This window comes from Homalodisca vitripennis, chromosome 4 (assembly GCF_021130785.1).
Source record: "Homalodisca vitripennis isolate AUS2020 chromosome 4, UT_GWSS_2.1, whole genome shotgun sequence".
Taxonomy (NCBI): Eukaryota; Metazoa; Arthropoda; class Insecta; order Hemiptera; family Cicadellidae; genus Homalodisca; species Homalodisca vitripennis.
The window spans coordinates 87,081,517-87,141,989 of NC_060210.1; the positions used below are offsets into that span (position 1 = coordinate 87,081,517).

General features: G+C 34.1%; 1 protein-coding gene across 1 annotated transcript; it reads left to right on the forward strand.

Moving 5' to 3' along the window:
- Positions 1 to 15,662: 15,662 nt before the first annotated feature.
- On the forward strand, positions 15,663 to 60,039 carry LOC124359696 (DDB1- and CUL4-associated factor 10). The gene is made up of 8 exons (XM_046812643.1): positions 15,663 to 16,107; positions 31,011 to 31,124; positions 33,396 to 33,593; positions 42,134 to 42,305; positions 46,595 to 46,750; positions 50,670 to 50,842; positions 57,899 to 58,144; positions 58,648 to 60,039. The coding sequence occupies exons 1-8, from the start codon at positions 15,899 to 15,901 to the stop codon at positions 59,459 to 59,461; spliced, it is 2,082 nt and encodes a 693-aa protein (XP_046668599.1). The 5' UTR covers positions 15,663 to 15,898; the 3' UTR covers positions 59,462 to 60,039.
- Positions 60,040 to 60,473: the final 434 nt, after the last annotated feature.

Below are 60,473 nucleotides of genomic sequence, written 5' to 3' on the forward strand. Positions count from 1 at the left end.
ACCCTGCACATCGCACCTATATCGACCATGTGCTACCACATGATAGCCTTTTAAATGCTAATTGGCAATCAATTATTAACAGCAGTAATGTAAATGTTTTTGCACTACAACTTCAGAATATTATTACAATTTCAATAGCCAGTCGAATAAATTTAAAACTAGGTCAAAAAAGCTAAAACATGGATTACTTCAGATTTAGTCCAAGCTATAAGAGAAAGAAAGAAATTAATGAAATTGGTGAAAAAGCAACCATTTAATGTGGAGCTTAAACCCCGCTATGTAAATTACAGGAACATTTTAAGCAGAAATTTAAAGCAACTAAAAAATATTATTTTTTTTGATAAATTCGACCGAGCCAATGGGGATTTAAAAATGTTTTTTTGGGGGGGGGGGTTGTAAATAAATTGAGTGGTAGAGAGGTTAACAAAGTTTCTTTCCAGCTAAATAAATACTTGCCAAATACCAAATTATTCAATGACAAAATTAAGCTTGAAGTAGCCAACGAATTTAATGAATTCTTTACTAATGTGAGCCAGAACTTGGCGAACTTTAATGGCTCAAATATAACAAGTTTTTTCGATGACCGATCTTATAGGCTTAATTCGACCTTCAACTTATGCACTGTTACAAAAGGTTATACATTACGTATCCAGTTTGAGAGGAAATTTCGCTACTGGACACGATTCAATACGTGCAAATATATTTTAAAAAATCACATCATAATGTGAATGTGTCAAAACACATTAATTTTGTGAAAAATAGAATCCACAAGTACATTTTTGCCTTCAGACAATTACGAGAAGTACTCACAGATAAGGAAATTAAAGTGGCCTATTTTGCTTTCGTTCAATTCCATCATTCATTTGGTATTATAGTCTATGGTGCTGCTTTCAAAACTATTCTTGAGCCATTAATTATTGAACAGAAAACAATACTAAAAATAATGTTCTTTAAGAGTACAACATATTCTTCAGAATTACTTTTTTCGATGCAAAACTAATGACTATAAGACATTTGTTTATCAAAGCAATTCTTTTTTACTTATACACTAATTTTCATAATCTTTTTGCGTTGACAGCTTATACTCATAATACACGATACTCGCATCAAGTCGGCATTACAGTTTCTATATTAAAAAAAACATTCAGCGTAACAAATTTGTATTATATTTTTCATGTTTAGTGCCATAACGTGTGTTTGAGTTACAACTTCGTTTATGTGTTTCAATTACCTAATCTTTACTGGTTTAAAAACGCGTGAAGGATTGGTTACTATCGTTAGATGGCAAAGAATTATATAGACTTGTTGTCCCTTATTGTCGCTGAACTTCTAACCCTTCCTCACTATTTATTGTTATTCGGTTTGTCCTTCACTATAATTACCACAACTAATACTTCATACGAAAGTGCAACAAAACTAGATTTATACTCGGTTACGTATCATTATCAATGTGACATCAATTGCCTGCGTTGTCACGGTTGTCATTAGCCGGAGTAAAAATGCATTTTATATTAATCTCAAAAATTACAAAACTACTTTTATTATTTATAATATCATTTGTTCTATTATTAGTTTTGAGTTCCAATATTCACGACCAGAGCCTAGCACAGGCCCTAGGCCCACGTAGGCTCTTCCCAGTTAATACTACTCTTCTTTTTTCAAATTTTAATTGAATTAAATAGAATTACTACAAGGTTTATACAATAAGTTTAATAAGAATACATAATAATAAGAAATAACAAACTACGTATAAGTTCCGTATTGTTACACTCTGATACATGGTTTCAGACATTGTATGTATGTGCATACGTTTGTTGCACTACGTGTATATGTGTTTTATTGTACTATTTTCATTTCATTTCATTTCATATACTTAATTTGGAAAAAAGTATCAAATTTATTCAGTTGTCAGGCAAAATTGAACAAAACTTTCAAAGTGAACGGGTCTTTTGAAACACTCTGATCCGGATCACTCGTTCGCCTAACTGACCCGTTCGAATTGAACGACACATCTCTAATGGCCACTGCCACTGCACGGCTAACCTCAAAACAACAATGCTTCCTGGATACATCTATGGCTACATTCATCTGTTTAATTAATATTTTACGCTTAGACTTCGACACTTGTAAATGCCTATACACAAAAATATATAGTTATAGAACGGGTAAAGTAGCTGCAGTGTAAACAAAACTGTAAGAACGAGATACGATCCACACAGCTGATAAACAGATACAAGAAGGTGCTGGTCCCACTCCCCACCACAACTCCCCGCCGGAGGGGGGCCCCTCCTGCGCGGTACTGCTTAGAAATTTGCTTCTGCGCAGGTTTCTTTATTAGCGGTTGACCTATAACAGTTATCAATCTTTATATTTATTCATTTCTGATTAAAGTAAAACAGAACCTTGGTGACTTTTCTCTTAGAAATGATATTCATCACTATCGTACTAGAGGCAGCTTGTATTTAGATCAGCCCAACTGCAGATTAAGTAATACACAATCTAGGTATTCTTTTATCGGTATCCGTTTGTTTAACAAACTACCTCTTACCAGTCATAACATTAGTCTTAGTAAATTCAAATCAGTGATGTATAGATGGCTGTTAACTAGACCTTTTATAGTATAGATGAATACCTGGCACTGTCTGTGATAGATGTTTTAATTTTTAAACATATCTGTACATTATGTACTGTATATTTAGACCACATAATTATTAATATTAATTAAACATTAATATATTACCTGTTTTAAAATTGTCTTTTATTATACTATTTATTTGTTTATTATTGAATGTTTTACTATTTTATTAAAATTGTATTAATTTATTTTCTCTAGAATCTATTAATACGTGTATTTATTGTTGATTGTCCATGCTTAGTTATTGATAGGATACTGTTATTTCCTCTCGGCCAGTCAGGTTTTCACTGGAATTAACATTTAATGTAATATATTTTGATCTAATATTCAATTGAAGCTTTGGTGACGATGTCAATGCATTTTAATGATGTTATGACTAATAAAGATACTTGATTGTTGTTAGTGTGCGGGTTTGTGCTTTGTTTGGGTTTCTCATATCCATTCAAATTCTACTATGCCTTGCACTGCTACTGTCCAACGTTTATATAGTTATGAGCATTATTCAGGTCTTTGACATTATTACTGCTACTATTCAACGCTTATAGTTAGGAGCATTATTAGGGTCTTTTTTGTTGTAGAAGTTGATAGAGAGACATTTTTAGGCAATAGTGTGGGGTGTTGTATTAATAGATATTGAAATTGCGCATGAATTAATGAGAATGAAGTTGTAAATGATTAACTGAATTGCAAGGATTAAGGGATTTATGAATAGGGTAAGAGTTCGGCAAATAGTGTATCAACCGCAGTTGTCACTACAGTACTCGGCTTGTTCTATACTCATTACACTTTTGCGACTCGCGTAAAGACTTGTCCCCAACCAATCAATGACAACTACGTCCTCAATAAAAACGGTTCGAGGCCTGGGATTTTAATCCAGAACCTCGAACTTTAAAGGTAGACACGCTACCATTAAGCTATCCAGACTTCCAATAGCTTGATAAAATTAGTAACAAATAACTCAGGGCATGCCATTGCAACTTTTCATTCATTTCTTTAGAAAATTATATATTGGAAACTACTTAACTGATATCAATGAAATTTGGAACAAAAATATAGTAAATACTTAACTATTTCGACTTAACTCACCCACAACTGTGATATCATTCCTATTTCTTAATATCCATAGAGCAATAACAAGATTTGTCGAAAAAATCTAAAACTTCAAAAACAAGCGAGATCTTCTTAAAATTTCATGAAAATAAAAAATTTTTTAAAATCTATCCCAATCTTTGTTAAAGTTTGATATATGATCAGTAAATATTCAAGTATTTTTTAAATCATCACTTCCAGTCCAACCCTTAAAATGAAACTGAAATACATTTTTCTTTATATCATCTCCATTTTTGAGATATTCTTTTGAAATTAAAAATGAGAATTTCAGTTAATACCTTTGACATTTGTAAAAAATATTAAAAAATATTTAACGATTAGTTTATAAAATGTTTCAAAAATTGACTGAATTTCTCGAATATTACTCTTAATTACATCATGTAATATAAATTATTCATAAACAACAACAACATAACAAATTCATATTGATAATTATATCGTTCTTTGAACCAGAAATATTTGTCAAACTCTTCGTTCTATCAATTACCTAAATTGGCCTATTTACTATACATTCTTTGGGATTGTAATACATTTCCATATTTTTGTAGTAAACTTTCTTAAAATCTTGATACATCTGATACATACAGTAATTATTATGAAAATACCTCCTGAAATGTTTAAATTTTGTAATTCATCAGGATAAATAGAACCACTCAGCTGGGGCTACCAACGTCGCCGCTCTTGTTGTCCCGCCACTAACCTTCGTGCCGCCTGTGCCTGCCGCTGCTGCCTGCACACTCAGCTACGCTGGATTTTTCGAGGCGCCTCCATTAAATTGATACCACATAGCTACAGTGCTGTTCACCAGTCGTCTCTACTGAACTATCGGGCGTCTGAATTTACGAGCTTAGACTTATTTATTAGCTTCAGTAGAATCTTAGTATTATAAGTTTAAATTATATAGTAGGCTAGCTCTCAGTGTTATTGTTGTTCGTTGTTTTTATCTATTTGTCTTGTTTTATTATTTATTTTAACTGTGGCTCATATTTGTTGTATTCGTTAAGTTTTAAAATAATTACTGTTACTATTTGATTATTTATTTTATTTATTGACGATTTTAATATTATTATTAATTATTTAGGTTAGTTTTTAATATATTGACACAAAAATGCCTCCTATCACTAGGTCAAGCGAATTTCTGAATGTTGTTGATGGCTTGTTTTATATTGAGCAAGACGTTATCGATATACAATCCCAGTTCTACAACGAACTTAAATCTTGCTCAGTCACATTTGGAGAGGATGCTATTACAAAACTTATTCCCCACATTAGCCTAATTTTAAGTAAGCTAAACGACCTTTCCAAGGCGAATAGTGAGCTTAGTGAGGAATTAGGTATTTTGAAGGAAAACTTATCTTCAGCTGAGCGTAGGTTTTCAAACCTCGACAAAAGTTACAGGGACATGTCGGTGGAATGCTGTGAACTAGAGGCCCAATATGAAGCCGACATAGCTAGGCTTAGCACTCAGTTGGCGAGTTGCAGGGAAGGCAGTTCACGAGTGTCACCTAACCATAGCGTGAACGAGGATTGTGAAAGGCTTCTCCTTGAATGCAGAGAAAAGATAGCTGTATTAACTGCAGAGCGTCAGCAACTGTTAACAAGTGTCGAGGTGCTGGAGGCTGACGTGAAATGTCTACGAGCGGAGCTGAGGCGGGCTGAGACCCAGGCGAGGCGGAGGCGTGTCTCCGTGGACGATAGTTTACTGGTTGAGTTGGACATGGCCGACACAACCCCATCACCAGAGCAGCAAACCCCCGACCTGCCAGCAGCCTGCAGCGTGAAGCTACGAGACGACCATGTCCCAGCTGTCAGCTCTCCAGCGCCTAAGCCTCGCTCTTCCTCCCCTGACCCTCAGGACAGCAGTGGAAGCAGTGATTTCAACCACGTACTGTTGATAGGTGACTCGCACATGAGATATGCAAGTAAGGAATGTGTCTCTCGGGGAGCCCATCTTGAATGCTGTCCTGGAGGGAAAATTTTAGACATAAAGTATCGTTTATTAAGTTATGTAGGTCTAGATTTAAGAGTAATTTATATTCATGTAGGTGGCAATAATCTTAGACGGGGCTATCGGGGTGGTCCGGGTTACAATGGTGGGCATGGAAAGCGTGAGGTCCTCCATAGCATGGCGGATCTACTATACACTGTCAAGACTAAGTTTCAAAATTCTAAAATTTCCTTAGACAGTGTTTTGATTCAGCAAGACATTGGTTATAAGGCTCTCCACGACTTCAACACCCAATTGGAGCTCATGTGCAACAACTTCGATGTTGAATTCGTGGAGGCCAATACTTGTGTAGGCAAGCGAGACCTTGCTCGGGATGGCGTTCACTTCAACAGAAGAGGTGTCGCCCGCTTAGGTTCCCTATTTGTGACGGCCATCTCAGCGGCTCTGCGGTTTCTCGGTGCGGCAACAACCTCTCCCCAAGTTTTCGGGATGAAGCCGTCTCTAGTCTCGGCCGGGATCCTGATCCTGTGCAGATTGTCGTTGATAACCTCGGTCCCCGAGGGAGTCGTGGCACTTCGCAGGTGTCGGGAAACTAGCTGAGCTGGGGGGTAAAGGGCGTCTCAAGATCACGCATCTGAACGTGAGATCTCTTAACACAGGTTTTGATGAGATGAGCTCTCTCGTGTGTGATTTTGATTTCGATGTCTTTGGGGTTTCTGAGACTTGGCTTCATCCTGAAACTTCATCTGCTGACTACATGATACGGGGGTACAATCTGCTGCGTTGTGACCGCCGTGGTGGTCAGGAGGACTGTTCCATTGAAACCACAGGTGGAGGAGTGGCCCTGTATGTTAAGGAGGGTATTGCCTACCAGCAGTACACTCTGGCAGATGATGTGGACCCTGGTATTGAAACTCTGTGTGTTGTGGTCAAAGTGGAGGGGGTTAGGTTCGGCATATGTGTGATTTACAGGCCGCCTCACGTGAGGTACACTTCGATGTCAGCTCTTTTACACTCTCTCTTTGTTGGCTTGGCTATGGAAGTAAACACTGTTATGTGTTTAGGGGACTTAAATATTGATTTACTGTCAAAGACTTGCAGTGAAGCTAGATTTTTACACCGACTCTTGAAGGAATCAAATGCAATTCAACTTATAAATGAGCCAACAAGAGTGACTGCAACATAAGCCACCTTGTTAGACCACATAATAGTGGACAGGTCGGCTGAGGTCAAGAGGACCGGCGTCATCGATGCACCAAGTATATTGGACTATAGAGGAGTAAAGATAACAGACCATAGATTGATTTACTGCATCGTTAAATTTGCGAAGAAAATGGAAAGGGCTCCTAAAATGATTACTTATAGAGACTTTTCAAAGTTTATTGAAGAACGTGCTGTAGCCGATATTGCTGGTATTGATTGGGACAATGCAATGAATATAGTGGGAGTCGATAATATTGAGCAATTTATTACAATGAATATTCGAAAAGTGTTTGATGAGCAGGCCCCTCTAGTTTGCAAGAGAGTGACAAAGGAAAGGGCACCCTGGAGAAATGATGCTATAATTAAAAAGACTGAGTAAAAATAAATTGCATAGAAAATATTGGAAAACCAGGGCATACAAAGATTGGGAATTGTATAAGACAGCACGTAATGAACTTAATCGAATGGTGTGTAAAGCAAAGAGAACATTTTTTACAGAAAATCTGTCATCCTCAAGTAACTCCAAAGATTTCTGGACTTGCCTTAAGAAGTGTAATGTTGTTGGAAAATCTACTAATAAGAATATACCGCACAACGTGGATTTAAACGAGTTAAATAGATATTTTAATGAAATGGGCAGTGCAAGTGATGCTAGCGATCGAATAATTGATTACTTCAATGTGAATAAGATGAATAATGCGACAGCTGTCTTTAACTTTCATGCAGTCACTCTTGATGATGTAAAATCAGCAATGAACGAAATAAATTCAAGAGCAGCAGGAATTGATGAAATATCCATACAAATGATTAAAGCAGTGAGCCCTTATGCTTTAGGTGTCATTACAAATCTGATAAATGAGTCTTTGACTGAAGGGTTGTTTCCTCAGAGATGGAAAGAAAGTATAGTTTACCCCCTACCTAAGGTACCCACCCCTCATAGTGTTAATCAATTTAGACCAATTTCAATTTTGCCTGCAATGTCAAAAATTTTAGAGAAAATAGCAACTCGACAACTGATGAAACATATGTATGATGAAAATATTTTACCAAAAACTCAATCTGGTTTCAAACACAACCACGGCACTTGCACTGCCTTGACAAATCTGTTTTGTGATTTGATTGATGCTAAAGACAGCGGAAAGTATAGTTCAGTTGTCATGCTGGATTATTCGCAGGCTTTCGACTCAATAAGTCATAGGATGTTGCTGGCTAAAATGCACTTTTATGGTTTTGGTGTAAATGCTATTGAGTGGGTGAAGTCTTATATTGGAGGGAGAAGCCAGGTAACAAAGACTGAGAATGAGACATCTGGCTCTCTAGTCAGAAGGCAAGGTGTACCTCAGGGAAGTTGTCTTGGTCCTGTACTGTTTAATCTGTACACTTCTGACTTCCCTACGTGTATCAAACATTGTACGGCACATTTGTACGCCGATGACTGCCAGTTGCACTTGGCCTATGATCCTGGTTCAGTGCCTGAGGCCTTTACCTATATTATAAACTCAGACCTTGAGAACATATTAAGTAAATGGTCTATTGACAATGGGTTAAGGCTCAATGTAGGCAAGTGCACTGTCCTTTATGTCATCCCACAAAATCTGGTACGGGCCTTGACGGATAGAGGTGTGGGGATCGCTCTTGATGGTGAGTTTTTGGCAGTGTGTGTGACCAGGTCAAAACTCTCGGCATCTTGCTTGATAGCGGTCTAACTTTCTCTGATCACGTCACTCATGCTATCCAGCGTGCTCTTGGCAGATTAAGAGGCCTGTACAGATTCAGAAGTCTGCTGCCGGAATTCACCAAGCTTCAGCTTATGCAGTCGATGGTCTTTTCTGTCATTTACTACTGCTATCCTGCTTACGGTAACAGCATCTCCCGGAGTGACGTCGATCGCATTCAGAGACTTCAGAACTCTGCTATACGTTTCATTTTCAATTTGAGACGATTTGATCACGTATCCCCCTTTCGGGATGCTGCTAAGTTTCTCCCAATGGAATCCGTCTGCAGGATGCTGACGTGCTGCATGGTCCACAAAATCCTATCACACAAGGAACCACGGTGCCTGAGTGAGCGGTTGTTGTTCCGGGAGGAGGTCTCGCAACGTAGCACCCGCCATGGCTATCTGCTAAACCTTCGTAGAGTCAGATATGAAGTCGGAAGAAGGAGTTTCTCATACTTCGGCCCTAAGTTGTACAACGACCTCCCCCTTATCCTAAAAGAATGCAGTTGTTCCACATTTAAAAGGAAACTTAAAGACTTTTTGATTGTTGACAATTAAATAAGTTAAGCTATTAGTATGTAAGAATAAGAAATGTTACAGTTTTTACCACTGCATTATTTTAAATTAGCCACTAGACTTTATTGTACCTGTTTAAATTAAGTTAAGTTTTTGTTATTTAGTTTTTTAGGCATTCAGTGACTTGAGTTGTTCTGAAAAATAGTAACTGTACTGAGAAACGCTTGTAAATAAAGGCATTTTTATTTATTTATTTATTTAACCATTCAATTTTACTCTAATATTTCTTGCATTCAAACTATCGAACTTTGAAGGATTTTTTCTTGATTATTCTGTGTAACCTGATTGAATCCCAACAATAACGAACTTAGGATTGAAAATATTTATATAAATATTTGTGATATAGAACGAATAATTTGTTCCAGAAATACCTTTTTGCTCAATACATTGCCAATCTAGAAAATTAAACTTAATATTTTGACCTTTTGTAATTTCATCAATCAACTGAATTTTACTCGTGATCTTATAATCAACCATCGGAATACTAATAAAACCCTTTAATTGTAATTTTTCTATCAACTGTCATGTTATTTCCAGTTTTTGTTTTTAATATCGCATCATCATCATCTTTAGCTCTTATGAAACTATTGTAAACTTTACCTTTATAGATAGGAAAATTTAAATTTTCAAAAAGTCCTACACCAAAATGTGATAAATTGCCAATCGCTTCAAATTGTCCAAATTTAGGAGTTTATTCAAAACTATTTGAAAATATACCACTTTTAGAATAAGAAATGGTCCCTTTAATTATACTTAACTGACAACAATTTACAATTACTTATATCAATTTATTGTGTTTTCTTACATCAATTTTAGAGAATGAAAATGGTATGAAATTATCAATTAATCTAACAAAACTTGTTCCAAGATATGCTTGACAGTCTTGTTTTTTGATAGTTCCACAAATATAAATATGGAAATTAGACTAGCAAAATTATCTCCAAAATCAATATTAAACTCAGTCTGTTTATGACACATGTTGCTTACTAATTGGATATAACATTTTGATACTCTGTCCTTTCAATATCGTCTGAATACTTTTGGTAATCCATCATTAATTTAGAAAAAATTTCAAAATTTTTTAATAAAATTTGTTAAGAGTATTGTAAATTTTTATAAAAATTCTAATAAAGTATTATTGATCAAATTCATGATTTTCAGGATTTTCTTCTATAAATTTTGAAATTTCAGCTACATATTTCAATAAATTTTGCATAGGCTAATCTCCACAATCTATAATATTATTCAAATCAACTGAATCTTTAAATTCTTCCAAAAAATCTAACTCAAATATTGATAACGAAAAATAACAGACATATAATCCTTCAGTTGATAATACTTGTTTTTCCTGATGAATTCTGAAAAAAGATTGTGATATTTTACAATTTTAAACCAGTTTAGCTTATTACTGAACAATCTCATCATATCATCAGATAATTCACATTTTTTTTTTAAATATAACCCCATTGTTTCTGTTTTAATCTCTTTCGTGTTACATTATAAAAAGATCAAACGGTGAGTACATTTCCACCATCTCTATTTGTTAAGGGAAAATTTAGAATCAAGTTTATATGAATTTAACTCTTTTTAGTATTACATTCAGCACATTTTCCACAAAATCTTTTAACTTCATTATTTGCATAATATTTTATCTCATGTGTTCCTGATTTCTCTTTACAACTTACAAAATATATGAATACCATTTATAAATGAAAAATTTAAATTGAATTATCATAACCTACACGTTTATTCATATCCATTAAATCTGTTATAAATATTTTCAAAAGTTTTATTAACATCTTTTTAAATTTATTGAAATCCTTTAATTAATCTATTCCAGTCATTAATTTACCAATCTTCTTTCAGTGAATTAAATGCGATCATCAAAATAATTTTTACTTATATTACATTTTTCCTCAAAGTTTGTTAATCTTCCACTAACTTCATCACAATTTTCTATAGATCTTTTGTTTCCAGCCTCTAACTTTTGATACACTCTGTTGTAAAATATTTGACATGTTGTTTATGATTATAATAATTTTGGTTTAGTTTATCAAACGCTTTAATATTTTTAATTACGCCCTATTTTCAGCGAGAACCTCGTCTGAAACTTCTGAACTATGAAGTTAGTTTGTATTTAAGAAAGCCCTAATTTAGTCCGATTCCACAACTCTTATACAAACATTATAATTTCACTTAAAAATAAACAATTGTTTAACCATTACTGTGAAAGACCTAACACCTGATTGTCCATCACCCATTGTCAAAAAATTATAGAATCCACATCCTGCATTGCTTTTATTCCTAAATCTTATGAAACCTTAGGGGATATGTCATACACCCTATACTCCAGGCAAGGCAAATAAGTCAACCTAACGTTGATATAACATTGTTCATTTTTAATTTAAAAAATACTGTTTTTGCACGTAACCTTCCCCCATGTTTTTATCCTTGGGAAACAATTTAAACGTACTTGGGTCATCAGTGCTGAAAATTCTTTGAAGTAGCCACTTAGTACTGAATATTTTAAACATTTGACGATTATTGTCCAAAAAAGCCCGACTTACCTATCATAATTTAACTCTAGTTTCCATAATTCCAACGCATCTTCTGGCCCGAATATTTAAACAAATTCTTAAAAATGATATTTTCTCTATGGCCCGACCTCCTTAAAACATTCCAATTGAGAACCACCTTTAACAGTGAAAATCGTATTTTGGTTCCTCAGTAGTGCCGGATAGTTGGAAAAGTGACATATTTTACGTCTGAAAACCTTATTTTTTATATTTCTTTGGCGATTTTTAGGCCCAAAAATCCTGATTCCTCTATTACACGTTTTACTACACTTTGGAAATCGCAATTCACACACATTCTCTTACCGAGTGTTTGAAATTATAAACCTGAAAATGGTTTTTTCCAACCCCGTCACGTAACCTCTTTAAGGCACTCCAATTAAAAACGACTCCCTAAAAATGCATTCAAGGCAAAACTCGTACCTTTTTGGTCATTAGTGCTGGATATTCTTGAATGTGGCCACTTGTATGAATGAAATCCTTTTATTACTATTATTTTCCCATATGTCCATAAGGTCCATAGGTCCATTCAGTGTCCAGCCACCTCGTAACAGCACCTAGAAATTCCACATAACCATTGAGGCTCTATGTTCACGCCAAACCTAAGATTAAAGAGCATCAACTACTGTATAAGCCAAAATAGACAGTACTGAAATGATAATATTTTATTATGGTAAACACAGTAACATTACATATACATTTTACCAATAAATACAAGTCAAAGGAAGCAAAATCGGTTAAACTCGGGTATTAACGTGTTTAATGTGACCCCCGTTTAGTTTGAGGCAACACTCGTACCGTTCTTGTAGGTTTTGCATCGTTTTTATGAATAGGGGTTATTCCATTGTCCTAATACACATGGTTATTTTTTCTTTGAGTTAAACGATGGTAGAATGGTGTGTCCTCGCGGGAAATATTTTTTTCAACATTCCCTAGACGTAAGCGTCCGGTGTTGTAAGATCGGGGGAGTGGGATGGGTAAGGAAAGTTTGTTCTAAGGGAGATGAGACGGTTGCGAAAGGTTTGTTGGAGGAAAGCAATGTTGTTAACGACAGTGTGGCTGGTTGCGCTATCTTGCTAGAACCACTGTGAATTTAACGGCAGGTTTGGTGCACGACAAAATCTCCCGAGATCTATCACAAACCAATCAAGAATGGCCCTATAAAATTTTGGTCACTGGGCTTCTTTTCGGTGACTGTAACACTTACTGTAACACCCTTCCGTGGTTTTCATTTGTACAGACAGTAGTTGGGCGACCTGAAAAGCCCTTTCACTGTGTCAAAACACTATCTCTTCTTCGGAATTTTTCAACAACACTATAAATCACAGCATTACTAGGCGTGTTTTAGTGGAAATGTATCTGAAAACGTAATGCAGTGTATGACAAGCTTAGCCCACCCGCACTTCCAATTCCGCATGACCGAAAATAATGCTCTACGATAAAAACTCTCTCTACCGTTGTTAGAACCATGTTAGCAAAAACTAACCTCAAATAAGAAAATAGTAATGAGCACGAAGCCGTGGCAACAATCGACAGTTGAGTCAGCTTATCGAGAAGGCAACTACAGCCGATTCAGTTTCAATACTGTTTATTATGGCTAATACTGTATTTCGTTTCACACGATTCCCTCATGAACAGAAATTCCAAAAACAATGACATTGTTGATTCTACTGGGCGACAATGGGAATAAGAACACAAAATACACCATTATCATGCATTGCCTTATAGTCGTCAATAAGTTATTCAAGCTCAGCTAGTGGAAGAAGTTTCCCCTCCTCAATAAATGTTTACTGGAAGTTCACTGCCCTAAAGGAAGTGCCCATATGAAATTTCTAGTTTATAAGTCAAAAACCTCATGCGAAATATAACCTATCTGAATATTGATGCTAATTTAATATGTCTACAACTGCAGCCAGATATAGTCCAATGTCCTTAGTGCTGAGGACAGTATGCACTCCTGGCTGTTAACATGAATTTAGGTGTCTAGACAAATCACAATTAAGACAACAGCCTAAGGAAGCGCCCAGAACAATTATGAAGGCTCCAGTAGCCAAACAAGGCATCACTTAATTGGCCAGACAGCCTCCACCATTTTGATTTCCATTTTGGCACCAGAAATCTGTGAACGTTAATGCAGGCTTGGTTATGAGGATATAAATTCAATGAAGAAGCCCCAGGTTATGTTCCTAATAAATCACACTGATCACAAATTTACACTGCATCTAGGACCTTTGCTAACGACCTTGCCAGATGTCGTTTCCAACTTAGACCATTATAAAGAACAATACCCTGGTACTTAACTTCAGACCAACTCATAGACCTAAAGCCTCTCAATGTATTAGAATCAGTGCCCCGGCTGACTTCGCAAAAGCGACGGTGGTGGCCTTAACCGGATTTACACTAAGACCACCTCTAGGATATGATACCACTGCTATTGAGAGCATTTAGCAAGACATCCAGAACAAGCTTCTACAAACGAGGAGAATAATTTCGTAATAATCTGCTCCATACCGTATTAATTAATGTATTAATCAGCGATAAACAGTTATCCGAGACATCCCGAACAACTTTCCAATGCTCCATAGAGATCCCGTTATTCCATGTGGTAATAGCCCTGATTGAGCTTATAGGATTCTTCCCGCACAAACTTTGGGAACCAAAATAAAATCCTTACAGTCCCCAAAGATCACAACCTCCTCTCAGCGCTACCGACGCTCCTCCTGGGAACCGGATCCTACAGTTGGCCAGGTATTCGTTTTTGTCACGCAGCAGAACATAAGCACACGTCTCAGTGAAACACGTTCTGAATTGTAGGCACAAACCCTCTACTGAGCAGACATATTCATATATATTTAAGAAGATCTATTCGTGAAAATTCACCATTATTTGCCCCGTTAAGGCTTCCCTTAAGTTTGGATTTTAGTTGCCTCATCGTCAGAGGCCACTCCATTAAAAACCAGTTATTCTTTTACAGGCTGCCATTAAGTTAGCTCGTGCAACTACACCGAAGAAAACTATTTCAAACTCATACCTATGTTTATTAGCAATTACTTGTTATTTTTCTTTCTCTATTCAGTGTCAGGAATCCCAGAGCTGTCATCCATCATTCACTTACTTACTGTCATTTTTTGTTTGCTGATGATTGAGTGCGATAAACAGACAGCGTCGTTCTAAGCCAGATTGCAAGCCACCACTACTTGATGTGTCAATAATTTTAGATCAAGATCTATTGGGTTGGTTTTATTTTATTTTAGGACTTCATGCAAATCCCAAAATTAACGCGAAGCTCTGCATGACCAGATAGCATTATTTATATTTAGGTTTTCTATCTCTAAATGGCTCATTGTGCTCCACACAACTCCTTCCCCATGCATCGTTTAGGTGCGGATCGGCTGACACCGTAAGATTGGAGGATCCCAGTAAAAACTGTCAGAATATTGCATCTCATGTGTTTTTTGTCAAACGATTTCAAACAGACTAGTCCAGAGTGATCAATAAGAGACATCAGCAACTTCTGATTTGAGTTTTCCGGATCCCTTTTTGTTTTGAGGGGTATTAGGTAGTTCCAACCCTTGGCCATTGGGTATCACCCAGACTCATTCCTTACACTCCCACACATGTAAAACACACAGGTAAAACCTGAAGATGTGGAAACATTACTTATAGAGAAGAGTTTTAACTGTGAGTAGTAAGTTAGGACCTCGTGTCTTAAGTTTTAAAAATCTGATAGATGTTCTGAAATTTATTGTTGGCCAACAGGCGACACAATATCTAATACTGATGTTCGTAAAGGAAGAACAATGAGTGTTCCTTGTGCTAGTGCTATGGAGAAAAAAAAACAAGGAAGTAGTGTAGTCTTTAATTTCTGTTCTGTTGGACAGTTGGTTACAACTTTTGACATTTTTGCGTTCACATCTGTTCTTGTTCTTAGGTCTTGAGTTGTGTTTTATGTTTTTGTCATCTCTAGTGTATTGTGACGCCCAATTATTTCGTATAGTTGTTTGCATTGGAGAATTAGTTTAGTATTTTTATGGAAATGACAGGAACTTGAAACTCTACCTACAGTATAACATAAATCCTAACCCAACATTAGGATTGTTTTAATTTTCTCAAGTTAGGAATAAATAAAAACAACAATGAACAAGGTTAAGGCTAGGTCTGGCGTTTTCAATTACAAATGGCTACGTCAACGAGAAATTGGTTGTAAGCCTTCCATAGGATCTCAGGACTGTTTTATGAAAAGTCTTTATTCTAATATTATGCCCTGTTCAACCTGGGACTATAATGATTCTTTACAACATTCTATGCCAGGTGGTGTCTTCAACTTGGAATTTTCACCTGATGGGTAAGTAAAACATTTTACTTTGAAAGGTCTTGTAATTTTGCTTTGTTTTAACAACTACTACAAGGAACTTAAAATGATCAATCACAAGACATATTACTGTTAACCATTAATAACTTTAGAGACTAGTGTGAGGTTTAATAAAAAACAAATATGTTTGAAAAGATTAAGTTAGACTTAGTAGGCTAGCCCTATTATTATTTAGGCTACTGCAAAATGTTATGCTTGTAGATTGAATTAATACTTTCAGGACTGACAAGTGATCATACTCATGGAACATTGTAAAAAGAATGAGGTGGGCTATATGTTCCGGGTGATTTGTCTTGTAGACCAAGGATGTGGGCGATCCATCGCCTGCCTACCTATGCTGAATTTATCCAGCAGAATATGATAAGCGGATCCGGTTTCCATATTGGCTGCAGTTATAAATGGTCACAACCACAATTAAACCACATATAAATATATGACAATTATAAGGTTAAAGGCCGACCTGGCAAAATTTTGACGTTATCAGCGTATTCTGCTCATCCTCCTGAACAAAAAATATATATGGTTTTAGGGGGTTCAAATGACAAATAACATGGTTTCAAGGAGTATATACATAAATAGTTAGTTCTTAATATTTAAAGTTCTGTTTGTGTGCTGTGTCTGGATATCTGTAAATATTATCTGCGGCTGGGACTGATAGCTTATCTATTACCTGAGCGCTCCGGGCCAGAAGTCAGTGCTTCACAAGATATTGTGTACTGTAGGTTGGATCAAGTGAGTGCGTGACAATCATGGATCAACCATCCACTAGTTCGACCAATCGTAGTGAATTGGTGTGTCGTAAATATTATCTGCGGCTGGGACTGGTAGCGTATCTATTACATGAGCGCTCTGGGGCAGAAGTGGGTGCTTCACTCACAAGATATTGTATACTGTAGGTTGGATCGAGTGAGTGCGTGACAATCATGGATCAACCATCCACTAGTTCGACCAATCGTAGTGAATTGGTGTGTCGTAAATATTATCTGCAGCTGGGACTGGTAGCGTATCTATTACATGAGAGCTCCGGGGTAGAAGTCTGTCCTTCACAAGATATTGTGTACAGTAGGTTGGATCGAGTGAGTGCGTGACAATCATGGATCCACTAGTTCGACCAAACGTAGTGAATTGGTGTGTCGTAAATATTATCTGCCGCTGGGATTGATAGCATATCTGTTGTCTGAGCGCTCCGGGGCAGAAGTCGTGGTTCACAAGATATCGTGTACTGTAGTTTGGATCGAGTGAGTGCGTGACGATCATGGATCAACCATCCACTAACTTAGTTCCGACGAATCGTAGTGAATTGTTGTGTTTTGTTGGGCTTGTTAAGAGTTTACGTTTCGACCGAAACAAGATTATTTACTTTTTAATAGATCATGGAATTTGTTCATCGTGCGGTTGCGTATTGTTTTTAAACCAGGAAACTTTAATGTTTCGTTGCAACAGAAAAATTCGTAAAAGTAGTAAAAACAGTTTTAAATCTTGTAATTTTTTGTACTTTGGGATTATACCGACCACACCAGTATGAAGAACACAAAAATATAAATTTATAGAAAAAACAACTCTTTAATTACAAACTTACAAGCATTTCCAGGTATTGTGATCGGTATTGTTGTCGCTGTTATCTTATCTTTCTCGAGAATCCCGATTACGGCAGGCCGCGCGGCATCACATGATTTGCACGGTACATAATTGCCTTTCCATTACAATTCAATTTCTTTTTTCTGATCAGACCCTCTAGAATTTGATATTTTACTGATAAGTACTATCTCGAGGGATGTTTTTCTTTCATTGCCGGAGGCACTCGCATTTTGGGTGGCGGAGTGTGATCAAGAATAAAAACAAGTTTTGAGTGATTTTTTCAATAAAGAGTTTAGTTTTAGTTTGGTAATGTTTGTTTTTATTGAATTTTTGTGTTTGGAGAAATGTACAGGTAAAACACGGAAGTACAACAAAGCGACGCACCAGCTGAACGGGCGGCGAGACTCTGCAATCACGTTATCTACTAGACCGCTCGACTTTGACCTCTGTCTGAGGATGGGGAGGGGTTTGCGATAAGACAATTCCTGTTTTATATTGACGAAATATTGTTCTACGCTAATCTAGTAATCAGTAGAAGCAAAATGTCAAATAACGATTCATGTCTGGGTGTGGTCGGTATAATCCCAAAGTACCTAATTTTTTTAAATTGGCTCGGGCAGGTTCAATTTTTAAAGAACACGCTTAGACATAGAGACATATTTTGGTTTGGTGACCACGTTGCATTTGAAGCCACCGAGACAACGCTATATTTCGTTGAGTTTGGCGTTTCTGCACATTCTGTTGAACACACTAATGGTAAGTGTTCTCTATTAATGTCCATTTATATATTTATATTAGGGGTTTTCATGATTTATCAAGTTTTTTACACTTTCATAATTGCCTTTGCTTTACAATTCAATTTATATTTCTGATCAGCCCCTCTAGAATATGATATTTTACTGATAGGTACTATCTCGAGGGATGTTTTTGTTTCGTTTCCTTCGATGCTGCCCCGCGCTGATGGCCGGAGGCACTCGTCTCAACTTGATAACAACTAATTAATTTGTAGATCGAAATTAAAAAAAAACATTGTTCATTTGGATCAAAATTCTGCCCATTTCAGTATTATTTTTCATTTACGTTTTTGCAAAGATGGCGCTGCATCCGATGACATTATCACGAGGTTCAATCATGGACACAAAAGATCACGTGACGCCTGACGTGGATGTACATCATGGAAATATTTGCTCAGCACGTGAACAGTTGTTCCGTTTTTTTATGTTCTAGAACTTCGTTATTTCTCATTTTCACCCCGTCAAACCTTATATATTTTTGTTCTGTAGGACGATTCCAATAAGTTAATAACGTGAAACTCATATTTTGCCGCTCCGGCCGTTAATGTGACATTTACCCAAATTACAGTATAGTACAGCTGTTGGATAGACTTTAATAAGCGGCCTACACTCGTTATTCGGTTGTTTTTATCGAATGGTTCGATGGTTTTATCTGAAGGAATAATTTGACATTACAATCTATTTAACTTACCAAATGAAACTTATTAGGCCTAGTTATATTAATTTTAATGTAAACAATAAACAGCAAGAAGTAACTAATATTTTGAGACTTTGAAAATGGCAATGAATATAAGGAAAATATGTGAAATATTTCTCACAAGCGACGAGCTTTGTTTAAGTGGCTTTAACATGTGGGTTTAGTTCCTGGTAACTATTGGGGAGACTTCTGTCCTCCATTTCACAAAAGCATGTAATCATTGATATCAAGCTGAGCAAGTTATAAATATTGTAAGATTTCTTTGATATCTACGTCTAGGCCGTAGTTAATTTTGTTGTTTGGTAATGTTAGTGATAAATTAAAGTTTTTAAAATTGCAATGTACGAGATTCTTCTTGTTACAGTAATTATTATAACTCTAATTACGTACGAATTGTTCAATAAAAACAACCGAATAACGAGTGTAGGCCGCTTATTAAAGTCTCCCCCAGCTGTTTTTATATCTATAAAAGGAATAACTTTATGATGAATAAAAAGCTATCTAGACAATGTGTATTTATAAAATGTTGTGTAGTGTAGTCATCCGTCTGTGAATAAGCCGGAATCTCTCTGTAGAACCAGAATATTTCAAAACCAAATTTTTCTCTCTAAAAACTTCAGAGATCAAGAAATCATTTTAACATGGAATCACAGGATAATTTGACAGCTCCTTGAATCAAAAGTTGATTAATCCCAAACTTCTGAATAAAGATCGGCAATGTATGGGTAATGATATCACCAAATTGTGCACACAGTGAGTGTGTGGACAGCACTTTTCAATTTGATATGATTAAAGTTGGGCAATCAATCGCCTCAGTTTAGTTTGTGATAGATTTTTCCTCCACGTTCCGATTGGTCATCAGGTTACGTAGGTTGAAACAGGAAAGTCAGGTTTTGGTTGGATATCACGTTTACATGTAAATCTCAATTAAAATAATATTGTTCCCAACCCGCAGAACTCCCCACAACTCTGTTTTCGTTGTCATAGCAGTATTAGTTGTATAACTTCTGGTGGAAATACTATCAGTTCTCTGATTAACTATTCCTCTGAACGACTTCTCCGCATACGTGATGATCGGTCATGCAATTTGAACTATTCAAAACTAACTGTCCAACCAATCGGGTTGTTTCATAACCAATGATCACAATCTTACGAACATGCTTAGACTAGAGATGGTAAATACCGTCATTTGTAAATAACGTGTTACCAAAACAATGTGGTCAATTGGTATTACATTACAGTAACCACTTACTGTGATAACATACCAGCTGAGCCATGTACGGTGTTAGCATCATGTTATTACTGGTTGACATAGACTAGAACTAAAGGTATTAAGTTCTTAGTAAACTGGGTCACATTAAATCTATATGGGGTCATTCACAGCTTTTATACAAAGTACATACTCTTTTTTATTGAGGTGCATACTATGAATTGTGTTAGAAAGTATTTATATAAGCTGCTATAGCAAAAACTTAATAATGTGATACATTTTTTATGAACTGTTATTTATTATGTTGCAATACATATATAGGTAATACTTTGTTATTATCTGGAAGCTACGTTTTTTTGGAAGAGTTCTTACCAGCGATAAAAAACACTACATTATTACTAGAGATGTGCCGAGCAACACTTTTGTAACGAGTACCGACTTTTACTCGACTCAATTTTTTTTAACCGAGTACTTGGCAGAGCAACTCGGTTCTATAAAATTCCCATTTTGCACTTGTAAACAGTACAAACAGGTTCGCTCCGGTCAAAAGGCCGGCTCGCGTTGATATACCCTTCTCTCCGCCTGCACCTTTCAACTATCAGTCATTTGATAGTTTTCAAACAAATTCTTCATGTTGCGCATCATATCTATATATATAAAAGAAAGTCGTGTTAGTTACACTATTTATAAGTCAAGAACGGATGAACCGATTTGGCTGAAAATTGGTAGGGAGGTAGCTAAGAACTGGGAGAAGAACATAGGATACTTTTTATCCCGTTCCCAATTCAGGATTCCGCCCCAGTGGTCTCTAAAAGTTCAGAAATATCCGTAAGAAATGCATTGCAGCAAACATATGTTATTAAGTGAAAGAGCCTTTTCAAATTTAATCAGCTGTTCTTTGTAAACATATATAATGCGACAAAAGAAATTTATATGTTTATAATATAATTTAATTACTATTTTAAATTTCTTAACACTTATAGTTTGAAAGCATAGAGTAAAAAAACTGTATCTTGAAAAAAACAATTGCCTGAATTCCAAAATGTAAACAAACAACTGTAAATTTGATTGACACTATGATAGCTGCCTGTGTCATTTTTCTGGGTTACTCAGTCAAACAAAATGAAATCATGACTACTGACATATAGATTGTCCTTTCAGTTTTACTTAATTATCTGTCAATCATGAAGTGATTTTTTTTACCTTTGCAATAATCTGTTGGTTTTTAAAAAAGACAAACAACTTATTACTTCGATTGCTTTCGGTTCGGATAACTTTGTTTCGCACGAAATTAAACGATTTGCGAGTGTTTGTGAACATTGAGAGGATTATTATAAAGATGCCGCGACCCAGAAGATCAAATCTGTCTCAACAAAGCCGTAATGCAAGAAGGCTTCGTAACGTTGTGAACAATTCTACTTAAGAAGAACGTGAAATCGGACGACAAGAGCGTCGTGTTGTGAATTAGAACAATTAGTTCAAACAAATGTACCCCTGTTGAACCCCCAACAAAAGGAAGTTTATAGTACATTAATAAAGGCAATTAGTGATGGAAATGGTGGGTTATTATTCTTAGATGCCCCCGGTGGAACTGGAAAGACATTCCTAATGTCATTGATTTTGGCTACTGTTCGTGCAAGATCTGATATTGCAGTAGCAGTTGCTTCTTCTGGGATAGCAGCCACATTATTGGAAGGATGTCGTACGGCTCATTCAGCGCTGAAACTGCCTTTGAATCTTCAAACCATTGAGCAACCAACGTGCAACATATCAAAGAACTCAGCAATGGCAAAAGTTTTAGTAGCGTCAAAAATCATTATCTGGGACGAATGCATAATGGCCCATAAACGTGCATTGGAAGCATTTGATAGTACATTGAAAGATCTGCGCAATGACACAAGATGTTTTGGAGGCGCATTAATTTTGCTGTCTGGTGATTTTCGCCAAACACTGCCAGTTATTCCTAGATCGACTGCTGCTGATGAAATAAACGCTTGCCTAAAATCCTCAAATTTGTGGCGTTATGTAAAAAACTACAGTTGACTGCAAACATGAGAGTTGAATTATTAAACGATCCATCTGCTCAAAATATTTCTAATCAGTTGTTGACTATTGGTAATGGTTATGTTCCTGTAGACCAAGAAAGTGGATTGATTTCATTTCCATCCAATTTTTGCACCTTTATCTCAACAAAAGATGAACTAATCAGCAAAGTATTCCCCAATATCAATACTAATCACAAAAATAACAATTGGTTGAGTGAGCGAGCAATCTTGGCAGCTAAGAACAAGGATGTGGATGACTTGAACTTTTTAATTCAGAGTCAAATTGATGGTACTCTGCAAACATTCAAATATATTGATTGCGTAACAAATGAAGATGAGGCCACTAACTATCCAACTGAATTTTTAAACTCTTTGGATGTGCCCGGCTTACCACCCCATAATTTACTTTTGAAGGTTGGTGCAGTAGTCATAATGCTTCGCAATCTAAATCAACCACAATTATGCAATGGAACGCGTTTGGTTGTAAAAAAATTGATGATAAATGTGATTCACGCGACGATTCTTAAAGGAAAATTTAAAGGTGAGGAAGTTCTTATTCCAAGGATTCCGATGATTCCTACCGATATGCCTTTTGAATTTAAACGAACTCAGTTTCCGATTCGTCTTGCATTTGCCATGACGATCAATAAATCACAAGGCCAATCTTTGAGCGTTTGTGGACTAAATTTAGAAAATCCATGTTTTTCTCATAGACAACTATATGTGGCATGTTCACGTGTCGGCAAACCATCTGCTTTATTCATTCTTGCACCTAATAATAAGACAAAAAATGGTGTATATCACAAGGTACTCGACTGAAGAAAGAGAATCAATATTAATAAATTAATGTATCTGTGGCTTTGCTGCTTATTGCGATTGAAATTATTTTAGATAACTTACGAATTATGTTTTTATTTTGTTTTTCTATTTAAATTTCAGATTAGTTGTGAAGGAAAAAAAATCACATAGGACCTAATTTGATTTATTTTTTACTTTTTCTTTTATTCTGCACATTTCAAGCACCAATGTGGATGCTGTGGACCCTTTAAGGCGGTACGAAGTTCGCCGGGTCAGCTAGTAGTATGTAAATAATTGAAAACGTTTTTAATTAACGATTGACTGTTTGTAGTACCTGATCAATAATTGTTGACATAATGACTTCACGTATATAAGATCCTGAATTTGTTCGTTTTACGATGAGATTGTAGCTTCTACGACGGCAATGTTAAACCATGTTAAAATAAAACACACAGAAGAGTTTAAAGATTTGGAAAATGAAACTTGGGAAATATCTCAAAATCGTGAGCCAGTACCATCAACTTCGTCATCGCAATCGAATGCAATGAAAACACAGCAAACCCTTTTTGAGTAATTTACTACAAAATGGGACATAACTGATTCGTGTGCTAAAGAAATTCATAAAGCTGTAGTGGAGATGATCACGGTAGATAACCAACCGATATCTATGTTGGAAAATAATGGGTTCTAAAGATTAATCAATACCTTAAAACCCAAATACCAAATTCCTAGTAGAAAGTACATGAGCAAGGTTGTCATGCCAGAAGTATACACCAAAGTAAAAAAAAGTAATAAGAGCGGAACTTGCAAAAGCTAAAGCAATATCAATAACTACTGATTTTAGACCTGCACGAATAACTTACTCGGATTCTTAACCCTTGCCGAGCGGCATCCGTATATATGCGCTAGCGCTCGACTATATAGGTTGAGCGGCATCCGTATATATGCGGCAGCTGCGTTCCACCTGGCTGTCGCCACACGTTACTTTCAACGTCACCTACTACGTAGCAGCACTTGTCAATGTAGCCCTGTACATTTAGTACGCCTTTCTGTTTAGTAGGTAGCAGCATGTATCAATAAACCTGTGTGTTATTTGTTTCCCCGCTTTTTCAAATGCGATCATTGTGAAGTAAACAAAACAAATAACTCGTGATCAGTGATTCTGAAGTAACCTTACATTTACATTATGTTTATTTCAGCTGTGTTTTTAGTTTATATAAATAATGTAGAGACTCTAATGTAGGAAATTAATGACAGTAATATCGGACATGTGTCGTGCCGCGCCGTTCCCATGCCTCGCTCGTCTTGGTGTCGTGACCCCCGCCAGTCCAAGGACGCTACACTACACGTTCACCACAGCCATTTCAAGATAATATATTTGAGTTATACTGACAAATAATATTTCTAAACATATAAATATGGGTAATTAATTAACATATATTATGGGTAAATAAAGTATTTTACCCACTAACAAAATATAGGCATTGTAACTTATTCATATTATTAATTGAAAACTGTCAAGTTTTAATTATTAATTTTTGTAAATATTTCATTAAAAAACATTTTTTGTACTTTTTTCATGCAGTTATGTAATTATAATGTTAAAACAAAAAAGAAAATTTAATAAAAAAAATATGCGTGGTAAAGTGTTTTTCTATCTTAATATGCCGCTTGGCAAGAGTTAAGCTACACCGCTCGTTGGCTAGACGAGAAGTTTAAGCTTCAGCACAGAGTGTTGCAGATGTCACATTGTAGAGGACCCCACACAATGGACAACATTCGATCAGTGCTTTCCGATTTATCCGTGAACTGGGATATTCATACTTACATTCATCTTGTCTTGAGAGACAATGGACCCAATTTGGTGAAAGCCATAAATGATAGTCAGTATGTTGGCAAAGGATGCTATATACATATGCTGCAATTAGCCGTAAAAGCTTCGTTGAAGGAACAAAATGTAATCGACGTTATTTCCTGAGCTAGAAAAATTGTAGGCCACTTTAACCATTCTGCAGTGGCACAAGAAAACCTGACCCTAATACAACCTAAGAACAAACTGCCAGAGCACAATCTTGTGCAAGATGTTACCACAACATGGAACAGTACTTTTTACATGATAAACAGATTGTTAGAGCAAATATATTTCTACATCACAGATAACCCAAGTACAGCCAATCTACAACAATTAACTGAACGTCAATGGGAGATCCTACGGGAGTGCATTACATTACTCAAACCGTTTGAAAAATGACTATAATTAATAGCTCTACATTAGCATCAATTAGATTGCTATTTAAAAGAAAATTTGTTGGCAAAAAACAAGATTCCTTTCAACTGGTGGACAGAGCACCAAACAAGGTATCCAGAGCTGGCGTGATTAGCAAGAGTGTTTCTATGTGCACCTGCAAGCACCGTGTATAGCGAGCGATTGTTTTCAGAGGCTGGTAACGTCTACGAAGAAAAGATGAATAGGATGTTACCAGAACGTGCAGAGAGCCTTGTGTTCCTGCATCATAACATACCTTTATTAAATTTTAAATATTGATTATTTGTATTACTGTTCTCTTAATTTTGTCTCACTAACTACTCATTTATAAGCATAATTTTGATTTTATTTATTGAGATTGTCAAATATTTCCTAAATTAGTAATAAATACTTGTTGATTAACACTGTTGTTTTAATTATATCTACCTAAATATATTGCTTTTCTTAAACAAAGTATACTCTGCGTTCAAACTGAGTTATTCAGCTGAGTACCGAGTATCAACCGAGTACTCGGCCCATCTCTAATTATTACCTCTCAGATTGTGTAATTTTTCTGACATCAGATCACATTGGACGATCTGACAGGTGATCTGAGCTCAGGAAAGTACCGTGTAGAAAGGCCCTTGACCATCAGTGCGGGCTTCTTTGGTGCCACCCTGTACAGCTGGTGAAATAAACAAAACATCCCTCAAGATAATATCCAGATTCAAGCTCACATCATATGAGCACTTGTTAAATTGTTATATGTATAATACGTATTTATGTATTTACCTACTTTAAATAGCTTAATTACAAGTAGTAGATAGGGAGATAGTGGCCTCCACGCCAATTTCATGTCCTTTTGGGAGGCAAAAGCCAACAACCAATCGTTTTAATAACATGAAAATTTCATAGTAAGTCAAATAAAGTAAATTCTTTCTAATAATTAGAGTTTTAGGTCACTGGTAAGAAAAACACTTCCAAAAATAGTAGGCTCTGGATAATACCAAAGTACTAGTTATAATTTAGTATACAAGATATGTGCAGTATTATAAAATTAAACACTTTTTCATATACTTTACTTTACTGAGCCTAATCTTTTAACAATTAATTTAGATATTTAAATGTTAAATTAATATCAACAATTAATTTAATTTCATTATTGCACAATGTTTGCTATATTACACCATGAATTACTCGTATGTACAATGCTTTTTTCCCAGCACAATTACGGGTAATAATAATACTTTAAAAGAAAGTACTTATAATATATTAGTTTCCACTTTGATAAATCTTTCAGCCTATCTGCTAATCGAATCAGAATCACAAAAACCTTTATTCAGTGGTTACACATGGTTTACATGAATGGCGTCAGTAAATAGTTCAGTTTACTAAATATACTTTACATTAACCCTTTTAGCGCCAATAGCCTACATATAAGTTCAACCTGTTAAGTCATAAAACGCCAAGAGCCTTTATTTAGGCTCAAGCTAGGTTGGTGGTGAAACGCCAAGGGCCTATATAGGCTTGGACAGGTTCAGACGTTAAGCGCCAAGAGCCTTTATTTAGGCTCTCAACATTTTCATGCAGTACACAACCATTTATTGACTAATATCAATAAAATTAGTACTGATTTATGCATTTTATGTTAAATGTACTATAGCAAGTAGCATTGCATAGACATTCATATAATATTCAATGTTCATTGTGCGGTAGTCTTCGGTAATGGATACCTCTAAATAATCAGTTGTTATATAGAAAATCAGTAACACTACGTTTCGAGATCTGTAATCTGACCTCTTCTTCAGGTAAATTATTAACCTAATACATAATTACAAACTAGGTTAAAATAAACAAATCATACCAGAGTGTTGTGACACGCACAAGTCAGTAATCACAAGCACCATGTTGTGTGTCGACTTCACTGACACTTGAACATACACATAATAAAAAACGAAGCAACACTAATTATTAAAACTGAACTACAGAGTGCAAGTTTTTTTATTAATATAACTATTAATAACGCTTGCATGTTATGAGTAGACTATTAACCATGTGTATGTGGTAAGTGGTATATATCGCCGATTGTATACCGTGAGCTAAGCGGGATAACTCATGGTATCTTCTAATAATGCATTATATTCATTGTGGTTGTCCAAAAATCTGTCAGAACTTGCAGGAGTGCTTGTTTGGTCTTCTACTGTGTTGTTGATAGAATGTGACTCATCAGAACAGTTGTCACCAGTCAGTGTGACGCATCAGAACCCTTGTCACAAGTCACAACAATAGTTTTTATTGACATTGACTGCCTCTGCATGCATTCAGCCTGCCATTTATATGCTCAAAACGGGTAAATTCACGCAGTTGAGATGCATTTCTTGGTTACTAACTTTTTTTATAAAACATAAAATGTGTTATTATATATTATTTAACAACCAATGTAATTCAATAAAGATGTAGGCTTTGAAAACTAATGTTATATAAAATAAAATAAAGCAAAATAGTAGGTTTTAAATTTTATTATTTTGCGTACTAATAAGTAAACTATTTTAATTATAGGTTTATTGACATATTTAGGCACTTATTTAATTTACCTAGGTATAAGAAACGTTACTGATTATTTTAGAGGTCTGGTTTGTAGCACCTCGTGCTACTGAGACAGAGGAGTTTGTGGTAGGACACAATGACTCATTATCTGTCACTCCATAAACACTCTTGAGGAGGGTGACGCCTTTTGTTTCTAAACAAACTGTCATGGCATTCCATACCAACTGCGCTGTTTATAAACACAAGACTTTATCTCTTTGACAACTTGATTAAGTATAGTGACTCACATCTAAATTCTTGAAACATCTTTATTGAACACCCTGAAATCTTTAGTTGGATTAGTCAAGTAAAATAGCAGACAGGGTTGTTTATTCAATCTATATTTATTTAGCAACTCTAATTTATATTTAAATTACTCTCATTTTATTAGAATAAAACAAAGTATTGTTTATCAATAGGAATGATATTTAAAAATCTTATTTTTATGAATTTTATTGTTAGGATAATTAGATAGTGTTTACTTTAGGTGGGTTATCAAATACAATCTAAAACTACTTTTAACAGTTCCTGAAAATAGTTGGCACTTTCATTTCAAGAAAGAATTTTCAGACACTAACAAACCATATTCATTTGAGAAAAAGGCAGGTCATTTGAATGAGGAGAAAAGGTGTACCAACTGCATTTGAGGGTAATTTTCGTTGATTTTTTTGTCATTTTGGCCACAACTTCTACCTTCATGTAGAATTTGTTCATTGTTTCAACCTCCATACTGAAGTTTATTCATTGTTTCCCTTTATTATTTTTGTCTGTTTGTCATTGAGCAGCTTCTTTGGGCATCTCAGTACATGCATCCAAAATATTACATATGTATTATATATTGTTGATTAGAACTATTCGCTAAAAGGACACATGTATTCTAGATCACACACCTGTTGTCTTTGTACTTGCCATATTTGTTCTCAGTATGAATATCAATAAACCTGACACATTGAACTGTATTGATCTCGCTTTCTAACATCTGTTCTTTATATCATCCTACTTGGTTACAAAAATGATTGTATACCTAATCAGTATTGCATCCTCAATCAGTGCGAAACGGACCTGTTAACTACTCAATGGTTTTCTCAGCCAACATAAATAATACACTTGGTGTTATGCACAATCCTTTTTGATTCCATTTGAAATGGTCATGGGACTGTTCCCTAAAGTTGTTGTTGAAAAAAATAATTTTTGAGTCGTCCCACCGTTTTTATTTTCCCAGCTACGTAATGTCCCAAAACGTTAAATGATGCCAATTTTTAGTAACTTATTATCCACACATTCATAACATTTCCCATTAAACTATATGTACCCCACCTATTTTTTTACAAATCTGGTAGAGTAAGGTTATGTTATGTTAAATTACTATCAAAACATAACCTAAACTAACCTAGGTCAGGAGACTAGGTAGTAGACATGCAGAGCGGGCGCATGAGCCACTGTCCGGCACCTGACGCGCCTGTCACTGACTGACAGACGCCTCATAAGCCGCCGGCACATACTGCACAGTGACAGTACAGTCATTCCATTGCCGTCGCTATGCTGATTTGGGAGCTGCCGTCTACAGAAGAAGAAACCGTGGGTTTTTTCCAATCACGCGGTCTGCTACCCGTGACTAAATTTTGCGAAGGAGGACGTGCTATGAAGTTGTATTTTGGCGAACAATACCCTTTTTGGAAATGTAATGTCAGACCGTGCAAGAAGAAAATGAGATTTCGTGTGGTTTGAACACAGTAGGTTACCTTTTGTAACAACATTGTGTTGTATGTATTGTTGGTACGAGCAACTAAATTCAGTTAAGTGGTGTGGCTGACAGTTGGGAACGTCTATTCACACAACAGAGTACTGGAACAATTACATGAGAGAGGTATATGTTGAATCTGTTATAGAAAAAAATGTTGGGAAAATTAGTAGTACCAATAAAATAGTTGAAATAGACGAGAGCTTGTTTACCAGACGTAAGAACAATGTTGGTCATGTTCTGCCTGAACAATGGGTGTTTGGCGGACTCAGCAGGGAAATGAATACTAGATTTTTGGTTAAGGTACCGAACCGTTGTGCAGCTACACTTGGCTGCTATTCTGGAGCATATTGAACCAGGTAGTATGATTATGTCTGACTGCTGGAAAGGATACGAAACCTGTGAACTGGAAAGTGTTGGATTTGAACATTTTTCGGTCAACCACAGCTGCAACTTCGTAGATCCCGAAACTGGGGCCAACACGCAGCATGTAGAAAGAATGTGGGATAGTGCGAAGTGGAGCAGTAAGGTCCTAAGGGGAACTGTTCGGCATCATCTGCATACCTACTTGGCAGAATATATATTACGGTCGGCATTAGCAGAGACCGGAGGTGATAGGTTTAATACGTTGCTAGCGGACATCGTGGCCTTCGCCAATACACAGTAACCATTTTTTCTCTCTGTTCATTGTTGTAAATATATTTACATTCATGCTACACATGTTTTTTCCTCCTAACTGTGCCCAATTTGTAAAAAAATAGGTAGGGTCAGTATAGTACATATGTACCAAATTAATACACAATAAAAACACATGTTTTGTTATTGCAGTTATTTTTAATCCATAAACCAACTTAATATCAGGTTATTGGTAATAAAAATTATTTATTATTATTTACATTAACAAATACAAACTGTTGTATTGTACTGCAAATAGCAATGACGTACCCACATTTTGTTGACATATTTACGTTCCCAATAAAAGAATCTAAACTTATACTGTACATGGTGCCAATGATAAAATCAAACTATTATGTTTTTTTGTGGATATCATTTTAAAGGAGTAATTTACCCATGAATTTTAACCTATGACTGCTTCAATGATATGACTAACAGACACAACTAATTTTAGAGATTGTTTGATGAGATGTCATAAAATTAATTAATAGGTGTATTTGTTTTCAGATCTTTACTGGTTGCTGCCTGCGAGAAGCGGAGTATACTGATGTTTGATCCTCTATCAAGGAAACTGATACATGCTGTGGATAATGCCCACTTTGATTGTGTCAATTGTGTCAGGTCTGATATTACAACACGTTTACTTAATACTAGATTTTTATTTAAGCATTATATGCAATTAGCTTATATTACACTTTTAAATTTTGTTGTTGAAGGTTATCCTTTCTTTGTTTAACATTTAGTTCATTGGCCTAACCAAAGCATTAAGAAATGCATATATATTGTTTGGGGTTTGTCATTCTTATAAGCGAGTTGGTAAAAAAATTAAATATTAAAAATGTGCTAATAAAAATATTCTTGAATGTATCTAGATCCTACTACCTATATTATTGAAACAAATACATAGTTTTTCATCTAGAATATCACTACAAGCATACATGTTTAATTGTGCATCAAACCTATTTATTTTTTGAATTATTAATTATACAAATAAAATTCTTGAGAATAAATTTATGTATTTTGGGAAAATTATGAATCTCAATTCTTTTATGGTGTAGGTATTAAGTTAGGCTTCTATATATCCCAATATAATTTATAAAACATTTAATCTTTAAAGTCAATTGTTATTGGAAAGTAGTCGATAATTGCCTATTATCTTTTAGACATTAAAAAGCTATCCCTAACTGTATAGTAAGTATTTCACAATGTCTTCCTAACCTAGAAAGCTGTGGACCTTGTTAATTAAATTGAAGATAAACATGGAGAATACTCTAGGTAATTATGTGTTATTAATAAGCCATTTAACCAACTGTGAGTGTAAATTTTCAAATAATAAATCAAATTTACAATGTTCACAAATTATCATTCTCTTTAATTCATGTAATCGTCAAGAGGCAGCAGGAAATTTCAAGAAATTACTAAAAGTCTTCTTTTGTAACTGTTAAAAAGTTTATATATTAATTAAGAATTTAACTAAAAAATTTGCTTGTAAGTATTGTTAAAGTTATTGTAAAATTTTCCCTAACACATTGCTTGACTGATTTAAACCTCTAACCACTGTAAATTGTGCAGCCAGCTGAACCAGTTACACTGAGTTTTTCTTAGTTGAACTGGCTCAGACGGTGTGGTGTCGGCCGCGCCGCCATAATTACTTTATTCACCTTTGGTGGTTATATATGTTGTATATAAATATTTTGTTAATTATTTTTTAGTGTATTTAGATTTTACTTCTAAAAAAAATCTTTGAAAGTGTAGTGGCCTATTTTGATAAGGATATAATAAGACAGTATATTACAGTTGTTTTATTATAGGACAACTTCAGGATACACTCCTAGAAGTTTTTTAGTTCATTGTACACAACTGATGAAGTTCTGAAAAACATGGAACAACACATAAAGTGATATCACAACTTTTTGTGAAGAATTGTCTTTGAATTAGACGTAGCTGGAATGTCTCCATGAGACGGGCATCCACCTTTCTTTTTGTAACATATGCCCATGTTCTGTTCAAGTAGTTAACAAATGACTTCCAAGTGAAATTTGTAGGTTGTAGTAGTTGTAGTTACTATAGTGGTATCGCCAGCGTATAAAACAATATTTGCAGGGACATTTAGACTCAGATAATTCACTGCAATTAAAAACAGCAAAGGCCCTAGAACAGAGCCCTGTGGGATTCCACAGAGATATATCTTTTGCTAATAATACATATTAAGATCTATTTTTTAAGTAAGAGCTAAATACATCTAGAGCTATCCCTTTAATATTGTAATGTTCTAGTTCTGTAATCAAAATGTTATAAGATACTCGATCAAAAGCTTTGCTAAGGTCGCAGAAAGTTATAGGAGCAAAATATTTCTTTTCATAACAGTCCAGAGCCATATCAACCAAAGAAATTATAGCTTGAGCTGTTGATAACCCTTTTCGGAATCCAAATTGTTCTTTACAAAGGAGATGTTCCATTTAAAAGAATTTTCATAGCTGTTTACATGTGACCATTTCCATAACCTTAGACGTAATCAGCACAATAGCAACAGGTCTGTCATTTCTTATTTAATTTCTTTTACCTTTTTTAAAAATAGGATGGAAAATAGGATGGACTTAGATTGGGAAATATGCCTAGATTTAAAACGTTATTAGTTAAAACAGTTAATGTGCAATACATAGGTAAGTTAATATGAGAAGAACCATGCCATACAAATGTTGATCAACTTATAAACATCTGGAAAGGACAGGGAATTGTTTTTTTATGAGTACAAGACAGGCAATCGTAATTTAAAATGAAATTCCAAAATTTAATTTTTAATTTAAATAATATTTTATATTTTTTAACTTGTAAATAATCTGTTGTGAACAATTGTAAATTCAGCAAAGTAATTAGTATACTCTTTTCTAGGTTTTTGGATTCGCGGGTGTTTGCAACATGCAGTGATGATAGCACTGTAGCACTGTGGGATGCCCGCAACTTGAGGTCTCGTATTCGCACCCTACAGGGCCACTCTAACTGGGTGAAGAACATAGAGTTCTCTCAGAGTGACGGGCTGCTGGTGACTTCAGGGTTCGATGGTAGTATCTACACCTGGGATATCAACAGGTACATAACTGTAGACATTTAAAACACATAATATACCATTTTGTGAGTGCAAACCATTACATGTATCTTGTATTAGTCAATGCTTTTAGTAATTAAAAAAAACATGCACAATTAAATAAAAAAACTTGATTTGTATATTCAAATATTTTTATAAAATAAGTAAGAAAATAGGAAAAATAAATTATGACAAGCTTTTAAAGTATGTTTGGAATCCACTGTGAAAATTGTAAATGAACCAATCATCAAATTTATTACAACTGGCATATTTTAGAAGTAAGAAAGCTTAATAACATACCTTTTGGAGAAGAAAATGTGGGTTAGATACAACAAGTAATGTCGAGTAGGGGGCGTTTGCGTCCTGTTGCACAGCAATGACAGATTGAGCTGAGGGTTGAGCGGTAGAAGAAACATTTAATGTTTAGAATTGGTGACGGATAAGCGCCATTGTGTGTGCCCTGCTGCTCACATCTGCCATGGCTAGTGTCGAGTGTTTCCCATATGTACAACACAAACATTAAACTTTAAGTCCCCACTCAATCTAGCGCTCACTGCCCACCGCTAACCGCTTGTACCGCGGGCGAGGCCTCGGTTGGTCTATGAATGATTGCTCCTCACACACGCTCCAATTGTCAACAAATTACATAGGTTAAGACAAAGGAAGTGATATTATGTTTTGATATCACGGTCACATCCAAATCTCGACTGAACTGCGCTTACACCGGCAAAAAATGGTGCGAGTTTTGTGTCCAACTAAACATCGCTAGTCTAAACGGGCGCAAGAACTCTCGTGAGCGCTGCCGCAACCATTGCCGGACAGTTTGTCACAAAAACTGGAGAACAGTGTCGGCTATTAAAATTTCAATTATAAACATTGCCGAGACATCACTGCCATTTGTAAACAGACTTCGTCTTGACTCCCGGAACAACCAGCAATACAACTGTAGCAAATACTTGCGACAGTTCTCGTGAGTAAAATTGTTTATATTGTTCAAATTATGCTACAGTAGTTGTCCAAATTCTCTCACAACTTTACTTGCCAGTGTAACCGCAACTTAATGTTGTTGCCAGTCTACAAATGGCAAACTGCCAGCCGATCGAATCAGCCACGTTCATCAGTTTCTCTCGTCAGAGCGGCATTCATTGGACGATGGCTGGAAATCCCGTCAGTTCTCCAGTCAACTATTTACCGGAACATGTGACGATCGTTCAGACGAATCAAACTGTTCAAACCAAATAGTACAACGTGCATGAGGATCTTTATGTCTTGTTGTTTTGTAGTTCTTGACTGTAATCTAACTGATTAACTGACTGAGACTGCACTGTCTGTTTATTTGTTTATTGTACTAAACCGACCTTGGTATAGACCGGCAAAATCATTGTCTTGTACCGAAAGTTCGTCCACTACTAGACCTCTGACCCGCAATACAGGGTTGCAGTATGCCCCATGGTAGCGCTGTGCTGGTATTTATTTGTTATATTTGTGTTTACGAATTGGATACATGTATATTCTATACATCACAGAAAGAAAAGTCATTAGGTACACACAATGTTATGTCAACACATCGAAAGACACAGACATAAAAACTAAGTAGCTTAAAATAGGTGATAACGATGAATCGTCACCAAATTTCTCGCATATCGCTAGCAACAAAATGCTAGAGCACTGCGGCTTTGTGGCATTTCTTGCAAATAATGCTTGTAACGATAATACGTCATCGTTGCATTTCTTGGCGTAAGGGTTAAATACAGTACTACAGTTGTCTATTTGGTTTGAAAATAGACTAGATAATCGGAAATTTTTGACCGGGAATTTGAAAAGTGGTTTTGATTGGCCACCTTGAATTAGAAGTAATATATAAAAGTTTTTTTTTTATTCACAATTAAACAAAGAATAATATTTGCATTTAAAGTAGGTCATACAAAATATTTTATTTAACAATTTTTTTAATGAAATGCAAATTTTGCAATTTTTGTAACGGCCTGGGTCCCAGTCGGTTGCATAGGCGGGGTTGAAGTAGTAAAGTCAGCAGGCAGTGTTATGGTTACTACCAATACCAAGTGTAGGCTGAATGTAGGTTTATATCAGGGCACCACCCCGTGGCGGGTTACTTCGTTTAGGGACAATACCTGTCCCCTCCCGTAGTTGTTATAGCTCTCACTGGTAAGGCAGACTTAGTTTAAACAAGTAACCATTCATGCATGCAAACCTCGACAACAAAATCACTTAAGTTATGGACCTGAACCAAATTGAAAACCAATAGCTTTCTTAATTAGAATTAAATTAGGCCAAGGCTTTTATAACAAATACAGAAAATGTTCTAAGTATCTGGAAGTTCCTATACCAATATTTCTGAGTAGTTGTTACCTATTCTCAGTACTTTAATACTATCGGCATGCGCCAACTGTAGTTATACTATTTAGATAATTATAAGAAAAGGTTAACTTCAGTGACAACCAAGTTCCAATTATCAATAACTTGAATTTATTAACCACATTATGATTATGATGTAAATTTAAAACATGATATTTAGAGCCGATTTTTATTTTTATATAAACTAAGTAATGTGAATCTGAGGTCCAAAATTTCACCAGAAATAGTAAAATAATTAGCTAGCTCTCGACAAGTAATATATTTAACGGGTATGTTCTGGAAGTGCCAAACTTCACTTAGTTGTTATACAAATAAACACAAAAACAATTGGATAAATATTAAAGTTTCAGTTAAACCATCTGATTCTTGTTAAAATATTTTATAAATAAGAAGCATGAAAATTAAGACGTAGGTGGCCACCATGCTAGACATACAATTAAACATAGACAATACATAGATAAATATAGGTACCAATTTTACAAATAAATTTTAAGGCAAAACTAAACTAAAATACGAAGGCAAAATTTCCTAGCTGGTGTGAAGACACTCCACTGGCGACCGAGTCCCGCAACCGTCCACAAAGTCCACAGCTGCTTTCAAATAACGTGTACACACAAGTTCAATATTTAAGTATGGTCATACAAGAATTAAAAAGAAAGTTTGACTTATCGTGTCGCAGTCACTTCTCAGGCCCGTGACTCCCCAACCAGTCAAGTCGTGACGCAAGGAAGTGAGGTGCGCGTACTCCTCACAGTAGACCCCGCGTACAGTCTGTGCCGCTTAATGTCCAGGCGCGTGCAGTTTGCCTGACGTACAGCAAAACCAGAACCCTATACAGTTCCTTATAAATAGTAAAATAGCATAACAGTGCTTACATAGAGTCATAGAATACAGTTTTTATAATTATAATTATATTGTGCCAATAAAATAATCAAAAGTATCATTCTGACCTATCTACAATTCAGTAAAATAAGATAAGCATTTAAGTATTTATGAATAAGGTACATAATAAAGTAGTTATCAAGACACATTAGCATTTTATAATCCAAAATGTTCAAAGTTTATCAATTATTTTTTTATCTTGAGTTAATTTCCAACATTAAATTAAGACTTTACCGTTTATATTTATATGAACTGATCGCCAATTAATTTTGGTCTCAATGTTACAATACATTTAGTATTAAAAAATTATTAACCGTACACATTACCAATCATTTTTACTAACATTAAAAGCATTACAAGAGAATATGAAATACAAGGTTAAAACTGACTGACATACTCGTAAGTTTAAAATCATACATTTGACCTGACAGAAATTTATTACTTTGTACTTTAACTAAATAGGCCCACGACTACTTGATATTACTGTAAAAGATTGTTACTTTAATCTGGTTTGGATTGAATTGTATGTTATTACTTTACTTTCACATTTATTGACATATAGGCTAATACTTCGTTTGATAAACATAAATTAAATGGTAATAATAAGGTTTAGGTTTTAAGCAGACATAAAATAAATAGCCAGACTGATACAATTTAACAATAACAATAAAATTGATTTTAGTCTGAATGTATTATTTACTTATTACCACTATCAGACAACTTGATAACTACGGCGATCTAAGTTTATGATTAGAAATGAACAATTAAAACAATAATAATTTGGTTGTGTGACTATGACCTAGGCATTTTTATTCCATAACTACTTTGTTACTCTCTTCCATATTCAATAAGTACAATATTTTACCAATAAATAAATTAAAACCATACAATAAGTTTTAGCGCAAAGCATTACAGTATAACGTTCAAATTGTTAAGAACAAACAAGAATTTTCCTGAATTTTAAGTTTCTTTTTTTTACACTGTAAAGTAAAACAAAGCATACCATACAATTTGAAATAAAATGAATTTATATTTCACTTAACGTGAACATTATATATTTGCCAAAAGGCCATTACGTGTTTAATTAACACTTTAAAGTAAAACAAGCCGTAGCATATATTTTTAAAAGTAATGACATCATATCCTACTTAACATGAACATTATACATGTGCCAAATGGCCGTTACATGTTTCATTTCCATGCAAAAATGGCTTTGTCGCTCGATCCAAGTTTAAATGAATTTTTGGTGTTTAAAATGTGTAGTTGAATAAAAAAGTTAAATTTCTTTGAAACAAAATTACGAAGATACTTAAAAGTACAGTCTGCCGCACCTCTTCAAAAATATAGCAAATTACGGAAATCCTCCCACGGAGCTGAATAGGGTCGGTCACCTGCCTCAACTCTGCACTCCGCTAAAACAGACCAGGAACTCCCAAGCTCAACATTCCGTTCGTGACTCATCACTCCCAGCGCTAGGTGGACGAACCTTGAACTTCAGCTTTCATCATCCGGTAGCCTACTTCATTGTAACCGATAACAACAATCAATTTATCTATCATCTGGTCAAGGTCGGGGTGGGACACACTCCGTTTTCTTGGTGGTTGATGAATTTTGCATTGGCGCGCCACTACGCAAATATAACTTTGTTTAGTTGATCAGGCTAAACTTTCGTCCAGTAGACCAAGAAACGAGCGTTTCAAAAAGAACTCAAATTTGGGGGAGACCTTACCTATCAAATCAAGTTATTATTAGAAAAATGTAAATGCGAGATAGCCATTTTGTGTCAAATTTCGTCTAGTTTTAGAAAAGCATAAAGTTTATACACATTTATGATAACGTTATAAAACTATAAAACAGAAAGCGGTTATGCACATAGATCATGAAAATCAGGTCCCTACATAAGAATTTGGTACTACAAGATTTGCTAATACGATTGTACGTGGATATGTCATAAGCATATTTTCTTACTGAAAGTGAAATGAACTATACAGGAACAATGAAATAAATTCCATAACTAATTTTTTGAAAAGTATGATAAGTTACTTTTTGTTATTATTCATAAGTTTTACAAAAGTTTCATACGGTAAAGTAAAAGATACTTTTGAAAGTACTATATCAAGGTTTATAATTGATAGAAAATGTTTTGTAGTTTTAGAAAACCATAAACTATATCTATATATATTAAATAATACCAAATTACCAAAAGAAAATGTGATAATGTGCACCAGTTAGAAATAATTCAAACCCACAACATACACAGTGTTACTAAATCAGCTAATCTTTATTACATCAGTCTGAGCATTGCTGAATTAGAATGAATAATAATATAATAGGGAATAATATAAAAGTGTAAAACAGGAAATAACTATGTGAAATTAATTTTTTCCAAACAAACTAAACTACCCTACTCAGAGCCGATAATTTATCAGATTTCAATAAAAAGATATTTCTTTATTCTAAAATATATTTATTTGCAGTATTACAATATCCAACAACAAACTAAACATTCAATACAACATTAAAACGTGAATAAAAATACTACAACTTAGAATTATACATGGCTCGGTTCAGACGCAAAAGTAAACAACGCCGCCAAGACGGTGTTCACAACGAACAGCTCACGTTTTGTTGTTCGTTTGGAATAATCAACCTGCTAAGTCACAACCTTGCTACGTCAACTATAATATCAAAGAGGAATAAAAGTTAGTTTTCATTTGCATTTTTCTTGCCGAATCCAATGGTGCATGAATCAAATTGATTCGTTACTGTAGTATTTTATAAGAAGTGATTATCGGAGGGAATGTTTGACCGACAAAATGATGAAGGTTAACACTAAACGCCATAAGGCGACAAAATTTTGTCAATTAACACTACAAGGTTTAATAAGACTGCATAGAAACAATATTAATTTATGATTAATAAAGGTCTAGGATGCGTATATTCTTTATTAAATTACTTTGTAATTACCGAAACCTTTTTGTAAATTTTACACCTTCTTGATGGGACAATTCCAAATGAAATGTTTATTTAGAAAGTACAATTTGTGTACTAATTTTTCAAATCAGGGCCTTAATGTCATTGTGCACGGCCAACTGAATTGTTTATTCTTTATTGTTAAACTAATAAATTGTAATTGCAGTATATCAGGATTTTTCTAGAAAGATTGATCTTTTCTAAAATTAACATAACAAACTTTAACAATTTGTTTACTCATTATTCAAGAAATTTTATTTGAGATAACTTCCTAGTTTTACATTGGCTTTTCTCATACTTTTTCTAACAATTTCCTTGTTTGATATTGAGACTCAGGTTTAACCCTAGAGCTGGCAATGGTGTCACTCTGTACTGGCGGCTCTATTTTAACAGCCTCGCAGACGTTTCTTATAATGTATCACATTTCATAACTGTTAGTCCAAATATAAACTATTATATGTCAATGTATTCACATCTCTATATGGAGAACATTGTAATAATAATATCTTATTGTTTCCATGGAAACATATTTTTATTTTTTTTATAAAATGTAAGAAAAATGTTTTTTGGAAATTTTGTTTGTAAATATTCCGTTGTGTAACTGCTTAGCAATAAGCTTTTCATCAAAACCGTAAATGGATAACTTATTCGAAATTTTTTCCTGATTCCAAAAATATATAATTATTGTAACTTTTACCTCAAAACGTATGTGTTACAGGGCTTTGTATGAAAAAGCACCCATATTTACTTATTTTCAAAAATGCGTACATTTCTAAATAAATATTATTGTTCGTGGGTAAACATAATCTCTTGACTGCATTTATACTTATATAAGTATGACAGTTAAAACAAAAATAAAATAAAATAATACATTTTAATCTTACCTTATTTACATATGTAAAATATATACAAAGTTTCATTTTTCACTCAGCGTCACTAGATTCCGCCCTGCAAGCTCTCTAAGATCATTTGATCCGTCTCTAAAGTTTTCATCCATACTGAACAACTAAAACTATAACCTAAGACAGCTAAAAAAAACAATAATAACAACACCAAATACTATTGGATTCGTAACCTCAAACACAAAACCCGGCACTTGTTTACAGTTTCACAACAATGTGGTTGACCCGTACTACGTTCACGTCAGCTCTCAAAAAAAAAAAAACGATGTTTTACGGTAAACAAAGAAGACAATAATCGAAATAAGAACAGTAAATCGGTACTATAGTTATTGCTCTTCCAGAATATATAAAATAAAAATCATTTATATGACCTTTAATTGCCTACAATTTCAATAACTGTACATGTCTACTTTGGCGACGAATATTCGTCGTTGCCAAATCGGACGGGCCTTTGGCGACGAAAATTCGTTTCATACCAGCTCTAGGGTTAAACTATAAAAAGTATTTATAATTCAAAAAAATGTTGCTAGGCAATTTATATTAAGCTTAAAAGTTGGTAGTCAGTTTGGAGTTGACCACCATGTTGTAAGAATATTTCAACTTTATTACTTGTACAAAAGTATTAAACAAGTGTTTTATATCAGTCATAAGATAAAATTTTCATGTATAAAATGACATTATAATTATTGCCAATAAATCTTTTCAAAAAAATAACATGTTTTATAAGATTTTTTAAAATACTTTTTAAAGTGTTCAAATTTTATTTTGATTTTGTTTTATGGTTGTCTACAGTGAAAAATATGTTTTATGCAAGTACAAGATTCATTTCTAGAACTTTATTATAATTAATATTGCGGGGTAATGTTTAACATACACATTTTATTGAACAATGAAAAAGTAATGAGTTTTTCAAATTAACAGTTTTTATATTATATACTTTTATTTTTATTTTCATGCAATATTTTAGTTTCTTACTTATTGATATAATTTGGCCAACTTTATAATCTATACTTAAACGTTGTTGGTAGGAACCAGTGAATGAAAAGTTGCAACACGTAACATTTTAAACTAAAATTATAAAATTTTCGTCTGTGTAAAGCAATTTATTTTTCTTTCAAATTCTGTTAGTTTAAAACAACCTTGACAAAATAGGCCTACCAGCATAGGAAAAATGAATGGCCAGTTCTAGCGCCATGATTTTAATGGGGTATTATGATAAAATCTTAACCAATGTCCCCTATAGTAATTATTGTATCAAATAATGTTGATGATGTACATCGTGTTTTGAATACAGAAAATTATTGTATTAAAAATTTGTTTTTAATTTTCTCACTTACCTCACAACACAACCAAGAGTATTATTGTATTTTTAATATTAAAAATTAATTTGTTTGAAATTGTTTTATTTACAGCTACACAGAAGTTGGTTTTCTATACAAACGGGTATTTCACACTAATGGATTAATGCGTACACGTCTGAACCCAGATGGGTCGAAAATGATCATCTGCACAACAGGAGGTTACCTTATCTTAATACATGACCTTGATCTTAAGACTCTTCGAGAAGATCTTGAAGGATTTAAGGTAAAACATAATTAATTTAACACTATCTTAAGAGACCTTTTAGACCTTGTGACATGTAATAATCTCTGTGTCATATAATAATTTAGTGAATCAGAAGTTTTATTCTATAATGTTTTTATGAGTTAAAAAGAGAAATTGTAATGGGGAACCTCAAGAATCAATAATATTTTTAATCATTGACCTATTGTTAACAAGTAATTTGTAATTTAAGTAATTATATATTCAATTATGTACTGTAGATAATTGCATATAAACTGTATTAGTTTGTATTACTTGAAGAATCTCAGATACCTTACAACGTTCATTTTCTACTAACCAGATATACAGGGTGATTCAAAACTAAACGGCAATCTCTCGGGAGCTTATTCTATAGCTAAAAACAAGTAAAAAAGTTCATATAACCATATGCCCGGAAACGCTTCGTTAGCGAGTTACGCCTAGCGAAAGATTTCGCCCGGATTTCAGAACCCTTGGTGAAGTCAGGCCGTATAAAAATGGTAAAGGTAGTTACAAAGATACAAATACGATTGTTTTTTATGTTTTTATATCTGACAAATTTATTAAAATTCGTCCCAGAGCTGTAAATGCAATACTTTCAGAGATATCTTACGTAAAACACAAGAATTGGTGCAAAGAAATAACACATTTTTGTGTTTAACGTAAGATTACTTCCATAAATGTTAAATAAAGGTCATTTTTTTCTTAAACAGATTTGTAGAACATTTAATTCTGAAAAGATTCATGTGAATTACTTAGGAAAAAAATTAATAATAGGTATTGAAATTTAGCTTTATTTAAAAATAAAACAGACGCACAAAAATGCATATTCTTATCTGCATAAAATATTAACTAATGTTTAGGTTGTGAGTAACAGCTGATCATTTATTCTAGACTGAACATTAACATAAAATGTATTTACCTTTATAAAACTGTAATAATCACCTATAATAGTTGCTCAAAGTGTCCTCCGTTGTTAGCAATGCACGTTTTCGCACGACGAATCCACTCTTTTCTAGCGCGTTTCATAACGTTTGGAGCATTCTTGATAGTTTCTGCCGCCTCTGTAATGCGATTACGTAACTCCTCTATGGTGTTAATCCGTTTTGAATAAACAATTGACTTCATCCAACCCCATAAGAAAATGTCTGCTGGCGTGAGGTCAGGAGAACGTGGTGGCCATTTTACTGGTCCATTTCGACCAATCCATTGTCTACCGTATGTATCATTTAAATAGTTTTTCACATCATTAGAAAAATGTGGAGGTGCTCCGTCGTGCATAAACCATGCATTTATTCTGTTTTGAACAGGAATATCTTCCAAGAGGGTAGGCAGGTTTGTTCTTAAAAAATTTAAGTACGCTACTCCATTAAGTCGATTAGGGAGGAAAAATGGACCAATCAAATTATCACCCAGAACACCAAGCCATACATTGACTGAAAATTTATGTTGAAAATGCCTCGTCGCAGTTTCATGTGGGTTGTCGTACGCCCAAGTATGGGTATTACGAAAATTTACAATTCCATTTCTAGTAAAACAGGATTCATCAGTAACGAGAATACGCCGAAGAAAATACTGATGTCGTAAACAATTTCTTCTTAACCAGCGGCAGAACATCTTCCGTTTATTAAGATCTTGCGGTAATAAGTCTTGAACACGTGTTATATGGAATGGGTACAACTGTGCTTCATGAAGTGTCCGCCATACGCTTGACTGGCAAATATTTAACTGACGTGATAATCGTCTGGTGCTTGTGGTTGGTGATAATTCTACAGCATTTATTATTGCTTGTTCATTATTATAGTTCCTTGCGCTACGTTGACGACCAATATCTATTCGCTTCGGTTTAAAGCTACCAGTTTCTCTAAGTCGTCTCTCCACAGCTTCAAATGTTTTGCGATCAGGTGTTCTTCAATGTGGTAAAGTATCACGATATTCCTGAACTGCAGCTAAACCATTCTTGTTAACTTTGCCGTAAATCAGTATCATGTCCGTATACTCTTCAAACGAATACATACCATTTACATTATCTGCCATTATTTACTAAGATAATTACATACACTTTTATAAAAATATTTAATAAAATATTTTAAAAATAAATATTTAATAAAATATTTTATACACTTGTATAAAATATTTCCAAATAATCACAGGATCTCACAAAATACAATCTTCACACGCCACAATACAAAAACCTCCATAAAGGTTATTCAAATATTACTTCATGAACTTAATTGTTGATCAGCTGATATTGCCAACCTTTGCAAAGAAAATATGACGATAAAAAGTGTTGAATAAATGATCAGCTGTTACTCACAACCTAAACATTAGTTAATATTCTATGCAGATAAGAATATGCATTTTTGTGCGTCTGTTTTATTTTTAAATAAAGCTAAATTTCAATACCTATTATTAATTTTTTTCCTAAGTAATTCACATGAATCTTTTCAGAATTAAATGTTCTACAAATCTGTTTAAGAAAAAAATGACCTTTATTTAACATTTATGGAAGTAATCTTACGTTAAACACAAAAATGTGTTATTTCTTTGCACCAATTCTTGTGTTTTACGTAAGATATCTCTGAAAGTATTGCATTTACAGCTCTGGGACGAATTTTAATAAATTTGTCAGATATAAAAACATAAAAAACAATCGTATTTGTATCTTTGTAACTACCTTTACCATTTTTATACGGCCTGACTTCACCAAGGGTTCTGAAATCCGGGCGAAATCTTTCGCTAGGCGTAACTCGCTAACGAAGCGTTTCCGGGCATATGGTTATATGAACTTTTTTACTTGTTTTTAGCTATAGAATAAGCTCCCGAGAGATTGCCGTTTAGTTTTGAATCACCCTGTATAATTTATTTTTAAACTATTGGTAGATAGGAAGGAAGCGGACAGTACTAATTTATTGAAAACTTTTTGAAGTTTACTGGTGTTAATTCATCTCTTCTTTATAATATATGCATGTAAGTTAACTTTCATGTAGAGTAGCAGATTGTAGAAAAAATAAAACTTAAAAAGTTGGAAATATGTCATTCTTACAAATTTAATGATATGATGTAATTTTATTAACTTGTAGTTATCGGTTTAATTTATAACAATTGGTGTATGTACCACAGATGTACATAAAAATATTGTTCATATTGTGAAAGATCAAAAAATTTGTATTGTTTTTTATCATTGACCTTATGGGCAAACTCTGTCACATAAGAAAGACAGACAAACCGTGATGTCAGGTTGACTCCATTCTTGCTATTCCATTGTACTGGTTACCACGATAATTGCCAACTTCATAAATTTGTGATTACAATAAGCTAAGTATTTAAATTGATCTTTCACATTAAATTTCATCATACCACATTGTTGTGTGCCTAAGTGCAAGAGTTTTGCAAATAGAACTTCTTCTTTGAACTTAAGTGTTTAATAGTTGGTTGTCCTACAATAGCATTCAAAACCCTGAACCAAGGTAGTAGTACATCACACTTTTTCACGCACTAGACTTCACTAAGGCTGAATGCAACGTAAAAAGCTATTTAAAGTCTATACCTTATTTCATTCTTGAGATGTCATGCATACAGATAGACAGTCAGACATCATGCAGACAGAACATTTTATATCCCCCGGCAGACAAAGAGGATTTGTGTCAGCCTACTGAGTGATGGGCTTTAATGATGCTCAGCCTAATTCAGTTGTTGGACATACACCATCATAGAACTTATTCTTGTCTATGTATAATTGAAGTTTCATGTAAAAATTTAAAGTCTGCAGAAGATTATTTTTCTTGAGATATCTTGCCACATGATACATTCACAGTTTTGTTCATTGACTCATGTTTCATAGCAGTGTTAAATAAGCTGCATGTGTTAATATGTAATTTATTAAAATCTCACGTGACTTGATTCATCTTGGTTTTTATTCTGCAATTTTCTTCTTGCCTCAAACTCAGAGTTACCCATATAGAAAATGATGTTTTTATGTGAAATTGCAAGTCTGTATGTAGGTACATTTTCGAGAGATCGTGTGTCAAGACAGACAGTCAGACAGAAATAAAATGTTTCTGGTTTCCTAAGTGATAGGCTTCACTTAAGGTTGCCAATTAATATCATAAAACAAACATGTCAGTTAAAGTGATGCGATATATATTATGTTGTTAAATTGATAATTGTCAGTTTTTCAATCTCAATCACTTCCCTAATAATACACTTAGAAAATATGTTTGTGTGACAACTCTTGGATATATCATGCATGTAGCTATATGTTTTTTGCTGATATAATTGAAATGTTCCAGCCCAACATGTATCGACTGATGCAACTGTCACAGACCACAATCCCTGTGGCTGCCAGCTTTACACATCTTTTCTCACACAAACGGAAGAGCAATCGTATTGAATTTGTGACAGACTTCCCTGACGGAGATGACGCAGAAGTTGTATCTTCATTACAGGTCGGTAAAACTATGGCATTACACTTTTTATAAAGTTATTTGTAATTTCAAAGTAAGCCTAAAAGCTTTTAAACATTACAATAATACTATCAAACTGTGACATTAGATTTTCAGTTTTATAATTATGGCGAAAAACAGTGATTGAAACCTCTTATTGCTCTTTGTTCGTAAAGGACCTTTGCAAAGTTTTTGGAGTAGCAGGATATTCATAGTGGGTAATAAAAAGATTAGGAGAGTTTTGTACATAATAAGGAGTTTTTAGAGGTAGCTTTATTTGTAGTTTTAATCCTAGCACTGCAATCATGCTAAATCTCTTAGATGGGGTCTAGATTTTGTGAATATTGCACGCCTTTTTTTTAAACAATCTGTAAAAATACTACTGATTAATCTATACTTGTAGCACATAATATCTTTTTCTTACGAATTGTAGTTTTAGAAACAGTTACTATTTATATATATAAATAATGTTTATAAATGTTGTTTTACTCTGTATTGTCATGAGAAGAATGAGAACTAGAAAATATTGTTTTACCAACATTTTAGATTTTACTTTTTTTAGCAGAAAAAATAAATGTTTTAAGAAAATTTCAAATAGCCAAAATGTGTAAAATGATAGGCAGATAAAGAATTTTTCAGTAAAAATAACATCAGAATTTCTGCCTTACATTTTGAAAACAAAAAACGCATAAGTTACAAAAAATTAAAATGACAGTATTTGTAACTAAAGCTATAACATTTTAGGGTAAAAAAATAAATAAAAATACTGTGAAAACCCAAATTTTTTGTAGACTCCAAAAACAAGCATCAAACCCAATAATTAATTTTTATATTTTTATTGAAAATATATTCCACATAGGAAACTAATTAGGTAATGGAAAATAAGTAGAAAATCAAAATACTATGAGTAATAAATTAAATATAGCATAATATCTAATGGTATGTTTGTTGATATTAAAAAAAATTATTCATATTTTTCTATAGCGTATTTTTTTATAATGAATATCTTTGAATAAATACATATAAAATATGTTGTAATATGGTTAAAAATCAAAAAGATTATGATGTAATGCTAAACCTAAACATAGCCTTCTTTTCTTGGAAAGATAAAAAGCAGTTTATAACTAATGAAATGAAGCCATTATTTACATATATGTTTTTACTGGCCTATGTGTATATAAAATATAATCCACATTATAAGAAACATGTAGTCCTACTTGATGTTTATAAATATTTGTATTTATAGTAAAAGGAATTTTTATCAAAACTAAACAATTTCACGTAGAATAGTCTAGGTTGGAGCATTGCTATTCTACAAATAATAACCAAAAACGTAAAATATAATATAAATTACAAGAACCAATGAAACAAATCATTATAAAATTTTGTTTTTATGTAAAGAAATATGGTAAATGAATGTTCCATTTTGGGAGAGATAGGTCTAGAGCCCACAAAGAAATATGAACTTTTCAGTAAAAATAAATCATGGTTTCAAAACTAAATCATGTAACTTTTATTTTCTATTTATATATGAAAAACTTCACAACACTACTAAAAGTAATCCTTAATAGTATATTATCTAAAAAAAGAACTTACTGCACTTCACGAAGGTTATAACTTGTGTTACCAAGTTATGGCTAGATCAGCAAGCAAACTGATTAGATGCACGTTGTGGGAGAAAGAAATTGCCTCCAACTTCTTTTTAAAACCGTTGACATTCCCACAGCACAATATACCTTGACAATTCTTTCGATGCATTAGCTCTTTATCTTCAAGGAGATTTTTATATTTAGATCCATCAAATTATAAAGGAGTTTATTACGTTCTTCCGAACAATGTATTTTTTGCAATTTACTGGGCCTTATATAAGGGTTTGGAAATACCTTTATTGTAAACAAAGAGGGATGAAATGGCATTCACAGTCCTGAAGAGATAATTTAATTTTGTATATGGGGACATTTGGCAGTTGTGTGTAAGTCACGTCATATCAGTTTTATGATTGGTTAAAAGTGGTATGTTTGATAGTTTCTTCAGACCGCTGGTATAACATTTTTAAATTAAATATGAAAAGTGTTTATCAAACTTGTTACATGACATATAAAGGCCTATAATTTACAAGGGTTGTCCAGAAAGTAACATGTTGGTAACATGTAATATGGTGGGGCAATGGGAGGGACTAGTGCTGTCAGAAGTGCAAAGTGGCACCAAAGGCACCACCGAAGACCACACTGATGGCCAGGGACATTTCCAATCAGCATATTTCTACCAGATCATGTTGGACGAATTTTATATCAAGTAATAACAAGCAGATAGAGAGAGAGAGAGAGAGAGAGAGAGAGAGAGAGAGAGAGAGAGAGAGAGTAACCTCCTTGTAATACCAAAGTAGCTAATGTTATATATGTTAATATTTTCTTAGATATTTTAAAAATCAGTTATTATTTGAATTATCTTTAAAGAAAGTTCTTTATGAACTTTTAGTAGTGAAAACTTAATAATGCAATAGCATATAAGACTGTAAGTATCAACAAAACTATTTGCAATTGTAAAAGTAATTTGTGTAATACAGTAATATATACCAAATACAGTAAAACCTCTGCTAAACGAAATAAAGGGGGTATAGCCACTTTGGATATAAAATTTTTCGGTTAATTCAATTACATATAAAAACGACCAATTAGAATAAGTGCCTAGGGGAAATGAATTATGTACAAATGATTTCTGTTAATTATTCTTTGGAAATAGTGGTAGGAGTGTGGGAGATGACTAATAGCAGTGACGTGAGGTACGTGAGATACTCTTTGTGGAAGCGGTAGTTGTTGTGGTAGGGGGAGAGTGAATCATCTCAAGAATGTGTTGTATGCCCAGCCTGTCACCACAGCGATACATCACACAGTTCTATTTAGATGGGAAGGTGTTGGCACGTGTTCTACTGTTAAATATAAATTATACTACTTAATTATTTATATACATAAATTATCATTCATGGAACCATTTCAGTTGGTCCAGGTTTCAGTTGGCTCAAGTTTGATTAATTGGGGTTTAACTGTATTAACACCTTCCAAAAAAAGAAACAAAAATTGTAAACTGTTTTTGAAAATAGAGTTCTTAAATTTTGTATTACATATAACAACTGTGTAGCAAAAATATGTTTACAAACCGTAAAATTCTGTTAGTTCAAAGTTAAATTTTTTGTAAAATATGATTTTGTATGGCATTGCCACATTAAAAAAATCATAGCTAATGGTTTGTTAATTAACATACAACTAAATATGTTTAATAGTATATACAAGGCGTGTTCACAAACTTAAGTACCGTAAAAAAAGTAAAACTAATTTTTTTCACCTCAATTTTATTTCTATATGAAAGCTCAAACGTTAAACTATTATTCGACATAGTTTCCACCGATGTTCAAACACTTGTTGTAGCATTTTCTTAGTGAAACGTCTGTTCTCTCTGATTTTTTCGGCAACTGCCCTTACCAGATCATCGGTGATGACAGAAGGCCAACCGTTCCGATTCTTATCCACATTTGTTCGACTGCCATTGAACATTCTAATCCACTTTCTCATCATTCCTTCACTCATCACGTCTTCCTCGTAAATAACTCGAAGTTGACCAAAAATCTTATTATAGAATGTATCTCAAAATCGGTGGGATCACTAATTGTCTAAAACATTTTAAAATCTAAGGACAGTACATAGTTAAACGTAATACATTTTTTAAATGTTAAAGTAGGCTTTGGCGGTTGTGGGTAGTATGGCTGGCTTGAGTGCTGGTGTCTAAAGCGTTAATTATATTCAGAATTCGGCAAGGAAGGGTATGAACAAATTTGTATTAATTTTGGAATTGAATATTTAGTTATGCTTCTGATTTAGTTTCAGCCAATGTTAATTTCTAACCTACTGTGTTTGTTTAATGGCAGGTACATCCACAGGGGTGGTGTGCTCTCAGTCGCAATATCAGCAATGATGAGAACTCAGAGTGGACCTGTATCCATGACATCCAGGAACCATACCAACCAGAGTTTATGGAGGAATTACCACCGGATGCAGGCGGAGGTGCAGCCCAAGCGGATAACACAGAAGAAGAGGACCAGTTAGTTAAATACAATTTATTCTTTACAATATTCTTGCTCAATTTCTGAATGTATATAAAAGCATGAAGTTTTCAAGAAAAAAATCAAAAACTTTGTTGTTTCAAAGTTATTTATCTATTTTAACTGTATATGTATTGCCATAAGTAAAAAGTTCAAAATAATTACCTTAAGAAATTGCAAGTCTTTTTTATCCACAAAAGTATAAACCATGTCCTAATAATGTGTATTACACAGGGTGAGGTAGACCACCTGTCCGTAATGTACAGCGGTTGAACCAAGAAATCTACCTTCTTTGTCTTAACAAAAACACCCATATTTCTACCCCAAAGAATTAGGTAAAATAATTTTTAATACACAAAAATTGCACTTACGGGGAGGGGGGTAGGGGTCATTATTATTGCAAGATATTCTAATGTAAAGTTAGATTAAACTGAACCTCGTTTCAATAAGAATTTCACTGATTATTTTGAAAAAAAAAAGTATTAATTTATTTCGATTGTATACAGGGTGGACCAAAATGTCAAAGTTGTACGGTTTCACAGTTTCTTTGCTTGTTAAAACTTTTTAGCAAATCCTTTAAGGTTACCAAATAATTACTATATCTAAAAATAATTACAGCTGTCGCCTTTCAACAGATTCCCCATTTTTTTGAAGTGAAAACTTCTTTAGGCACGTTGAGCGTTTTGGTAGAGGGTAAAATCCTCGGTTCGTGTCACCGACATGCTAATGATACTAACCTGCATGAAAAAGTCAGTCTCGCTGTGTTTTTTAACCGTAGACTTGGCCGCGGACTACTAACCTGCATGAAAAAGTCAGCCTCGCTGTGTTAAAACTGTCCCGGCGGAGTATGAAAACAGACTGCGAAAATCAGTGACCTTTACGGCTTCCTCTCTCGCGATTTAAAAGTGAAGCCAATGTCGTACAATTCTGTAAGATGCGTCAAATTAAAGCTCTTAATATTGGCAATCTATTGGTTACATTTTTAAATATTAAAAAAATTTCGAAATAATTTTGGATTATTGTTTACATTTTACATAGCGTTTACAATGACAAGAAAAAAGTAGTAAGCGAGGATTTTTTTTAATTTTTTGGTGAGACAAAATTTGTCAGCGAGAAAGTTGTGTGAAAATAGATGAATATTTTTTTTGTAATTTATCATTTTTTTTATTGGAAGTTTAGTTTAGCCTGTAGTAGCGTATGAAGTGATGAGTGAACGTTTCTGCCGGAACTGTAGTAGGCGCATTGGCTCACTGATACCGTATTAACTCAATAAATTAGTTTATTGTGCAATAAAAATACCTTTACGAAAGAACCAAGTTAATTTAACTAATTTATTAGTTTTAAAAATATTGTGGGTTTAATTGTTATTGCAATTATATACTTTATCCGTAGCAATAACTGTATTATTTACAACGGTGTTCAACTCACTGTTGTTCACTCGGTGTTTACTCACTTGTATTCTATGTTTATTAATATTTAACCTCTTCATCATGAAATGAGTATTATTACGGTATAAGATTTATTTTACTAGCGTGGTAAAATAGATTTCTAGTTATTTGATAATATTTTTTCGTGGATTTTAAAATTGGAAAATTAAAAAAAATGTTATAATAATTTTAGATTTTATGAAATATGTTCATTTATTGTTTTTATTAAGATATTGTTAAGATAATTGTATATTAATTATTTTTTCAACCACTTTGTATTTATATTTTGTTCATGATTTGTTTAACCCATCATATGTAACTAATAAATAAAACATAAAAAATGTCATATAATTTTTGCATATAGTTTTAATTACTCTCAACTTAATAGTTCCGTTTTCACTTCTATCGGCAGTCCCACGACTGCTACTGTTTTTTTTAATAATTATAATTAAGGATATTTCGAACTTGTAAAACCTAAAAATTTTAAGTAGCAAGGTATGATTTCCATTTCACCTATCAGTAGCTCTCTTAAAAAACTAAAGATTTGGCTTTTTCTTGGATGATTGAGAAATGATGCCAAAAATTCTAATAATATTTATTTTTATGTAAATTTTAAATAAATAGAAAATCGTTTTAAAAACCGTCTAATACAGTGATCTCAACTGAGAGCAAAAGTATTAAAAAAATAATTTTCTTCACTAACAGGTCCATGTATTTCTTTCAACTTCTTGGAAATTCCAATTGTTAATTGTTGCAAACCTGAACCAGTAAGTCAAAATACCTCTACCCTATATCTATGTATGGCTAGAAAATAATGGACTTAGGCTTAAAACAAATTTCACTTACATATATTGACAATTTGATGTTATCCCCTTCAATGTACTCCCCTCCTTGATCTCTACACCGCTCTATAGGAATTTTCCACTGTGCGTAACAGTGCTTAATGCTTTTTCTTTTATTGGTTCAATACTCTCAAATCTCATTCCTTTCAAAGCTGACTTGACTTTAGGGAACAAAAACAGTCACAGGGGCCAAGTTGGATGAGTGATCTAAGATGGAGATGTTGTGTTTGACGTCTTTACTTACTACAAAGCATTGTGAGCTGGAGCATTGTCCTGGTGGAGGATCCATGTCTTGTTTTTCCACAAATTGTTCCGTTTTCATGCCTAATACTTTCCTTGTCGATTCCTGTTAGCTCAGCCATTGGTTTGATAGTTGATCGATGATCTTGTCGAACAAGGTTACCGATCTTTTAAATGTTATCATCAGTTTTTTATGAGGATGGTCTGCCAATGTGTGTGTTCATTACTCATGTCTTTGTGTCCATCTTTAAATCATTTAAACCACCCAAACTTTTGTGTTAGTGAAAAACAGTCGTCATCGTACACTTGTAATATTACAAATGTTTTACTTCCAGATTTTCCAAGTTTTAAATGAAATTTGATGTTCACTTGCTATTCTTACTGGATACTCAACATTTTTCCTATGCAGAGACAAAAGGTTAACTGCTTATAACGGGCACTAAGGGCGAAATAAGTACGGGAGCCAGACAAAACTTTAGGGTTGGTGTTTCATCTTTTCATTGATACCAAAAACATATTAGAAAAGGCAAGGCTTCGTTCTCCTAATTATGAATACTAATATTTGTCAAACATATGTGCAGGTCTATTTGATCTAGGGTTAAAATCTCTAAAACCCAGTTTCATTGATTTTGGTCCATAAATTAATCATGAAAATGGTCTAATTTGAAATGTTGTTGTTGTTGCTGATTGGTAGAGATGGTCATTTATATTTATATGAAAGTAGATTTTATATTTTCCCATCTTTGAAGATATGTTCCTTTCAAGTATACTCATATGATAGGACATTTTTTTTATACTTTTGAGACTTGAGTCTTTTTGGGTTTTTATTATGTTCTCATCAGGTTCATACGAAGATCAAACATAATTTCATCATCCATATTGTAATTTCCAAACCCCATTTGTGTTTTCTCAGTTAAATGTTATAACAAATGATCTTGGTCAAAGTATGGCTTACTACCAAGTAACTAGTAACAAATGTCCCTAGAATGTTGATCTACATATTACTAGGTTCTTTGGTATATTTGCAGTAGGAACTAAAATAAATTAGGATATTCTGAAACCAACCAAAGTAGGTAATGTTGGTTTGTTTCAACATTATTATAATAATTGACATCTTTATTTTATAATAATATTCAAATAAATTTATCTCCTTCCAACACAAAGATATCCAAACACCATTAATTCATTAGGGTTTTTATTTCTGTAATAAATCAAATACATAAAAACATGCAGATTTAGGCTTATATTTATTAAAACAATTGTAATTTGAGCAAATCAAGATTTTTATAGTCACAATCTACTTGTAATAAACAAATCATTACTGGCCACCCTGATGACAAAAAAGAAAACAGCTCGAAGGAAAAAATGTTATGATATAAAACTCAAAAACTCTTCGTAAACAGTGCAACTCTTCATTCATAGAAACAGTCGGACAACAAATCAAAAGCTGTGTGGAATGTAATAAATAATGAAAGAAAAGAAAAATCTTCAAAAAATCCCACTAGAATGCCTAAAATAGAGGAAGAAATCGTTGGACTCTCCAATAACTATTGCCAATCATTTAAATTACTTCTTTGCTACAGTCGCTGACCGAACACTCCTCAGAAATGGAACATCGACACCTGTAATAGCACCAAACAATAACAACCAAACACTTCAAACACCAAACCTAGCCTTCTTTGAAACCAACAAACAAGAAATTGGAAAAATCATTGACTCTTTAAAAGCAAAAAACATCAGCAGGGGAGGATGAGATCTCATCAAAATTGATCAAACAGTGCAAACACGAAATAATCACCCCACTGACTCACATCATTAATAAATCACTTTCACAAGGAATATTTCCAAATGAACTAAAATTCGCAAAAATCTATCCGAAAATTCAAATGTGGAGCAACAAATGAAGCCACCAGCTACAGGCCAATTTCCCTAATCTCTACTTTTTCTAAAATACTGGAGCGAGTAATACTAAATAGACTACTGAGCCACCTCAAGCAGCACGATCTTCTCACCCCTAGACAAACACGGTTTTATAAAAGACAGATCAACTTCAACAGCAATAGCTCAACTAATTGAAGAAATCATCGACAATCTGGAAAAAGGAAAAATTGCAACAAGCATATTTTTGGATTTTAGTAAAGCGTTTGACTGCCTTGACCATGAACTCATTACTGAAAAAGTTACACTCTCTTGGAGTCATTGACAAGGAACTTGACTGGTTTAAGAGCTACTTGAGCAAACAGGGAACAAGTAGTAGAACTTACTTACTTGGAGAAAAACACTGTGACGAAAGTAAAATCCAAGCCAATACCAGTAAGCAGAGGAGTACCTCAAGGCTCCGTGCTTGGACCGTCTTGTACATTCTCCTAACAAATGACTTCCCAAATTATCTCCAAAAACCACTGTGAAAATTGTAATGTATGCTGACGACACAGCTTTGATTTTAGCAAATAAGAACAAATCTCAGCTAGATATAGACTCTTTTGTTGCATACAATGTGGCTAAGCAATACTGCCACCTCAATGATTTAGTCTTAAATGACTCAAAGACCCAACAGCTAGTCTTTTACACCTAACCCAAACCAATATGACGGGCTCCCAGAAATAACTACAATTAAATCAGGAAAGTACCTTGGTCTAACTGTTGATCAAAACCTCTCATGGGAACCTCACATCAATCAAACTCTGCCACAAACTTAATAGTTAGCCTGTATGCAGTGAGAAGAATAAAACAAATCAGTAGCCCTCAAGTAGCTTTGACAGCATACCTTTCCCTATTTTGAATGTCATCTCAGATATGGACTGATAGCCTGGGGGAGGTACGACAATTGGAAATCTTAAAAGGGTGCTCGTTATACAAAAAAGGGCTGTCAGGACTATAAGTGGATTAGGACCAATGGACTCATGTGCCGAGCAGCTTTCAGACATCTAGGAATACTGACGATCATAGGACTCTATATCCTAGAGACGATCTTATTTGCCACAAAAACAGGGCACGCAAGAACTGGCGACATCCACCCCTACAACACCAGACATAGAAACAACTTCCTCCTTGAACCCTCATCATCTGACTCTGTTCGAGAAAAAAAACCATCGTATAAAGGAGCCATGTTCTTTAACAATCTACCTGACTACCTAAGAAAGCTTCCAGAGAAGAAACTTCAAGGCCTCCTTAAGAAGCTGGCTGCTGGAGCATCCATACTACAGTGTCCAGGAGTACCTTCAGTGGAGGACAAGCGCTTTGTAATTTACATACACTGACTCACACACTGATTGTGACATAAAACACTGACCTTTGTTCTATTCTCTAAGAATATGTTTCAATAAAGATATATTCTATTCTATTCTATTCTACTTGTGAAATCTTGAAGTTAAAATTTACACATCTTTCGTTTAAGGACTTGTATGTGCAATTAGTGTTCTCAGAACTATAAGTAAATTATATTATAATAAACAGGTAGCAAGGGATCAAATCTGTTGTGAACATGAACAATGTTTCATTGCCTGCCTCAGAACCTATGACATTTATTAACACACACTCAGACTCTCAGTGGTTATGTATAAGAATACAATTTTCTATACCATTTCCTTAATCAGAAGTTAAATTGTCTTGTCTTTGAGCATTGGTTTATATATAGCCTATATATAAAGTATAGTTTGTGCTTCTCATATGAATTTTTTCACATTTCCAATTATATACATAGGTTTGTATTTGTCAAAATCATTAAATGTATTTTAAATGCTATTTTTTTAAGCTAAAGGCTAATGATTTGAAACAAAACTGCTTGTAAAACAAATAAACCATTCATTCATTCAAATGTTTTAAATTAACACAGTTTTTATTTTTAACTAAGAAAATGTCATTTTTATTTACAGCTATGAATAAATAAAAGTAATTTTGTACATTTCTTTAAATCTCTAAAACATTGGAATTGGAAATTTTAAAGACATTAGCTTTATAGGACTGTAGTCTTATGTTTTCAGGGTGAAATCTCTTTTTAACTTTCTGTGATGGAGCTTTACCTCTTTTAATGTATCTCAAAAAGTATCGTATGTATTGAACTTTTGCGATGTATAAAAAGATAAATTTGGACCATAAATCAAGCTAAACATTATTCTAAATTCTATTAATTTTAGTTTTTCAAACTTTCATCATACCCTACCAAACTTTATTTCAGGAGTATTAGTAGTTTGGATAAATCATTATCCTGTTCATTTTATGAAACCTTTTAGAAAAATGCGTTTACTCATTTAAAATTCTGGATAGTATGGGTTCAATAAATCTCAAGGTCTGAATATTTTTACTCTATGAAAATTGTATACCTCAGCTCAAAGTACAAAATAGCTTGGGTTGCACATCTTTGTAAAATTGATTTGTCATCATGTAGAAATTAAGTCATAAATTCAAAGTTACAGATTAAAATATCTACAGGTATTACAATTCCCTGTTTTGTAAAATTGTTTAGTGATTACTTTTATGATGGATACTTTGTTTGATTTGCATAGTGTGGAAAGGTTTCATTCAGTGTTGTCTTTGAATGTTACAGGGATGTTATACAAGGAATGTTTGTGATTGACTCAAACTCTCGTGCAAGGGTGGTGAATACTGACATGGAGACACGCCAGAGGCCTTACCGCAGATTGCGCACATTGAGTACTCTCAGCAGTAACAGCAGCTCTCCATTTCGAGGCTTCCCTGCGGCTGAACCTGCAGCCATCCCTGTACGGGACAGCAACATTGTGGTGACATCGACTGACGTGTGGGAGGCGCTGCTCGCCATCAGAGAGGCCAGGTAAACTATTGACTAATAGCAAACAATGCTTTCCAACATCTGAGCCAGATGCCATCCCTGTACGGGACAGCAACATTTTGGTGACATTGTCTGATGTGTAGTAGACTCTGGTAACTGTCAGTGAGACCAGGTAAATTTTTGAGTAAAAAAAAAATGATTGTCTATTTATGTTCAAAGGTCTCATATGTCAATATTTGTAATTGCATTATATTATCATACGTGTTTTGCCAAAGAGATGTTTTATCATTCATGATGTCGTTCTTCTTGTTTTATTTAACAGCCAATAATTTCCTCTTTAAAGTATCCCTTATAATTAAGTCCCTTTTACTACACAACCTAGGACAGATTGACATACTAGGTTTATACATTTTGGAAAAGATCCAGCACTTAAATTAAAATTGATTGAGAGGTACTGGGTAATTGTAATGATCATCCTCTATAATTTAATGATTTTAATTGAAAGAGTTTATTAGACATAATAAGGATGGTCTTATTTATTTTAGGTCACGAAGAGAACGGAACCGAGTACAAGACCGGCGTGTTGGAGGAAGTGGTATATTGATGCCAGACCAAGAGCCTCACACAAGGTTCAGGATCGTGAGGATGTCAAGTGGTTTAGCCCTAGCGGACGTTTCACATGGCAGGGCTCAGATGGGCAGTGATGAGGTCGTAGTTCCTCAACCACATTCCACCACCTCGAGACCGAGTGGAGGCCAAGCTGAAGCACCGGAGGAACTGGATAATTCCCGGCGTGCCTTGTCTGAAGCACTTAGTGACAACTCTGTAGCATCAATCATCATCCGTTACCGACGTCCTCAGCCCAGTGAGAACGAGCCGGAGCAAGCACAAGTACCCAGACAAGAAGAAGCTCAACCAAGCACATCCTCCGCTCCTAGAACTATCGTCATTCTTGGATCCAACCCACCGAATCCTGCACGCTTACGGCCTACCCGGCCTACTGGATCCAGAATAAAAGTCCCGAAAAACCACAAAATTCATCAAAACATACCGAGACTATCCCATTACATAGAGGAACCAAATGTCGGTCGGGGTTTTATCAAAGAGCTATGTTTCTCTTCAGACGGTAGGTTGATATGTTCACCATTTGGATATGGGGTGCGGCTGCTGGCATTCTCGCCAGAGTGCTCAGAGCTGTCTACATGTGTTCCTAAAGATGGAGCTGTCAAGTTGTATGAACTGGGAACTAATGTGTGTCATGCAGATATAGTCGTTAGTACAAAATTTTCTCCCCGGCACTGTTTATTAGTCTCCGGCTGCTTAACAGGCAGAATAGTGTGGCATCAGCCAGTCGTGTGACTTGGTCTGATATTTATCATTTAATATATGAATAAAATATTATAATAAGTTTTGAAACGTGTATATAATTGCGTACAAAGCAATGAAACTTATTGGCAAAATGCTTTTGTTTGTTGTGTTAAATAGATAAACAATTAATTTGATTACTTAGTTTTTGTAATGAAAAATGTTTTTACTATTGAATTTTTATTTTAATACATAAGAATTGATGTAAACTTGTTTAGGAACTAGCTTACAGCATCTCTGGCATTTTGTATTTTATATTCTCTTTTATTTTAAACAGTTTCACACAACTTAAACTAGTTTGAGTTATAAACCTAAGTGATTATTGAAAAATTGAACATCAAAAGAAACCTGTGGTGGTTAAATTATTTCAAAATTTCTAGCAGATCCCCTACTGAGTTTAAGCATAGTAATTTAAGTTACAAATACAATCAACAATGAATTTAATTATCATTGAGAAATATTACATACATCTCAGTTATAACAGTTAAGAGAGCAGTAGGTTTTATTATGTACTGGTAAAAATAATGTTTGATATCTCTTTAGAATTTGCTTATTCATACTTTTAATATTAACACATTGGAGTCTGGCTCGCTATTTGCTGTTTTTATAACCCGGTCTGCATACATTAATTGGTTTTCAGATTTTTTTTTTAGAAAACTGTTAAATATTATGTATAAGATATTATATTTACTTGAAAGTTCTATCTTTCCTCTTTAAAATGATATGTAAAACTGTATTCCTATAAAATCTAATTAATTTTAAAAAAAAATTTCAAAACTTACACTTTTTAAGAAAAATATAAACTCCCGCATGTCTTGTGCTACTTGAAAACTAACTTTTGAATAAATAAAACAAGTAATTTCAATTTTTTTAAAGGCATTTACTATATACATATTTACAAATAATTATTTTAATTACAAAAAAAATTTCAAATGCTAAAAAAATTATTGTTGTCGTAGACAGACTGACGACGCGCCAGGCCACGTCAGTGGATAAACAAAAGCCT

Excerpts from the sequence above, each read along its gene's own strand:
- LOC124359696 (XM_046812643.1), top strand. The coding sequence starts at position 15,899 with ATGAACAAGGTTAAGGCTAGGTCTGGCGTTTTCAATTACAAATGGCTA. Across the intron at positions 31,125-33,395 it reads GATTGTGTCAATTGTGTCAG|GTTTTTGGATTCGCGGGTGT; the intron begins GTCTGATATTAC and ends ACTCTTTTCTAG. Across the intron at positions 46,751-50,669 it reads AAGTTGTATCTTCATTACAG|GTACATCCACAGGGGTGGTG; the intron begins GTCGGTAAAACT and ends GTTTAATGGCAG.